This window comes from Phyllobates terribilis, unplaced genomic scaffold (assembly GCF_046119375.1).
Source record: "Phyllobates terribilis strain yellow unplaced genomic scaffold, ASM4611937v1 Scaffold_3__8_contigs__length_932513732, whole genome shotgun sequence".
Lineage (NCBI taxonomy): Eukaryota > Metazoa > Chordata > Amphibia > Anura > Dendrobatidae > Phyllobates > Phyllobates terribilis.
In genome coordinates this window covers 591845704-591917792 of record NW_027362763.1, presented here as the reverse complement: position 1 = coordinate 591917792, position 72089 = coordinate 591845704, and positions in this window count along the sequence as shown.

Genomic DNA, 72089 nt, shown 5'->3' with positions numbered 1-72089 from the left:
AAAGTGAAATTTTCAAAAATTCAGAAAATTGGCTGAAAACGACTAAATATCAAGGACTCACTGGGCGAATCGCTCTGGAACTGAAATCGGAATGCTCACTGACATTTCCCCTCTCTGAAAGTCTGATAAACGCCGGAAAAATGACTAAGTCCAAAAAAAAATTCTTTTCAACTTTTTTCAATTTTACCCCCGTGGGATATATATTCTACCCACACACATTTGGAACTCTCCTGGGGTACCCTCACACATATTATTCCCTCATTTAGCGGATATTTTCACAAAAAAGTGATATTTTAAAAAATTCAGAAAATTGGCTGAAAACGACAAAATATCAAGGACTCATTGGGCGAATCACTCTGGAACTGAAATCGGAATGCTCACTGACATTTCCCCTCTCTGAAAGTCTGATGAATGCCGGGAAAATGACTAAGTCCAAAAAAAAAATATTTTCAACTTTTTTCAATTTTACCCCCGTGGGATATATATTCTACCCACACACATTTGGATCTCTCCTGGGGTACCCTCACATATATTATTCCCTCATTTAGCGGATATTTTCACAAAAAAGTGACATTTTCAAAAATTCAGAAAATTGGCTGAAAACGACTAAATATCAAGAACTCATCGGGCGAATCGCTCTGGAACTGAAATCGGAATGCTCACTGACATTTCCCCTCTCTGAAAGTCTGATAAACGCCGGAAAAATGACTAAGTCCAAAAAAAATTATTTTCAACTTTTTTCAATTTTACCCCAGTGGGATATATATTCTACCCACACGCATTTGGAAATCTCCTGGGGTACCCTCACACACATTATTCCCTCATTTAGCGGATATTTTCACAAAAAAGTGAAATTTTCAAAATCTCAGAAAATTGGCTGAAAACGACTAAATATCAAGGACTCAATGGGCGAATCGCTCTGGAACTGAAATCGGAATGCTCACTGACATTTCCCCTCTCTGAAAGTCTGATAAACGCCGGAAAAATGACTAAGTCCAAAAAATATATTTTTTCAACTTTTTTCAATTTTACCCCCGTGGGATATATATTCTACCCACACACATTTGGAACTCTTCTGGGGTACCATCACACATATTATTCCCTCATTTAGCGGATATTTTCACAAAAAAAGTGACATTTTCAAAAATTCAGAAAATTGGCTGAAAACTACTAAATATCAAGGACTCATCGGGCAAATCGCTCTGGAACTGAAATCGGAATGCTCACTGACATTTCCCCTCTCTGAAAGTCTGATAACCTAAGGAAAAATGACTAAGTCCAAAAAAAAAATTTTTTCAAATTTTTTCAATTTTACCCCCGTGGGATATATATTCTACCCACACGCATTTGGAAATCTCCTGGGGTACCCTCACACACATTATTCCCTCATTTAGTGGATATTTTCACAAAAAAGTGAAATTTTCAAAATCTCAGAAAATTGGCTGAAAATGACTAAATATCAAGGACTCATTGGGCGAATCGCTCTGGAACTGAAATCGGAATGCTCACTGACATTTCCCCTCTCTGAAAGTCTGATAAACGCCGGAAAAATGACTAAGTCCCAAAAAAAAATATTTTCAACTTTTTTCAATTTTACCCCAGTGGGATATATATTCTACCCACACACATTTGGAACTCTCCTGGGGTACCCTCACACATATTATTCCCTCATTTAGTGGATATTTTCACAAAAAAGTGAAATTTTCAAAAATTCAGAAAATTGGCTGAAAACGACTAAATATCAAGGACTCATTGGGCGAATCACTCTGGAACTGAAATCGGAATGCTCACTGACATTTCCCCTCTCTGAAAGTCTGATAAACGCCGGAAAAATGACTAAGTCCAAAAAAAAAATATTTTCAACTTTTTTCAATTTTACCCCAGTGGGATATATATTCTACCCACACACATTTGGAACTCTCCTGGGGTACCCTCACACACATTATTCCCTCATTTAGCGGATATTTTCACAAAAAAGTGAAATTTCAAAATCTCAGAAAATTGGCTGAAAACGACTAAATATCAAGGACTCATCGGGCGAATTGCTCTGGAACTGAAATCGGAATGCTCACTGACATTTCCCCTCTCTGAAAGTCTGATAAACGCCAGAAAAATGACTAAGTCCAAAAAAAAATTCTTTTCAACTTTTTTCAATTTTACCCCCGTGGGATATATATTCTACCCACACACATTTGGATCTCTCCTGGGGTATCCTCACATACATTATTCCCTCATTTAGCGGATATTTTCACAAAAAAGTGAAATTTTCAAAAATTCAGAAAATTGGCTGAAAACGACTAAATATCAAGGACTCACTGGGCGAATCGCTCTGGAACTGAAATCGGAATGCTCACTGACATTTCCCCTCTCTGAAAGTCTGATAAACGCCGGAAAAATGACTAAGTCCAAAAAAAAATTCTTTTCAACTTTTTTCAATTTTACCCCCGTGGGATATATATTCTACCCACACACATTTGGAACTCTCCTGGGGTACCCTCACACATATTATTCCCTCATTTAGCGGATATTTTCACAAAAAAGTGATATTTTAAAAAATTCAGAAAATTGGCTGAAAACGACAAAATATCAAGGACTCATTGGGCGAATCACTCTGGAACTGAAATCGGAATGCTCACTGACATTTCCCCTCTCTGAAAGTCTGATAAACGCCGGAAAAATGACTAAGTCCAAAAAATATATTTTTTCAACTTTTTTCAATTTTACCCCCGTGGGGTATATATTCTACCCACACACATTTGGAACTCTCCTGGGGTACCATCACACATATTATTCCCTCATTTAGCGGATATTTTCACAAAAAAAGTGACATTTTCAAAAATTCAGAAAATTGGCTGAAAACTACTAAATATCAAGGACTCATCGGGCAAATCGCTCTGGAACTGAAATCGGAATGCTCACTGACATTTCCCCTCTCTGAAAGTCTGATAACCTAAGGAAAAATGACTAAGTCCAAAAAAAAAATTTTTTCAAATTTTTTCAATTTTACCCCCGTGGGATATATATTCTACCCACACGCATTTGGAAATCTCCTGGGGTACCCTCACACACATTATTCCCTCATTTAGTGGATATTTTCACAAAAAAGTGAAATTTTCAAAATCTCAGAAAATTGGCTGAAAATGACTAAATATCAAGGACTCATTGGGCAAATCGCTCTGGAACTGAAATCGGAATGCTCACTGACATTTCCCCTCTCTGAAAGTCTGATAAACGCCGGAAAAATGACTAAGTCCCAAAAAAAAATATTTTCAACTTTTTTCAATTTTACCCCAGTGGGATATATATTCTACCCACACGCATTTGGAAATCTCCTGGGGTACCCTCACACACATTATTCCCTCATTTAGCGGATATTTTCACAAAAAAGTGAAATTTTCAAAATCTCAGAAAATTGGCTGAAAATGACTAAATATCAAGGACTCATTGGGCGAATCGCTCTGGAACTGAAATCGGAATGCTAACTGACATTTCCCCTCTCTGAAAGTCTGATAAACGCCGGAAAAATTACTAAGTCCAAAAAAATTATTTTTTCAACTTTATTCAATTTTACCCCCGTGGGATATATATTCTACCCACACACATTTGGAACTCTCCTGGGGTACTCTAACACACATTATTCCCTCATTTAGCGGATATTTTCACAAAAAAGTGAAATTTTCAAAATCTCAGAAAATTGGCTGAAAACGACTAAATATCAAGGACTCATTGGGCGAATCGCTCTGGAACTGAAATCGGAATGCTCACTGACATTTCCACTCTCTGAAAGTGTGATAAACGCCGGAAAAATGACTAAGTCCAAAAAAATTATTTTTTCAACTTTTTTCAATTTTACCCCAGTGGGATATATATTCTACCCACACACATTTGGAACTCTCCTGGGGTACCATGACACATATTATTCCCTCATTTAGCGGATATTTTCACAAAATAGTGACATTTTCCAAAATTCAGAAAATTGGCTGAAAACGACTAAATATCAAGAACTCATCGGGCGAATCGCTCTGGAACTGATATAGGAAAGCTCATTGACATTTCCCCTCTCTGAAAGTCTGATGAACGCCGGAAAAATGACTAAGTCCAAAAAAATTTTTTTTTCAACTTTTTTCAATTTTACCCCCGTGGGATATATATTCTACCCACACACATTTGGAACTCTCCTGGGGTACCCTCACACACATTATTCCCTCATTTAGCGGATATTTTCACAAAATAGTGACATTTTCCAAAATTCAGAAAATTGGCTGAAAACGACTAAATATCAAGAACTCATCGGGCGAATCGCTCTAGAACTGATATTGGAAAGCTAATTGACATTTCCCCTCTCTGAAAGTCTGATAAACGCCGGAAAAATGACTAAGTCCAAAAAAAAATTCTTTTCAGCTTTTTTCAATTTTACCCCGTGGGATATATATTTTACCCACACACATTTGGAACTCTCCTGGGGTACCCTCACACACATTATTCCCTCATTTAGCGGATATTTTCACAAAAAAGTTAAATTTTCAAAATCTCAAAAAATTGGCTGAAAACGACTAAATATCAAGGACTCATTGGGTGAATCGCTCTGGAACTGAAATCGCAATGCTCACTGACATTTCCCCTCTCTGAAAGTCTGATAAACGCCGGAAAAATGACTAAGTCCAAAAAAAATTTTTTTTCAACTTTATTCAATTTTACCCCCGTGGGATATATATTCTACCCACACACATTTGGAACTCTCCTGTGGTACCCTCACACATATTATTCCATCATTTAGCGGATATTTTCACAAAAAAGTGATATTTTAAAAAATTCAGAAAATTGGCTGAAAACGACTAAATATCAAGGACTCATTGGGAAAATCGCTCTGGAACTGAAATTGGAATGCTCACTGACATTTCCCCTCTCTGAAAGTCTGATAAACGCCGGAAAAATGACTAAGTCCAAAAAAAAAATATTTTCAACTTTTTTCAATTTTACCCCAGTGGGATATATATTCTACCCACACACATTTGGAACTCTCCTGGGGTACCATCACACATATTATTCCCTCATTTAGCGGATATTTTCACAAAATAGTGACATTTTCCAAAATTCAGAAAATTGGCTGAAAACGACTAAATATCAAGAACTCATCGGGCGAATCACTCTGGAACTGATATCGGAAAGCTCATTGACATTTCCCCTCTCTGAAAGTCTGATAAACGCCGGAAAAATGACTAAGTCCAAAAAAAAAATATTTTCAACTTTTTTCAATTTTACCCCCGTGGGAAATATATTTTACCCACACACATTTGGAACTCTCCTGGGGTACCCTCACACATATTATTCCCTCATTTAGCAGATATTTTCACAAAAAAGTGAAATTTTCAAAAATTCAGATAATTGGCTGAAAACGACTAAATATCAAGGACTCATTGGGCAAATCGCTCTGGAACTGAAATCGGAAAGCTCACTGACATTTCCCCTCTCTGAAAGTCTGATAAATGCCGGAAAAATGACTAAGTCCAAAAAAATTATTTTTTCAACTTTATTCAATTTTACCCCCGTGGGATATATATTCTACCCACACACATTTGGAACTCTCCTGTGGTACCCTCACACATATTATTCCATCATTTAGCGGATATTTTCACAAAAAAGTGATATTTTAAAAAATTCAGAAAATTGGCTGAAAACGACTAAATATCATGGACTCATTGGGAGAATCGCTCTGGAACTGAAATCTGAATGCTCTCTGACATTTCCCCTCTCTGAAAGTCTGATAAACGCCGGAAAAATGACTAAGTCCAAAAAAAAAATATTTTCAACTTTTTTCAATTTTACCCCAGTGGGATATATATTCTACCCACACACATTTGGAACTCTCCTGGGGTACCATCACACATATTATTCCCTCATTTAGCGGATATTTTCACAAAATAGTGACATTTTCCAAAATTCAGAAAATTGGCTGAAAACGACTAAATATCAAGAACTCATCGGGCGAATCACTCTGGAACTGATATCGGAAAGCTCATTGACATTTCCCCTCTCTGAAAGTCTGATAAACGCCGGAAAAATGACAAAGTCCAAAAAAAAAATATTTTCAACTTTTTTCAATTTTACCCCCGTGGGAAATATATTTTACCCACACACATTTGGAACTCTCCTGGGGTACCCTCACACATATTATTCCATCATTTAGCGGATATTTTCACAAAAAAGTGATATTTTAAAAAATTCAGAAAATTGGCTGAAAACGACTAAATATCATGGACTCATTGGGAGAATCGCTCTGGAACTGAAATCTGAATGCTCTCTGACATTTCCCCTCTCTGAAAGTCTGATAAACGCCGGAAAAATGACTAAGTCCAAAAAAAAAAATATTTTCAACTTTTTTCAATTTTACCCCAGTGGGATATATATTCTACCCACACACATTTGGAACTCTCCTGGGGTACCATGACACATATTATTCCCTCATTTAGCGGATATTTTCACAAAATAGTGACATTTTCCAAAATTCAGAAAATTGGCTGAAAACGACTAAATATCAAGAACTCATCGGGCGAATCGCTCTAGAACTGATATTGGAAAGCTCACTGACATTTCCCCTCTCTGAAAGTCTGATAAACGCCGGAAAAATGACTAAGTCCAAAAAAAAATTATTTTCAGCTTTTTTCAATTTTACCTCCGTGGGATATATATTTTACCCACACACATTTGGAACTCTCCTGGGGTACCCTCACATACATTATTCCCTCATTTAGCGGATATTTTCACAAAATAGTGACATTTTCCAAAATTCAGAAAATTGGCTGAAAACGACTAAATATCAAGAACTCATCGGGCGAATCACTCTGGAACTGATATCGGAAAGCTCATTGACATTTCCCCTCTCTGAAAGTCTGATAAACGCCGGAAAAATGACAAAGTCCAAAAAAAAAATATTTTCAACTTTTTTCAATTTTACCCCCGTGGGAAATATATTTTACCCACACACATTTGGAACTCTCCTGGGGTACCCTTACACATATTATTCCCTCATTTAGCAGATATTTTCACAAAAAAGTGAAATTTTCAAAAATTCAGATAATTGGCTGAAAACGACTAAATATCAAGGACTCATTGGGCAAATCGCTCTGGAACTGAAATCGGAAAGCTCACTGACATTTCCCCTCTCTGAAAGTCTGATAAATGCCGGAAAAATGACTAAGTCCAAAAAAATTATTTTTTCAACTTTATTCAATTTTACCCCCGTGGGATATATATTCTACCCACACACATTTGGAACTCTCCTGTGGTACCCTCACACATATTATTCCATCATTTAGCGGATATTTTCACAAAAAAGTGATATTTTAAAAAATTCAGAAAATTGGCTGAAAACGACTAAATATCATGGACTCATTGGGAGAATCGCTCTGGAACTGAAATCTGAATGCTCTCTGACATTTCCCCTCTCTGAAAGTCTGATAAACGCCGGAAAAATGACTAAGTCCAAAAAAAAAATATTTTCAACTTTTTTCAATTTTACCCCAGTGGGATATATATTCTACCCACACACATTTGGAACTCTCCTGGGGTACCATGACACATATTATTCCCTCATTTAGCGGATATTTTCACAAAATAGTGACATTTTCCAAAATTCAGAAAATTGGCTGAAAACGACTAAATATCAAGAACTCATCGGGCGAATCGCTCTAGAACTGATATTGGAAAGCTCACTGACATTTCCCCTCTCTGAAAGTCTGATAAACGCCGGAAAAATGACTAAGTCCAAAAAAAAATTATTTTCAGCTTTTTTCAATTTTACCTCCGTGGGATATATATTTTACCCACACACATTTGGAACTCTCCTGGGGTACCCTCACATACATTATTCCCTCATTTAGCGGATATTTTCACAAAAAAGTGAAATTTTCAAAATCTCAGAAAATTGGCTGAAAACGACTAAATATCAAGGACTCATTGGGCGAATCGCTCTGGAACTGAAATCTGAATGCTCTCTGACATTTCCCCTCTCTGAAAGTCTGATAAACGCCGGAAAAATGACTAAGTCCAAAAAAAAAATATTTTCAACTTTTTTCAATTTTACCCCAGTGGGATATATATTCTACCCACACACATTTGGAACTCTCCTGGGGTACCATCACACATATTATTCCCTCATTTAGCGGATATTTTCACAAAATAGTGACATTTTCCAAAATTCAGAAAATTGGCTGAAAACGACTAAATATCAAGAACTCATCGGGCGAATCACTCTGGAACTGATATCGGAAAGCTCATTGACATTTCCCCTCTCTGAAAGTCTGATAAACGCCGGAAAAATGACAAAGTCCAAAAAAAAAATATTTTCAACTTTTTTCAATTTTACCCCCGTGGGAAATATATTTTACCCACACACATTTGGAACTCTCCTGGGGTACCCTCACACATATTATTCCCTCATTTAGCAGATATTTTCACAAAAAAGTGAAATTTTCAAAAATTCAGATAATTGGCTGAAAACGACTAAATATCAAGGACTCATTGGGCAAATCGCTCTGGAACTGAAATCGGAAAGCTCACTGACATTTCCCCTCTCTGAAAGTCTGATAAATGCCGGAAAAATGACTAAGTCCAAAAAAATTATTTTTTCAACTTTATTCAATTTTACCCCCGTGGGATATATATTCTACCCACACACATTTGGAACTCTCCTGTGGTACCCTCACACATATTATTCCATCATTTAGCGGATATTTTCACAAAAAAGTGATATTTTAAAAAATTCAGAAAATTGGCTGAAAACGACTAAATATCATGGACTCATTGGGAGAATCGCTCTGGAACTGAAATCTGAATGCTCTCTGACATTTCCCCTCTCTGAAAGTCTGATAAACGCCGGAAAAATGACTAAGTCCAAAAAAAAAATATTTTCAACTTTTTTCAATTTTACCCCAGTGGGATATATATTCTACCCACACACATTTGGAACTCTCCTGGGGTACCATGACACATATTATTCCCTCATTTAGCGGATATTTTCACAAAATAGTGACATTTTCCAAAATTCAGAAAATTGGCTGAAAACGACTAAATATCAAGAACTCATCGGGCGAATCGCTCTAGAACTGATATTGGAAAGCTCACTGACATTTCCCCTCTCTGAAAGTCTGATAAACGCCGGAAAAATGACTAAGTCCAAAAAAAAATTATTTTCAGCTTTTTTCAATTTTACCTCCGTGGGATATATATTTTACCCACACACATTTGGAACTCTCCTGGGGTACCCTCACATACATTATTCCCTCATTTAGCGGATATTTTCACAAAAAAGTGAAATTTTCAAAATCTCAGAAAATTGGCTGAAAACGACTAAATATCAAGGACTCATTGGGCGAATCGCTCTGGAACTGAAATCTGAATGCTCTCTGACATTTCCCCTCTCTGAAAGTCTGATAAACGCCGGAAAAATGACTAAGTCCAAAAAAAAAATATTTTCAACTTTTTTCAATTTTACCCCAGTGGGATATATATTCTACCCACACACATTTGGAACTCTCCTGGGGTACCATCACACATATTATTCCCTCATTTAGCGGATATTTTCACAAAATAGTGACATTTTCCAAAATTCAGAAAATTGGCTGAAAACGACTAAATATCAAGAACTCATCGGGCGAATCACTCTGGAACTGATATCGGAAAGCTCATTGACATTTCCCCTCTCTGAAAGTCTGATAAACGCCGGAAAAATGACAAAGTCCAAAAAAAAAATATTTTCAACTTTTTTCAATTTTACCCCCGTGGGAAATATATTTTACCCACACACATTTGGAACTCTCCTGGGGTACCCTCACACATATTATTCCCTCATTTAGCAGATATTTTCACAAAAAAGTGAAATTTTCAAAAATTCAGATAATTGGCTGAAAACGACTAAATATCAAGGACTCATTGGGCAAATCGCTCTGGAACTGAAATCGGAAAGCTCACTGACATTTCCCCTCTCTGAAAGTCTGATAAATGCCGGAAAAATGACTAAGTCCAAAAAAATTATTTTTTCAACTTTATTCAATTTTACCCCCGTGGGATATATATTCTACCCACACACATTTGGAACTCTCCTGTGGTACCCTCACACATATTATTCCATCATTTAGCGGATATTTTCACAAAAAAGTGATATTTTAAAAAATTCAGAAAATTGGCTGAAAACGACTAAATATCATGGACTCATTGGGAGAATCGCTCTGGAACTGAAATCTGAATGCTCTCTGACATTTCCCCTCTCTGAAAGTCTGATAAACGCCGGAAAAATGACTAAGTCCAAAAAAAAAATATTTTCAACTTTTTTCAATTTTACCCCAGTGGGATATATATTCTACCCACACACATTTGGAACTCTCCTGGGGTACCATGACACATATTATTCCCTCATTTAGCGGATATTTTCACAAAATAGTGACATTTTCCAAAATTCAGAAAATTGGCTGAAAACGACTAAATATCAAGAACTCATCGGGCGAATCGCTCTAGAACTGATATTGGAAAGCTCACTGACATTTCCCCTCTCTGAAAGTCTGATAAACGCCGGAAAAATGACTAAGTCCAAAAAAAAATTATTTTCAGCTTTTTTCAATTTTACCTCCGTGGGATATATATTTTACCCACACACATTTGGAACTCTCCTGGGGTACCCTCACATACATTATTCCCTCATTTAGCGGATATTTTCACAAAAAAGTGAAATTTTCAAAATCTCAGAAAATTGGCTGAAAACGACTAAATATCAAGGACTCATTGGGCGAATCGCTCTGGAACTGAAATCTGAATGCTCTCTGACATTTCCCCTCTCTGAAAGTCTGATAAACGCCGGAAAAATGACTAAGTCCAAAAAAAAAATATTTTCAGCTTTTTTCAATTTTACCTCCGTGGGATATATATTTTACCCACACACATTTGGAACTCTCCTGTGGTACCCTCACACATATTATTCCATCATTTAGCGGATATTTTCACAAAAAAGTGATATTTTAAAAAATTCAGAAAATTGGCTGAAAACGACTAAATATCATGGACTCATTGGGAGAATCGCTCTGGAACTGAAATCTGAATGCTCTCTGACATTTCCCCTCTCTGAAAGTCTGATAAACGCCGGAAAAATGACTAAGTCCAAAAAAAAAATATTTTCAACTTTTTTCAATTTTACCCCAGTGGGATATATATTCTACCCACACACATTTGGAACTCTCCTGGGGTACCATGACACATATTATTCCCTCATTTAGCGGATATTTTCACAAAATAGTGACATTTTCCAAAATTCAGAAAATTGGCTGAAAACGACTAAATATCAAGAACTCATCGGGCGAATCACTCTGGAACTGATATCGGAAAGCTCATTGACATTTCCCCTCTCTGAAAGTCTGATAAACGCCGGAAAAATGACAAAGTCCAAAAAAAAAATATTTTCAACTTTTTTCAATTTTACCCCCGTGGGAAATATATTTTACCCACACACATTTGGAACTCTCCTGGGGTACCCTCACACATATTATTCCCTCATTTAGCAGATATTTTCACAAAAAAGTGAAATTTTCAAAAATTCAGATAATTGGCTGAAAACGACTAAATATCAAGGACTCATTGGGCAAATCGCTCTGGAACTGAAATCGGAAAGCTCACTGACATTTCCCCTCTCTGAAAGTCTGATAAATGCCGGAAAAATGACTAAGTCCAAAAAAAAAATATTTTCAACTTTTTTCAATTTTACCCCAGTGGGATATATATTCTACCCACACACATTTGGAACTCTCCTGGGGTACCATGACACATATTATTCCCTCATTTAGCGGATATTTTCACAAAATAGTGACATTTTCCAAAATTCAGAAAATTGGCTGAAAACGACTAAATATCAAGAACTCATCGGGCGAATCGCTCTAGAACTGATATTGGAAAGCTCACTGACATTTCCCCTCTCTGAAAGTCTGATAAACGCCGGAAAAATGACTAAGTCCAAAAAAAAATTATTTTCAGCTTTTTTCAATTTTACCTCCGTGGGATATATATTTTACCCACACACATTTGGAACTCTCCTGGGGTACCCTCACATACATTATTCCCTCATTTAGCGGATATTTTCACAAAAAAGTGAAATTTTCAAAATCTCAGAAAATTGGCTGAAAACGACTAAATATCAAGGACTCATTGGGCGAATCGCTCTGGAACTGAAATCGGAATGCTCACTGACATTTCCCCTCTCTGAAAGTCTGATAAACGCCGGAAAAATGACTAAGTCCAAAAAAATTTTTTTTTCAACTTTTTTCAATTTTACCCCCGTGGGATATATATTCTACCCACACACATTTGGAACTCTCCTGGGGTACCCTCACACACATTATTCCCTCATTTAGCGGATATTTTCACAAAAAAGTGAAATTTTCAAAATCTCAGAAAATTGGCTGAAAACGACTAAATATCAAGGACTCATTGGGTGAATCGCTCTGGAACTGAAATCGCAATGCTCACTGACATTTCCCCTCTCTGAAAGTCTGATAAACGCCGGAAAAATGACTAAGTCCAAAAAAAATTTTTTTTCAACTTTATTCAATTTTACCCCCGTGGGATATATATTCTACCCACACACATTTGGAACTCTCCTGTGGTACCCTCACACATATTATTCCATCATTTAGCGGATATTTTCACAAAAAAGTGATATTTTAAAAAATTCTGAAAATTGGCTGAAAACGACTAAATATCAAGGACTCATTGGGAAAATCGCTCTGGAACTGAAATTGGAATGCTCACTGACATTTCCCCTCTCTGAAAGTCTGATAAACGCCGGAAAAATGACTAAGTCCAAAAAAAAAATATTTTCAACTTTTTTCAATTTTACCCCAGTGGGATATATATTCTACCCACACACATTTGGAACTCTCCTGGGGTACCATCACACATATTATTCCCTCATTTAGCGGATATTTTCACAAAATAGTGACATTTTCCAAAATTCAGAAAATTGGCTGAAAACGACTAAATATCAAGAACTCATCGGGCGAATCGCTCTGGAACTGATATCGGAAAGCTCATTGACATTTCCCCTCTCTGAAAGTCTGATAAACGCCGGAAAAATGACTAAGTCCAAAAAAAAAATATTTTCAACTTTTTTCAATTTTACCCCCGTGGGAAATATATTTTACCCACACACATTTGGAACTCTCCTGGGGTACCCTCACACATATTATTCCCTCATTTAGCAGATATTTTCACAAAAAAGTGAAATTTTCAAAAATTCAGATAATTGGCTGAAAACGACTAAATATCAAGGACTCATTGGGCAAATCGCTCTGGAACTGAAATCGGAAAGCTCACTGACATTTCCCCTCTCTGAAAGTCTGATAAATGCCGGAAAAATGACTAAGTCCAAAAAAATTATTTTTTCAACTTTATTCAATTTTACCCCCGTGGGATATATATTCTACCCACACACATTTGGAACTCTCCTGTGGTACCCTCACACATATTATTCCATCATTTAGCGGATATTTTCACAAAAAAGTGATATTTTAAAAAATTCAGAAAATTGGCTGAAAACGACTAAATATCATGGACTCATTGGGAGAATCGCTCTGGAACTGAAATCTGAATGCTCTCTGACATTTCCCCTCTCTGAAAGTCTGATAAACGCCGGAAAAATGACTAAGTCCAAAAAAAAAATATTTTCAACTTTTTTCAATTTTACCCCAGTGGGATATATATTCTACCCACACACATTTGGAACTCTCCTGGGGTACCATGACACATATTATTCCCTCATTTAGCGGATATTTTCACAAAATAGTGACATTTTCCAAAATTCAGAAAATTGGCTGAAAACGACTAAATATCAAGAACTCATCGGGCGAATCGCTCTAGAACTGATATTGGAAAGCTCACTGACATTTCCCCTCTCTGAAAGTCTGATAAACGCCGGAAAAATGACTAAGTCCAAAAAAAAATTCTTTTCAGCTTTTTTCAATTTTACCCCCGTGGGATATATATTTTACCCACACACATTTGGAACTCTCCTGGGGTACCCTCACATACATTATTCCCTCATTTAGCGGATATTTTCACAAAAAAGTGAAATTTTCAAAATCTCAGAAAATTGGCTGAAAACGACTAAATATCAAGGACTCATTGGGCGAATCGCTCTGGAACTGAAATCGGAATGCTCACTGACATTTCCCCTCTCTGAAAGTCTGATAAACGCCGGAAAAATGACTAAGTCCAAAAAAATTTTTTTTTCAACTTTTTTCAATTTTACCCCCGTGGGATATATATTCTACCCACACACATTTGGAACTCTCCTGGGGTACCCTCACACACATTATTCCCTCATTTAGCGGATATTTTCACAAAAAAGTGAAATTTTCAAAATCTCAGAAAATTGGCTGAAAACGACTAAATATCAAGGACTCATTGGGTGAATCGCTCTGGAACTGAAATCGCAATGCTCACTGACATTTCCCCTCTCTGAAAGTCTGATAAACGCCGGAAAAATGACTAAGTCCAAAAAAAAATTCTTTTCAGCTTTTTTCAATTTTACCCCGTGGGATATATATTTTACCCACACACATTTGGAACTCTCCTGGGGTACCATCACACATATTATTCCCTCATTTAGCGGATATTTTCACAAAATAGTGACATTTTCCAAAATTCAGAAAATTGGCTGAAAACGACTAAATATCAAGAACTCATCGGGCGAATCACTCTGGAACTGATATCGGAAAGCTCATTGACATTTCCCCTCTCTGAAAGTCTGATAAACGCCGGAAAAATGACTAAGTCCAAAAAAAAAATATTTTCAACTTTTTTCAATTTTACCCCCGTGGGAAATATATTTTACCCACACACATTTGGAACTCTCCTGGGGTACCCTCACACATATTATTCCCTCATTTAGCAGATATTTTCACAAAAAAGTGAAATTTTCAAAAATTCAGATAATTGGCTGAAAACGACTAAATATCAAGGACTCATTGGGCAAATCGCTCTGGAACTGAAATCGGAAAGCTCACTGACATTTCCCCTCTCTGAAAGTCTGATAAATGCCGGAAAAATGACTAAGTCCAAAAAAATTATTTTTTCAACTTTATTCAATTTTACCCCCGTGGGATATATATTCTACCCACACACATTTGGAACTCTCCTGTGGTACCCTCACACATATTATTCCATCATTTAGCGGATATTTTCACAAAAAAGTGATATTTTAAAAAATTCAGAAAATTGGCTGAAAACGACTAAATATCATGGACTCATTGGGAGAATCGCTCTGGAACTGAAATCTGAATGCTCTCTGACATTTCCCCTCTCTGAAAGTCTGATAAACGCCGGAAAAATGACTAAGTCCAAAAAAAAAATATTTTCAACTTTTTTCAATTTTACCCCAGTGGGATATATATTCTACCCACACACATTTGGAACTCTCCTGGGGTACCATGACACATATTATTCCCTCATTTAGCGGATATTTTCACAAAATAGTGACATTTTCCAAAATTCAGAAAATTGGCTGAAAACGACTAAATATCAAGAACTCATCGGGCGAATCGCTCTAGAACTGATATTGGAAAGCTCACTGACATTTCCCCTCTCTGAAAGTCTGATAAACGCCGGAAAAATGACTAAGTCCAAAAAAAAATTATTTTCAGCTTTTTTCAATTTTACCTCCGTGGGATATATATTTTACCCACACACATTTGGAACTCTCCTGGGGTACCCTCACATACATTATTCCCTCATTTAGCGGATATTTTCACAAAAAAGTGAAATTTTCAAAATCTCAGAAAATTGGCTGAAAACGACTAAATATCAAGGACTCATTGGGCGAATCGCTCTGGAACTGAAATCGGAATGCTCACTGACATTTCCCCTCTCTGAAAGTCTGATAAACGCCGGAAAAATGACTAAGTCCAAAAAAATTTTTTTTTCAACTTTTTTCAATTTTACCCCCGTGGGATATATATTCTACCCACACACATTTGGAACTCTCCTGGGGTACCCTCACACACATTATTCCCTCATTTAGCGGATATTTTCACAAAAAAGTGAAATTTTCAAAATCTCAGAAAATTGGCTGAAAACGACTAAATATCAAGGACTCATTGGGTGAATCGCTCTGGAACTGAAATCGCAATGCTCACTGACATTTCCCCTCTCTGAAAGTCTGATAAACGCCGGAAAAATGACTAAGTCCAAAAAAAATTTTTTTTCAACTTTATTCAATTTTACCCCCGTGGGATATATATTCTACCCACACACATTTGGAACTCTCCTGTGGTACCCTCACACATATTATTCCATCATTTAGCGGATATTTTCACAAAAAAGTGATATTTTAAAAAATTCTGAAAATTGGCTGAAAACGACTAAATATCAAGGACTCATTGGGAAAATCGCTCTGGAACTGAAATTGGAATGCTCACTGACATTTCCCCTCTCTGAAAGTCTGATAAACGCCGGAAAAATGACTAAGTCCAAAAAAAAAATATTTTCAACTTTTTTCAATTTTACCCCAGTGGGATATATATTCTACCCACACACATTTGGAACTCTCCTGGGGTACCATCACACATATTATTCCCTCATTTAGCGGATATTTTCACAAAATAGTGACATTTTCCAAAATTCAGAAAATTGGCTGAAAACGACTAAATATCAAGAACTCATCGGGCGAATCGCTCTGGAACTGATATCGGAAAGCTCATTGACATTTCCCCTCTCTGAAAGTCTGATAAACGCCGGAAAAATGACTAAGTCCAAAAAAAAAATATTTTCAACTTTTTTCAATTTTACCCCCGTGGGAAATATATTTTACCCACACACATTTGGAACTCTCCTGGGGTACCCTCACACATATTATTCCCTCATTTAGCAGATATTTTCACAAAAAAGTGAAATTTTCAAAAATTCAGATAATTGGCTGAAAACGACTAAATATCAAGGACTCATTGGGCAAATCGCTCTGGAACTGAAATCGGAAAGCTCACTGACATTTCCCCTCTCTGAAAGTCTGATAAATGCCGGAAAAATGACTAAGTCCAAAAAAATTATTTTTTCAACTTTATTCAATTTTACCCCCGTGGGATATATATTCTACCCACACACATTTGGAACTCTCCTGTGGTACCCTCACACATATTATTCCATCATTTAGCGGATATTTTCACAAAAAAGTGATATTTTAAAAAATTCAGAAAATTGGCTGAAAACGACTAAATATCATGGACTCATTGGGAGAATCGCTCTGGAACTGAAATCTGAATGCTCTCTGACACTTCCCCTCTCTGAAAGTCTGATAAACGCCGGAAAAATGACTAAGTCCAAAAAAAAAATATTTTCAACTTTTTTCAATTTTACCCCAGTGGGATATATATTCTACCCACACACATTTGGAACTCTCCTGGGGTACCATGACAAATATTATTCCCTCATTTAGCGGATATTTTCACAAAATAGTGACATTTTCCAAAATTCAGAAAATTGGCTGAAAACGACTAAATATCAAGAACTCATCGGGCGAATCGCTCTAGAACTGATATTGGAAAGCTCACTGACATTTCCCCTCTCTGAAAGTCTGATAAACGCCGGAAAAATGACTAAGTCCAAAAAAAAATTCTTTTCAGCGTTTTTCAATTTTACCCCCGTGGGATATATATTTTACCCACACACATTTGGAACTCTCCTGGGGTACCCTCACATACATTATTCCCTCATTTAGCGGATATTTTCACAAAAAAGTGAAATTTTCAAAATCTCAGAAAATTGGCTGAAAACGACTAAATATCAAGGACTCATTGGGCGAATCGCTCTGGAACTGAAATCGGAATGCTCACTGACATTTCCCCTCTCTGAAAGTCTGATAAACGCCGGAAAAATGACTAAGTCCAAAAAAATTTTTTTTTCAACTTTTTTCAATTTTACCCCCGTGGGATATATATTCTACCCACACACATTTGGAACTCTCCTGGGGTACCCTCACACACATTATTCCCTCATTTAGCGGATATTTTCACAAAAAAGTGAAATTTTCAAAATCTCAGAAAATTGGCTGAAAACGACTAAATATCAAGGACTCATTGGGTGAATCGCTCTGGAACTGAAATCGCAATGCTCACTGACATTTCCCCTCTCTGAAAGTCTGATAAACGCCGGAAAAATGACTAAGTCAAAAAAAAAATTCTTTTCAGCTTTTTTCAATTTTACCCCGTGGGATATATATTTTACCCACACACATTTGGAACTCTCCTGGGGTACCCTCACACACATTATTCCCTCATTTAGCGGATATTTTCACAAAAAAGTTAAATTTTCAAAATCTCAAAAAATTGGCTGAAAACGACTAAATATCAAGGACTCATTGGGTGAATCGCTCTGGAACTGAAATCGCAATGCTCACTGACATTTCCCCTCTCTGAAAGTCTGATAAACGCCGGAAAAATGACTAAGTCCAAAAAAAAAATATTTTCAACTTTTTTCAATTTTACCCCAGTGGGATATATATTCTACCCACACACATTTGGAACTCTCCTGGGGTACCATCACACATATTATTCCCTCATTTAGCGGATATTTTCACAAAATAGTGACATTTTCCAAAATTCAGAAAATTGGCTGAAAACGACTAAATATCAAGAACTCATCGGGCGAATCACTCTGGAACTGATATCGGAAAGCTCATTGACATTTCCCCTCTCTGAAAGTCTGATAAACGCCGGAAAAATGACTAAGTCCAAAAAAAAAATATTTTCAACTTTTTTCAATTTTACCCCCGTGGGAAATATATTTTACCCACACACATTTGGAACTCTCCTGGGGTACCCTCACACATATTATTCCCTCATTTAGCAGATATTTTCACAAAAAAGTGAAATTTTCAAAAATTCAGATAATTGGCTGAAAACGACTAAATATCAAGGACTCATTGGGCAAATCGCTCTGGAACTGAAATCGGAAAGCTCACTGACATTTCCCCTCTCTGAAAGTCTGATAAATGCCGGAAAAATGACTAAGTCCAAAAAAATTATTTTTTCAACTTTATTCAATTTTACCCCCGTGGGATATATATTCTACCCACACACATTTGGAACTCTCCTGTGGTACCCTCACACATATTATTCCATCATTTAGCGGATATTTTCACAAAAAAGTGATATTTTAAAAAATTCAGAAAATTGGCTGAAAACGACTAAATATCATGGACTCATTGGGAGAATCGCTCTGGAACTGAAATCTGAATGCTCTCTGACATTTCCCCTCTCTGAAAGTCTGATAAACGCCGGAAAAATGACTAAGTCCAAAAAAAAAATATTTTCAACTTTTTTCAATTTTACCCCAGTGGGATATATATTCTACCCACACACATTTGGAACTCTCCTGGGGTACCATGACACATATTATTCCCTCATTTAGCGGATATTTTCACAAAATAGTGACATTTTCCAAAATTCAGAAAATTGGCTGAAAACGACTAAATATCAAGAACTCATCGGGCGAATCGCTCTAGAACTGATATTGGAAAGCTCACTGACATTTCCCCTCTCTGAAAGTCTGATAAACGCCGGAAAAATGACTAAGTCCAAAAAAAAATTATTTTCAGCTTTTTTCAATTTTACCTCCGTGGGATATATATTTTACCCACACACATTTGGAACTCTCCTGGGGTACCCTCACATACATTATTCCCTCATTTAGCGGATATTTTCACAAAAAAGTGAAATTTTCAAAATCTCAGAAAATTGGCTGAAAACGACTAAATATCAAGGACTCATTGGGCGAATCGCTCTGGAACTGAAATCGGAATGCTCACTGACATTTCCCCTCTCTGAAAGTCTGATAAACGCCGGAAAAATGACTAAGTCCAAAAAAATTTTTTTTTCAACTTTTTTCAATTTTACCCCCGTGGGATATATATTCTACCCACACACATTTGGAACTCTCCTGGGGTACCCTCACATACATTATTCCCTCATTTAGCGGATATTTTCACAAAAAAGTGAAATTTTCAAAATCTCAGAAAATTGGCTGAAAACGACTAAATATCAAGGACTCATTGGGTGAATCGCTCTGGAACTGAAATCGCAATGCTCACTGACATTTCCCCTCTCTGAAAGTCTGATAAACGCCGGAAAAATGACTAAGTCCAAAAAAAATTTTTTTTCAACTTTATTCAATTTTACCCCCGTGGGATATATATTCTACCCACACACATTTGGAACTCTCCTGTGGTACCCTCACACATATTATTCCATCATTTAGCGGATATTTTCACAAAAAAGTGATATTTTAAAAAATTCAGAAAATTGGCTGAAAACGACTAAATATCAAGGACTCATTGGGAAAATCGCTCTGGAACTGAAATTGGAATGCTCACTGACATTTCCCCTCTCTGAAAGTCTGATAAACGCCGGAAAAATGACTAAGTCCAAAAAAAAAATATTTTCAACTTTTTTCAATTTTACCCCAGTGGGATATATATTCTACCCACACACATTTGGAACTCTCCTGGGGTACCATCACACATATTATTCCCTCATTTAGCGGATATTTTCACAAAATAGTGACATTTTCCAAAATTCAGAAAATTGGCTGAAAACGACTAAATATCAAGAACTCATCGGGCGAATCGCTCTGGAACTGATATCGGAAAGCTCATTGACATTTCCCCTCTCTGAAAGTCTGATAAACGCCGGAAAAATGACTAAGTCCAAAAAAAAAATATTTTCAACTTTTTTCAATTTTACCCCCGTGGGAAATATATTTTACCCACACACATTTGGAACTCTCCTGGGGTACCCTCACACATATTATTCCCTCATTTAGCAGATATTTTCACAAAAAAGTGAAATTTTCAAAAATTCAGATAATTGGCTGAAAACGACTAAATATCAAGGACTCATTGGGCAAATCGCTCTGGAACTGAAATCGGAAAGCTCACTGACATTTCCCCTCTCTGAAAGTCTGATAAATGCCGGAAAAATGACTAAGTCCAAAAAAATTATTTTTTCAACTTTATTCAATTTTACCCCCGTGGGATATATATTCTACCCACACACATTTGGAACTCTCCTGTGGTACCCTCACACATATTATTCCATCATTTAGCGGATATTTTCACAAAAAAGTGATATTTTAAAAAATTCAGAAAATTGGCTGAAAACGACTAAATATCATGGACTCATTGGGAGAATCGCTCTGGAACTGAAATCTGAATGCTCTCTGACATTTCCCCTCTCTGAAAGTCTGATAAACGCCGGAAAAATGACTAAGTCCAAAAAAAAAATATTTTCAACTTTTTTCAATTTTACCCCAGTGGGATATATATTCTACCCACACACATTTGGAACTCTCCTGGGGTACCATGACACATATTATTCCCTCATTTAGCGGATATTTTCACAAAATAGTGACATTTTCCAAAATTCAGAAAATTGGCTGAAAACGACTAAATATCAAGAACTCATAGGGCGAATCGCTCTAGAACTGATATTGGAAAGCTCACTGACATTTCCCCTCTCTGAAAGTCTGATAAACGCCGGAAAAATGACTAAGTCCAAAAAAAAATTCTTTTCAGCTTTTTTCAATTTTACCCCCGTGGGATATATATTTTACCCACACACATTTGGAACTCTCCTGGGGTACCCTCACATACATTATTCCCTCATTTAGCGGATATTTTCACAAAAAAGTGAAATTTTCAAAATCTCAGAAAATTGGCTGAAAACGACTAAATATCAAGGACTCATTGGGCGAATCGCTCTGGAACTGAAATCGGAATGCTCACTGACATTTCCCCTCTCTGAAAGTCTGATAAACGCCGGAAAAATGACTAAGTCCAAAAAAATTTTTTTTTCAACTTTTTTCAATTTTACCCCCGTGGGATATATATTCTACCCACACACATTTGGAACTCTCCTGGGGTACCCTCACACACATTATTCCCTCATTTAGCGGATATTTTCACAAAAAAGTGAAATTTTCAAAATCTCAGAAAATTGGCTGAAAACGACTAAATATCAAGGACTCATTGGGTGAATCGCTCTGGAACTGAAATCGCAATGCTCACTGACATTTCCCCTCTCTGAAAGTCTGATAAACGCCGGAAAAATGACTAAGTCCAAAAAAAATTTTTTTTCAACTTTATTCAATTTTACCCCCGTGGGATATATATTCTACCCACACACATTTGGAACTCTCCTGTGGTACCCTCACACATATTATTCCATCATTTAGCGGATATTTTCACAAAAAAGTGATATTTTAAAAAATTCAGAAAATTGGCTGAAAACGACTAAATATCAAGGACTCATTGGGAAAATCGCTCTGGAACTGAAATTGGAATGCTCACTGACATTTCCCCTCTCTGAAAATCTGATAAACGCCGGAAAAATGACTAAGTCCAAAAAAAAAATATTTTCAACTTTTTTCAATTTTACCCCAGTGGGATAGATATTCTACCCACACACATTTGGAACTCTCCAGGTGTACCCTCACACATATTATTCCCTCATTTAGTGGATATTTTCACAAAAAAAGGCAAACATTTTCAAAAATTCAGAAAATTGGCTGAAAACGACTAAATATCAAGCACTCATTGGGCGAATCGCTCTGGAACTGAAATCGGAATGCTCACTGACATTTCCCCTCTCTGAAAGTCTGATAAACGACGGAAAAATGACTAAGTCCCAAAAGATTTTTTTTTCAACTTTATTCAATTTTACCCCCGTGGGATATATATTCTACCCACACAGATTTGGAACTCTCCTGGGGTACCCTCACACATATTATTCCCTCATTTAGTGGATATTTTCACTAAAAAAAGCAAAAATTTTCAAAAATTCAGAAAATTGTCTTTAAACGACTAAATATCAAGGACTCATTGGGTGAATCGCTCTGGAACTGAAATCGGTATGCTCACTGACATTTCCCCTCTCTGAAAGTCTGATAAATGCCGGAAAAATGACTAAGTCGAAAAAAAAAATTTTTTCAACTTTTTTCAATTTTACCCCCATGGGATATATATTCTACCTACACTCATTTGGAACTCTCCTGGAGTACCCTCACACATATTATTCCCTCATTTAGCGGATATTTTCACAAAAAAGTGAAATTTTCAAAAATTCTGAAAATTGGCTGAAAACGACTAAATATTAAGGAATCATCGGGCGAATCGCTCTGGAACTGAAATCGGAATGCTCACTGACATTTCCCCTCTCTGAAAGTCTGATAAATGCCGGAAAAATGACTAAGTCCAAAAAAAAATTCTTTTCAACTTTTTTCAATTTTACCCCCGTGGGATATATATTCTACCCACACACATTTGGAACTCTCCTGGGGTACCCACACATATTATTCCCTCATTTAGCAGATATTTTCACAAAAAAGTGAGATTTTCAAAAATTCAGAAAATTGGCTGAAAGCGACTAAATATCAAGGACTCATTGGGCGAATCGCTCTGGAACTGAAATCGGAATGCTCACTGACATTTCACCTCTCTGAAAGTGTGATAAACGCCAGAAAAATGACTAAGTCCAAAAAAAAATTATTTTCAAGTTTTTTCAATTTTACCCACGTGGGATATATATTCTACCCACACACATTTGGAACTCTCCTGGGGTACCCACACATATTATTCCCTCATTTAGCAGATATTTTCACAAAAAAGTGAGATTTTCAAAAATTCAGAAAATTGGCTGAAAATGACTAAATATCAAGGACTCATCCGGCGAATCGCTCTGGAAATGAAATTGAAATGCTCACTGACATTTCCCCTCTCTGAAAGTCAGATAAACGCCGGAAAAATGACTAAGGCCAAAAAAAAATTCTTTTCCACTTTTTTCAATTTTACCCCTGTGGGATATATATTCTACCCACACACATTTGGAACTCTCCAGGGGTACCATCACACATATTATTCCCTCATTTAGCGGATATTTTCACAAAAAAGAGAAATTTTCAAAAATTCAGAAAATTGGCTGAAAACGACTTAGTATCAAGGAATCATCGGGCGAATCACTCTGGAACTGAAATCGGAATGCTCACTGACATTTCCCCTCTTTGAAAGTCTGATAAACGCCGGAAAAATGACTAAGTCCAAAAAAAAAATTATTTTCAACTTTTTTCAATTTTACCCCCTTGGGACATATATTCTACCCACACACATTTGGAAGTCTCCTGGGGTACCCACAAATATTGTTCCCTCATTTAGTGGATATTTTCACAAAAAAGTGAACTTTTCAAAAATTCAGAAAATTTTCTGAAAACGACTAAATATTAAGGACTCATCGGGCGAATCGCTCTTTAACTGAAATCGGAATGCTCACTGACATTTCCCCTCTCTGAATGTCTGATAAACGCCGGAAAAATGACTAACTCCAAAAAAAAATTCTTTTAAACTTTTTTCAATTTTACTCCTTGGGATATATATTCTACCTACACACATTTGGAACTCTCCTGGGGTACCCTCACACATATTATTCCCTCATTTAGCAGATATTTTAACAAAAAAGTGAAATTTTCAAAAATTCAGAAAATTGGCTGAAAACGACTAAATATCAAGGAATCATCGGGCGAATCGCTCTGGAACTGAAATCGGATTGCTCACTGACATTTCCCCTCTCTGAAAGTCTGATAAACGCCGGAAAAATGACTAAGTTCAAAAAAAAATTCTTTTCAACTTCTTTCAATTTTACCCCCGTGGGATATATATTCTACCCACACAGATTTGGAACTCTCCTGGGGTACCCTCACACATATTATTCCCTCATTTAGTGGATAGTTTCACTAAAAAAAGCAAAAATTTTCAAAAATTCAGAAAATTGTCTTTAAACGACTAAATATCAAGGACTCATTGGGAGAATCGCTCTGGAACTGAAATCGGTATGCTCACTGACATTTCCCCTCTCTGAAAGTCTGATAAATGCCGGAAAAATGACTAAGTCCAAAAAAAAATTCTTTTCCACTTTTTTCAATTTTACCCCTGTGGGATATATATTCTACCCACACACATTTGGAACTCTCCAGGGGTACCATCACACATATTATTCCCTCATTTAGCAGATATTTTCACAAAAAAGTGAAATTTTCAAAAATTCAGAAAATTGGCTGAAAACGACTTAGTATCAAGGAGTCATCGGGCGAATTGCTCTGGAACTGAAATCGAAATGCTCACTGACATTTCTTCTCTCTGAAAGTCAGATAAACGCCGGAAAAATGACTAAGTCCAAAACAAAATCCTTTTCAACTTTTTTCAATTTTACCCCCGTGGGATATATATTCTACCCACACACATTTGGAACTCTCCTGGGGTACCCTCACACATATTATTCCCTGATTTAGCGGATATTTTCACAAAAAAGTGAAATTTTCAAAAATTCTGAAAATTGGCTGAAAACGACTAAATATCAAGGACTCATCGGGCGAATCGCTCTGGAACTGAAATTGAAATTCTCACTGACATTTCCCCTCTCTGAAAGTCAGATAAACGCCGGAAAAATGACTAAGTTCAAAACAAAATTCTTTTCCACTTTTTTCAATTTTACCCCCGTGGGATATATATTCTACCCACACACATTTGGAACTATCCTGGGGTACCCTCACACATATTATTCCCTCATTTAGCGGATATTTTCACTGAAAAAGGCAAAAATTTTCAAAAATTCAGAAAATTGTCTTTAAATGACTAAATATCAAGGACTCATTGGGCGAATCGCTCTGGAACTGAAATCCGTATGCTCACTGACATTTCCCCTCTCTGAAAGTCTGATAAACGCCAGAAAAATGACTAAGTCCAAAAAAAAAAATTTCCACTTTTTTCAATTTTACCCCCGTGGGATATTTATTCTACCCACACACATTTGGAACTCTCCTGGGGCACCCTCACACATATTATTCCCTCATTTAGCGGATATTTTCACAAAAAAGTGAAATTTTCAAAAATTCAGAAAATTGTCTGAAAGCGACTAAATATCAAGGACTCATTGGGCGAATCGCTCTGGAACTGAAATCGGAATGCTCACTGACATTTCCCCTCTCTGAAAGTCTGATAAACGCCGGAAAAATGACTAAGTCCAAAAAAAAATTCTTTTCAAGTTTTTTCAATTTTACCCCCGTGGGATATATATTCTACCCACACACATTTGGAACTCTCCTGGGGTACCCTCACACATATTATTCCCTCATTTAGCGGATATTTTCACAAAAAAGTGAAATTTTCAAAAATACAGAAAATTGGCTGAAAACGACTAAATATCAAGGAATCATCAGGCGAATCGCACTGGAACTGAAATCGTAATGCTCACTGACATTTCCCCTCTCTGAAAGTCTGATAAACGCCGGAAAAATGACTAGGGCCCAAAAAAAATTTTTTTCAACCTATTTCAATTTTACCCCAGTGGGATATATATTCGACCCACACACATTTGGAACTCTCCTGGAGTACCCTCACATATATTATTCCCTCATTTAGCGGATATTTTCACAAAAAAGTGAAATTTTCAAAAACTCAGAAAATTGGCTGAAAACGACTAAATATCAAGCACTCATTGGGCGAATCGCTCTGGAACTGAAATCGGAATGCTCACTGACATTTCCCCTCTCTGAAAGTCTGATAAACGACAGAAAAATGAATAAGTCCCAAAAGATTTTTTTTTCAACTTTATTCAATTTTACCCCCGTGGGATATTATATTCTACCCACACAGATTTGGAACTCTCCTGGGGTACCCTCACACATATTATTCCCTCATTTAGTGGATATTTTCACTAAAAAAAGCAAAAATTTTCAAAAATTCAGAAAATTGTCTTTAAATGACTAAATATCAAGGACTCAGTGGGCGAATCGCTCTGGAACTGAAATCGGTATGCTCACTGACATTTCCCCTCTCTGAAAGTCTGATAAATGCCGGAAAAATGACTAAGTCCAAAAAAAAAATTTTCTACTTTTTTCATTTTTACCCCCGTGGGATATATATTCTACCCACACACATTTGCAACTCTCCTGGGGTACCCTCACACATATTATTCCCTCATTTAGCGGATATTTTCACAAAAAAGTGAAATTTTCAAAAATTCAGAAAATTGGCTGAAAACGACTAAATATCAAGGAATCATCAGGCGAATCGCACTGGAACTGAAATCGTAATGCTCACTGACATTTCCCCTCTCTGAAAGTCTGATAAACGCCGGAAAAATGACTAAGTCCAAAAAAAAATTCTTTTCAACTTTTTTCAATTTTACCCCCGTGGGATATATATTCTACCCACACACATTTGGAACTCTCCAGGGGTACCATCACACATATTATTCCCTCATTTAGCGGATATTTTCACAAAAAAGTGAAATTTTCAAAAATTCAGAAAATTGGCTGAAAACGACTTAGTATCAAGGAATCATCGGGCGAATCGCTCTGGAACTGAAATCGGAATGCTCACTGACATTTCCCCTCTCTGAAAGTCTGATAAACGCCGGAAAAATGACTAAGTCCAAAAAAAAAATTATTTTCAACTTTTTTCAATTTTACCCCCGTGGGATATATATTCTACCCACACACATTTGGAAGTCTCCTGGGGTACCCACAAATATTGTTCCCTTATTTAGTGGATATTTTAACAAAAAAGTGAACTTTTCAAAAATTCAGAAAATTGGCTGAAAACGACTAAATATCAAGGACTCATTGGGCGAATCGCTCTGGAACTGAAATCGGAATGCTCACTGACATTTCCCCTCTCTGAAAGTCTGATAAACGCCGGAAAAATGACTAACTCCAAAAAAAAATTCTTTTAAACTTTTTTCAATTTTACTCCGTGGGATATATATTCTACCTACACACATTTGGAACTCTCCTGGGGTACCCTCACACATATTATTCCCTCATTTAGCAGATATTTTAACAAAAAAGTGAAATTTTCAAAAATTCAGAAAATTGGCTGAAAACGACTAAATATCAAGGACTCATTGGGCGAATCGCTCTGGAACTGAAATCGGTATGCTCACTGACATTTCCCCTCTCTGAAAGTCTGATAAATGCCGGAAAAATGACTAAGTCCAAAAAAAAAATTTTCAACTTTTTTCAATTTTACCCCTGTGGGATATATATTCTACCCACACACATTTGGAACTCTCCTGGGGTACCCTCACACATATTATTCCCTCATTTAGTGGATATTTTCACTAAAAAAAGCAAAAATTTTCAAAAATTCAGAAAATTGTCTTTAAACGACTAAATATCAAGGACTCATTGGGCGAATCGCTCTGGAACTGAAATCGGAATGCTCACTGACATTTCCCCTCTCTGAAAGTCTGATAAACGCCGGAAAAATGACTAAGTCCAAAACAAAATTCTTTTCCACTTTTTTCAATTTTACCCCCTTGGGATATATATTCTACCCACACACATTTGGAACTCTCCTGGGGTACCCTCACACATATTATTCCCTCATTTAGCAGATATTTTCCCAAAAAAGTGAAATTAACAAAAATTCAGAAAATTGGCTGAAAACGACTAAATATCAAGGACTCATCGGGCGAATCGCTCTGGAATTGAAATTGAAATGCTCACTGACATTTCCCCTCTCTGAAAGTCAGATAAACGCCGGAAAAATGACTAAGTCCAAAACAAAATTCTTTTCCACTTTTTTCAATTTTACCCCCGTGGGATATATATTCTAGCCACACACATTTGGAACTCTCCTGGGGTACCCTCACACATATTATTCCCTAATTTAGTGGATATTTTCACAAAAAAGTGAAATTTTCAAAAATTCAGAAAATTGGCTGATAACGACTAAATATCAAGGACTCATTGGGCGAATCGCTCTGGAACTGAAATTGCAACGCTCACTGTCATTTCCCCTTTCTGAAAGTCTGATAAACTACGGAAAAATGACTAAGTTAAAAAAAAAACATTTTTTCAGCTTCTTTCAATTTTACCCCCGTGGGATATATATTCTACCCACACAGATTTGGAACTCTCCCTCACACATATTATTCCCTCATTTAGCGGATATTTTCACAAAAAAGTGAAATTTTCAAAAATTCAGAAAATTGGCTGAAAACGACTAAACATCAAGGAATCATCAGGCGAATCGCACTGGAACTGAAATCGTAATGCTCACTGACATTTCCCCTCTCTGAAAGTCAGATAAACGCCGGAAAAATGACTAAGTCCAAAAAAAATTCTTTTCCACTTTTTTCAATTTTACCCCCGTGGGATATATATTCTACCCACACGCATTTGGAACTTTCCTGGGGTACCCTCACACATATTATTCCCTCAGTTAGCGGATATTTTCCCAAAAAAGTGAAATTAACAAAAATTCAGAAAATTGGCTGAAAACTACTAAGTATCAAGGACTCATCGGGCGAATCGCTCTGGAACAGAAATAGGAATGCTCACTGACATTTCCCCTCTCTGAAAGTCAGATAAACGGCGGAAAAATGACTAAGTCCAAAAAAAAATTATTTTCAACTTTTTTCAATTTTACCCCCGTGGGATATATATTTTACCCACACACATTTGGAACTCTCCTGGGGTAACCTCACACATATTATTCCCTCATTTAGCGGATATTTTCACAAAAACGTGAAATTTTCAAAAACACAGAAAATTGGCTTAAAACAACTAAATATCAAGGAATGATCTGGCGAATCGCTCTGGAACTGAAATTGGAATGCTCACTGACATTTCCCCTCTCTGAAAGTCTGATGAACTACGAAAAAATGACTAAGTCCAAAAAAAATTTTTTTCAATTTTACCCCCGTGGGATATATATTTTACCCACACACATTTGGAACTCTCCTGGGGTACCCTCACACATATTATTCCCTCATTTAGCGGATATTTTCACAAAAAACTGAAATTTTCAAAAATTCTGAAAATTGGCTGAAAACGACTAAATATCAAGGACTCATGGGGCGAATCGCTCTGGAACTGAAATCGGAATGCTCACTGACATTTCCCCTCTCTGAAAGTCTGATAAACGCTGGAAAAATGACTAAGTCCAAAACAAAATCCTTTTCAACTTTTTTCAATTTTACCCCCGTGGGATATATATTCTACCCACACACATTTGGAACTCTCCTGGGGTACCCTCACACATATTATTCCCTCATTTAGCGGATATTTTCACAAAAAAGTGAAATTTTCAAAAATTCAGAAAATTGGCTGAAAACGACTAAATATCAAGGAATCATCAGGCGAATCGCACTGGAACTGAAATCGTAATGCTCACTGACATTTCCCCTCTCTGAAAGTCTGATAAACGCCGGAAAAATGACTAAGTCCAAAAAAAAATTCTTTTCAACTTTTTTCAATTTTACCCCCGTTGGATATATATTCTACCCACACACATTTGGAACTCTCCTGGGGTACCCTCACACATATTATTCCCTCTTTAGCGGATATTTTCACAAAAAAGTGAAATTTTCAAAAATTCTGAAAATTGGCTGAAAACGACTTAGTATCATGGACTCATCGGGCGAATCGCTCTGGAACTGAAATCGAAATGCTCACTGACATTTCCTCTCTCTGAAAGTCAGATAAACGCCGGAAAAATGACTAAGTCCAAAAAAAAATTATTTTCCACTTTTTTCAATTTTACCCCCGTGGGATATATATTCTACCCACACACATTTGGAACTCTTCTGGGGTAGCCTCACACATATTATTCCCTCATTTAGCGGATATTTTCACAAAAAACTGAAATTTTCAAAAATTCAGAAAATTGGCTGAAAACGACTAAATATCAAGAACTCATTGGGCGAATCGCTCTGGAACTGAAATCGGAACGCTCACTGACATTTCCCCTCTCTGAAAGTCTGATGAACTACGAAAAAATGACTAAGTCCAAAAAAAATGTTTTTCAATTTTACCCCCGTGGGATATATATTCTACCCACACACATTTGGAACTCTCCTGGGGTACCCTCACACATATTATTCCCTCATTTAGCAGATATTTTCACAAAAAAGTGAAATTTTCAAAAATTCTGAAAATTGGCTGAAAACGACTAAATATCAAGGACTCATTGGGCGAATCGCTCTGGAACTGAAATCGGAATGCTCACTGACATTTCCCCTCTCTGAAAGTCTGATAAACGCCGGAAAAATGACTAAGTCCAAAACAAAATCCTTTTCAACTTTTTTCAATTTTACCCCCGTGGGATATATATTCTACCCACACACATTTGGAACTCTCCTGGGGTACCCTCACACATATTATTCCCTCATTTAGCGGATATTTTCACAAAAAAGTGAAATTTTCAAAAATTCAGAAAATTGGCTGATAACGACTAAATATCAAGGACTCATTGGGCGAATCGCTCTGGAACTGAAATCGGAATTCTCACTGTCATTTCCCCTTTCTGAAAGTCTGATAAACTACGGATAAATGACTAAGTCCAAAAAACACATTTTTTCAGCTTCTTTCAATTTTACCCCCGTGGGATATATATTCTACCCACACACATTTGGAACTCTCCTGGGGTACCCTCACACATATTATTCCCTCATTTAGCGGATATTTTCACAAAAAACTGAAATTTTCAAAAAGTTAGAAAATTGGCTGAAAACGACTAAATATCAAGAACTCATTGGGCGAATCGCTCTGGAACTGAAATGGGAACGCTCACTGACATTTCCCCTCTCTGAAAGTCTGATGAACTACGAAAAAATGACTAAGTCCAAAAAAATTTTTTTTCAATTTTACCCCCGTGGGATATATATTCTACCCACTTACATCTGGAACTCTCTTGGGGTACCCTCACACATATTATTCCCTAATTAAGTGGATATTTTCACAAAAAAGTGAAATTTTCAAAAATTCAGAAAATTGGCTGATAACGACTAAATATCAAGGACTCATTGGGCGAATCGCTCTGGAACTCAAATCGGAACGCTCACTGTCATTTCCCCTTTCTGAAAGTCTGATAAACTACGGAAAAATGACTAAGTCCAAAACAAAATTCTTTTCCACTTTTTTCAATTTTACCCCCGTGGGATATATATTCTACCCCCGTGAGATATATATTCTACCCACACACATTTGGAACTCTCCTGGGGTACCTTCACACATATTATTCCCTCATTTAGCAGATATTTTACCAAAAAAGTGAAATTAACAAAAATTCAGAAAATTGGCTGAAAACGACTAAATATCAAGGACTCATCGGGCGAATCGCTCTGGAACAGAAATCGGAATGCTCACTGACAATTCCCCTCTCTGAAAGTCAGATAAACGCCGGAAAAATGACTAAGTCCAAAAAAAAATTATTTTCCACTTTTTTCAATTTTACTCCCGTGGGATATATATTCTACCCACACACATTTGGAACTCTCCTGGGGTACCCTCACACATATTAACCCTCATTTAGTGGATATTTTCACAGAAAAAGGCAAAAATTTTCAAAAATTCAGAAAATTGGCTTTAAACGACTAAATATCAAGGACTCATTGGGCGAATCGCTCTGGAACTGAAATCGGTATGCTCACTGACATTTCCCCTCTCTGAAAGTCAGATAAACGCCGGAAAAATGACTAAGTCCAAAAAAAAAATTTTTTCAGCTTCTTTCAATTTTACCCCAGTGGGATATATATTCTACCCACACAAATTTGGAACCCTCCTGGGGTACCCTCACACATATTATTCCCTCATTTAGTGGATATTTTCACTAAAAAAGGCAAAAATTTTCAAAAATTCTGAAAATTGTCTTTAAATGACTAAATATCAAGGACTCATTGGGCGAATCGCTCTGGAACTGAAATCCGTATGCTCACTGACATTTCCCCTCTCTGAAAGTCTGATAAACGCCAGAAAAATGACTAAGTACAAAAAAAAAATTTTCCACTTCTTTCAATTTTACCCCCGTGGGATATATATTCTACCCACACACATTTGGAACTCTCCTGGTGTACCCTCACACATATTATTCCCTCATTTAGCGGATATTTTCACAAAAAAGTGAAATTTTCAGAAATTCAGAAAATTGTCTGAAAACGACTAAATATCAAGGACTCATTGGGCGGATCGCTCTGGAACTGAAATCGGAACGCTCACTGACATTTCCTGTCTTTGAAAGTCTGATAAACGCCGGAAAAATAACTAAGTCCAAAACAAAATCCTTTTCAACTTTTTTCAATTTTACCCCCGTGGGATATATATTCTACCCACACACATTTGGAACTCTCCTGGGGTACCCTCACACATATTATTCCCTCATTTAGTGGATATTTTCACAAAAAAGTGAAATTTTCAAAAATTCAGAAAATTGGCTGAAAACGACTAAATATCAAGGACTCATTGGGCGAATCGCTCTGAAACTGAAATCAGAACGCTCACTGACATTTCCCCTCTCTGAAAGTCTGATAAACGCCGGAAAAATGACTAAGTCCAAAACAAAATTATTTTCAACTTTTTTCAATTTTACCCCCGTGGGATATATATTCTACCCACACACATTTGGAACTCTCCTGGAGTACCCTCACACATATTCTTCCCTCATTTAGCGGATATTTTCACAAAAAAGTGAAATTTTCAAAAATTCAGAAAATTGGCTGATAACGACTAAATATCAAGGACTCATTGGGCGAATCGCTCTGGAACTGAAATCTGAACGCTCACTGTCATTTCCCCTTTCTGAAAGTCTGATAAACTACGGAAAAATGACTAAGTCCAAAAAACACATTTTTTCAGCTTCTTTCAATTTTACCCCCGTAGGATATATATTCTACCCACACACATTTGGAACTCTCCTGGGGTACCCTCACACATATTATTCCCTCATTTAGCGGATATTTTCACAAAAAACTGAAATTTTCAAAAATTCAGAAAATTGGCTGAAAACGACTAAATATCAAGAACTCATTGGGCGAATCGCTCTGGAACTGAAATCGGAACGCTCACTGACATTTCCCCTCTCTGAAAGTCTGATGAACTATGAAAAAATGACTAAGTCCAAAAAAAATGTTTGATAAACTACGGAAAAATGACTAAGTCCAAAAAACACATTTTTTCAGCTTCTTTCAATTTTACCCCCGTGTTATATATATTCTACCCACACACATTTGGAACTCTCCTGGGGTACCCTCACACATATTATTCCCTCATTTAGCAGATATTTTCCCAAAAAAGTGAAATTAACAAAAATTCAGAAAATTGGCTGAAAACGACTAAATATCAAGGACTCATCGGGCGAATCGCTCTGGAACTGAAATTGAAATGTTCAATGACATTTCCCCTCTCTGAAAGTCAGATAAACGCCGGAAAAATGACTAAGTCCAAAACAAAATTCTTTTCAACTTTTTTCAATTTTACCCCTGTGGGATATATATTCTACCCACACACATTTGGAACTCTCCTGGGGTACCCTCACACATATTCTTCCCTCATTTAGCGGATATTTTCACAAAAAAGTGAAATTTTCAAAAATTCAGAAAATTGGCTGAAAACGACTAAATATCAAGGACTCATCTGGCGAATCGCTCTGGAACTGAAATCGAAATACTCACTGACATTTCCCCTCTCTGAAAGTCTGATAAACGCCGGAAAAATGACTAAGTCCAAAACAAAATCCTTTTCAACTTTTTTCAATTTTACCCCCGTGGGATATATATTCTACCCACACACATTTGGAACTCTCCAGGGGTACCATCACACATATTATTCCCTCTTTAGCGGATATTTTCACAAAAAAGTGAAATTTTCAAAAATTCAGAAAATTGGCTGAAAACGACTTAGTATCAAGGACTCATCTGGCGAATCGCTCTGGAACTGAAATCGAAATACTCACTGACATTTCCCCTCTCTGAAAGTCTGATAAACGTCGGAAAAATGACTAAGTCCAAAAAAAAATTATTTTCCACTTTTTTCAATTTTACCCCCGTGGGATATATATTCTACCCACTTACATTTGGAACTCTCTTGGGGTGCCCTCACACATATTATTCCCTCATTTAGCGGATATTTTCACAAAAAAGTGAAATTTTCAAATATTCAGAAAATTGGCTGATAACGACTAAATATCAAGGACTCATTGGGCGAATCGCTCTGGAACTGAAATCGGAACGCTCACTGTCATTTCCCCTTTCTGAAAGTCTGATAAACTACGGAAAAATGACTAAGTCCAAAAAACAAATTTTTTCAGCTTCTTTCAATTTTACCCCCGTGGGATATATATTCTACCCACACAGATTTGGAACTCTCCTGGGGTACCCTCACACATATTATTCCCTCATTTAGTGGATATTTTCACTAAAAAAGGCAAAAATTTTCAAAAATTCAGAAAATTGTCTTTAAACGACTAAATATCAAGGACTCATTGGGCGAATAGCTCTGGAACTGAAATCCGTATGATCACTGACATTTCCCCTCTCTGAAAGTCTGATAGACGCCGGAAAAATGACTAAGTCCAAAAAAAAATTCTTTTCAAGTTTTTTCAATTTTACCCCCGTGGGATATATATTCTACCCACACACATTTGGAACTCTCGTGGGGTACCCTCACACATATTATTCCCTCATTTAGCGGATATTTTCACAAAGAAGTGACATTTTCAAAAATTCAGAAAATTGGCTGAAAACGACTAAATATCAAGGACTCATCGGGCGAATCGCTCTGGAACTGAAATCGAAATACTCACTGACTTTTCCCCTCTCTGAAAGTCTGATAAACGCTGGAAAAATGACTAAGTCCAAAAAAAAATTCTTTTCAACTTTTTTCAATTTTACCCCCGTGGGATATATATTCTACCCACTTACATCTGGAACTCTCTTGGGGTACCCTCACACATATTATTCCCTAATTAAGTGGATATTTTCACAAAAAAGTGAAATTTTCAAAAATTCAGAAAATTGGCTGATAACGACTAAATATCAAGGACTCATTGGGCGAATCGCTCTGGAACTCAAATCGGAACGCTCACTGTCATTTCCCCTTTCTGAAAGTCTGATAAACTACGGAAAAATGACTAAGTCCAAAACAAAATTCTTTTCCACTTTTTTCAATTTTACCCCCGTGGGATATATATTCTACCCCCGTGGGATATATATTCTACCCACACACATTTGGAACTCTCCTGGGGTACCTTCACACATATTATTCCCTCATTTAGCAGATATTTTACCAAAAAAGTGAAATTAACAAAAATTCAGAAAATTGGCTGAAAACGACTAAATATCAAGGACTCATCGGGCGAATCGCTCTGGAACAGAAATCGGAATGCTCACTGACAATTCCCCTCTCTGAAAGTCAGATAAACGCCGGAAAAATGACTAAGTCCAAAAAAAAATTATTTTCCACTTTTTTCAATTTTACTCCCGTGGGATATATATTCTACCCACACACAATTGGAACTCTCCTGGGGTACCCTCACACATATTAACCCTCATTTAGTGGATATTTTCACAGAAAAAGGCAAAAATTTTCAAAAATTCAGAAAATTGGCTTTAAACGACTAAATATCAAGGACTCATTGGGCGAATCGCTCTGGAACTGAAATCGGTATGCTCACTGACATTTCCCCTCTCTGAAAGTCAGATAAACGCCGGAAAAATGACTAAGTCCAAAAAAAAAATTTTTTCAGCTTCTTTCAATTTTACCCCAGTGGGATATATATTCTACCCACACAAATTTGGAACCCTCCTGGGGTACCCTCACACATATTATTCCCTCATTTAGTGGATATTTTCACTAAAAAAGGCAAAAATTTTCAAAAATTCTGAAAATTGTCTTTAAATGACTAAATATCAAGGACTCATTGGGCGAATCGCTCTGGAACTGAAATCCGTATGCTCACTGACATTTCCCCTCTCTGAAAGTCTGATAAACGTCAGAAAAATGACTAAGTACAAAAAAAAAATTTTCCACTTCTTTCAATTTTACCCCCGTGGGATATATATTCTACCCACACACATTTGGAACTCTCCTGGTGTACCCTCACACATATTATTCCCTCATTTAGCGGATATTTTCACAAAAAAGTGAAATTTTCAGAAATTCAGAAAATTGTCTGAAAACGACTAAATATCAAGGACTCATTGGGCGGATCGCTCTGGAACTGAAATCGGAACGCTCACTGACATTTCCTGTCTTTGAAAGTCTGATAAACGCCGGAAAAATAACTAAGTCCAAAACAAAATCCTTTTCAACTTTTTTCAATTTTACCCCCGTGGGATATATATTCTACCCACACACATTTGGAACTCTCCTGGGGTACCCTCACACATATTATTCCCTCATTTAGTGGATATTTTCACAAAAAAGTGAAATTTTCAAAAATTCAGAAAATTGGCTGAAAACGACTAAATATCAAGGACTCATTGGGCGAATCGCTCTGAAACTGAAATCAGAACGCTCACTGACATTTCCCCTCTCTGAAAGTCTGATAAACGCCGGAAAAATGACTAAGTCCAAAAAAAAATTCTTTTCAAGTTTTTTCAATTTTACCCCCGTGGGATATATATTCTACCCACACACATTTGGAACTCTCCTGGGGTACCCTCACACATATTATTCCCTCATTTAGCGGATATTTTCACAAAAAAGTGACATTTTCAAAAATTCTGAAAATTGGCTGAAAACGACTAAATATCAAGGAATCATCAGGCGAATCGCACTGGAACTGAAATCGTAACGCTCACTGACATTTCCCCTCTCTGAAAGTCAGATAAACGCCGGAAAAATGACTAAGTCCAAAACAAAATTATTTTCAACTTTTTTCAATTTTACCCCCGTGGGATATATATTCTACCCACACACATTTGGAACTCTCCTGGAGTACCCTCACACATATTCTTCCCTCATTTAGCGGATATTTTCACAAAAAAGTGAAATTTTCAAAAATTCAGAAAATTGGCAGATAACGACTAAATATCAAGGACTCATTGGGCGAATCGCTCTGGAACTGAAATCCGTATGCTCACTGACATTTCCCCTCTCTGAAAGTCAGATAAACGCCGGAAAAATGACTAAGTCCAAAACAAAATTCTTTTCCACTTTTTTCAATTTTACCCCCGTGGGATATATATTCTACCCACACACATTTGGAACTCTCCTGGGGTACCTTCACACATATTATTCCCTCATTTAGCAGATATTTTACCAAAAAAGTGAAATTAACAAAAATTCAGAAAATTGGCTGAAAACGACTAAATATCAAGGACTCATTGGGCGAATCGCTCTGGAACTGAAATCGGTATGCTCACTGACATTTCCCCTGTCTGAAAGTCTGATAAACGCCGGAAAAATGACGAAGTCCAAAAAAAAATTTTTTTCAGCTTCTTTCAATTTTACTCCCGTGGGATATATATTCTACCCACACAAATTGGAACCCTCCTGGGGTACCCTCACACATATTATTCCCTCATTTAGTGGATATTTTCACTAAAAAAGGCAAAAATTTTCAAAAATTCAGAAAATTGTCTTTAAATGACTAAATATCAAGGACTCATTGGGCGAATCGCTCTGGAACTGAAATCCGTATGCTCACTGACATTTCCCCTCTCTGCAAGTCTGATAAACGCCAGAAAAATGACTAAGTCAAAAAAAAAAATTTTCCACTTCTTTCAATTTTACCCCCGTGGGATATATATTCTACCCACACACATTTGGAACTCTCCTGGGGTACCCTCACACATATTATTCCCTCATTTAGCGGATATTTTCACAAGAAAGTGAAATTTTCAGAAATTCAGAAAATTGTCTGAAAACGACTAAATATCAAGGACTCATTGGGCGAATCGCTCTGGAACTGAAATCGGAACGCTCACTGACATTTCCCCTCTCTGAAAGTCAGATAAACGCCGGAAAAATGACTAAGTCCAAAACAAAATTCTTTTCCACTTTTTTCAATTTTACCCCCGTGGGATATATATTCTACCCCCGTGGGATATATATTCTACCCACACACATTTGGAACTCTCCTGGGGTACCTTCACACATATTATTCCCTCATTTAGCAGATATTTTACCAAAAAAGTGAAATTAACAAAAATTCAGAAAATTGGCTTAAAACGACTAAATATCAAGGACTCATCGGGCGAATCGCTCTGGAACAGAAATCGGAATGCTCACTGACAATTCCCCTCTCTGAAAGTCAGATAAACGCCGGAAAAATGACTAAGTCCAAAAAAAAATAATTTTCCACTTTTTTCAATTTTACTCCCGTGGGAAATATATTCTATCCACACACATTTGGAACTCTCCTGGGGTACCCTCACACATATTAACCCTCATTTAGTGGATATTTTCACAAAAAAAGGCAACAATTTTCAAAAATTCAGAAAATTGGCTTTAAACGAATAAATATCAAGGACTCATTGGGCGAATCGCTCTGGAACTGAAATCGGTATGCTCACTGACATTTCCCCTCTCTGAAAGTCAGATAAACGCCGGAAAAATGACTAAGTCCAAAAAAAAAATTTTTTCAGCTTCTTTCAATTTTACCCCCGTGGGATATATATTCTACCCACACAAATTTGGAACCCTCCTGGGGTACCCTCACACATATTATTCCCTCATTTAGCGGATATTTTCACAAAAAAGTGAAATTTTCAGAAATTCAGAAAATTGTCTGAAAACGACTAAATATCAAGGACTCATTGGGCGGATCGCTCTGGAACTGAAATCGGAACGCTCACTGACATTTCCTGTCTTGAAAGTCTGATAAACGCCGGAAAAATAACTAAGTCCAAAACAAAATCCTTTTCAACTTTTTTCAATTTTACCCCCGTGGGATATATATTCTACCCACACATATTTGGAACTCTCCTGGGGTACCCTCACACATATTATTCCCTCATTTAGCGGATATTTTCACAAAAAAGTGAAATTTTCAAAAATTCAGAAAATTGTCTGAAAACGACTAAATATCAAAGAATCATCGGGCGAATCGCTCTGGAACTGAAATTGAAATTCTCACTGACATTTCCCCTCTCTGAAAGTCAGATAAATGCCAAAAAAATGACTAAGTCCAAAACAAAATTCTTTTCCACTTTTTTCAATTTTACCCACGTGGGATATATATTCTACCCACACACATTTGGAACTCTCCTGGGGTACCCTCACACATATTCTTCCCTCATTTAGCGGATATTTTCACAAAAAAGTGAAATTTTCAAAAATTCAGAAAATTGTCTGAAAACGACTAAATATCAAGGACTCATCGGGCGAATCGCTCTGGAACTGAAATTGATATACTCACTGACATTTCTCCTCTTTGAAAGTCAGATAAACGCCGGAAAAATGACTAAGTCCAAAAAAAAATTATTTTCCACTTTTTTGAATTTTACCTCCGTGGGATATATATTCTACCCACACACATTTGGAACTCTCCTGGGGTACCCTCACACATATTATTCCCTCATTTAGCGGATATTTTCCCAAAAAAGTGAAATTAACAAAAATTCTGAAAATTGGCTGAAAACTACTAAATATCAAGGACTCATCGGGCGAATCGCTCTGGAACAGAAATTGGAATGCTCACTGACATTTCCCCTCTCTGAAAGTCTGATAAACGCCGGAAAAATGACTAAGTCCAAAAAAAAATTCTTTTCCATTTTTTTCCATTTTTTCCTCGTGGGATATATATTCTACCCACACACATTTGGAACTCTCCTGGGGTACCTTCACACATATTATTCCCTCATTTAGCAGATATTTTACCAAAAAAGTGAAATGAACAAAAATTCAGAAAATTTGCTGAAAACGACTAAATATCAAGGACTCTTCGGGCGAATCGCTCTGGAACAGAAATCGGAATGCTCACTGACATTTCCCCTCTCTGAAAGTCAGATAAACGCCGGAAAAATGACTAAGTCCAAAAAAAATTCTTTTCCACTTTTTTCAATTTTACTCCCGTGGGATATATATTCTACCCACACACATTTGGAACTCTCCTGGGGTACCCTCACACATATTATTCCCTCATTTAGCGGATATTTTCCCAAAAAAGTGAAATTAACAAAAATTGAGAAAATTGGCTGAAAACGACTAAATATCAAGGACTCATCGGGCGAATCGCGATGGAACAGAAATCGGAATGCTCACTGACATTTCCCCTCTCTGAAAGTCTGGTAAACGCCGGAAAAATGACTAAGTCCAAAAAAAACATTTTTTCAACTTTTTTCAATTCTACCCCCGTGGGATATATATTCTACCCACTTACATTTGGAACTCTCTTGGGGTACCCTCACACATATTATTCCCTCATTTAGTGGATATTTTCACAAAAAAGTGAAATTTTCAAAAATTCAGAAAATTGGCTGAAAACGACTAAATATCAAGGACTCATCGGGCGAATCGCTCTGGAACTGAAATTGAAATGCTCACTGACATTTCCCCTCTCTGAAAGTCTGATAAATGCCAGAAAAATGACTAAGTCCAAAAAAAAATTCTTTTCAACTTTTTTCAATTTTACCCCCGTGGGATATATATTCTACCCACACACATTTGGAACTCTCCAGGTGTACCCTCACACATATTATTCCCTCATTTAGTGGATATTTTCACAAAAAAAGGCAAAAATTTTCAAAAATTCAGAAAATTGTCTTTAAACGACTAAATATCAAGGACTCATTGGGCGAATCGCTCTGGAACTGAAATCGGAATGCTCACTGACATTTCCCCTCTCTGAAAGTCTGGTAAACTACGAAAAAAAGACTAAGTCCCAAAAAAAATTTTTTCAACTTTTTTCAATTTTACCACCGTGGGATATATATTCTACCCACACACATTTGGAACTCTCCTCGGGTACCCTCACACATATTATTCCCTCATTTAGCGGATATTTTCACAAAAAAGTGAAATTTTCAAAAATTCAGAAAATTGGCTGAAAACTACTAAATATCAAGGACTCATTGGGCGAATCGCTCGGGAACTGAAATCGGAATGCTCACTGACATTTCCCCTCTCTGAAACTCTGATAAACGCCGGAAAAATGACTAAGTCCAAAAAAAAATTCTTTTCCACTTTTTTCAATTTTAACCCCGTGGGATATATATTCTACCCACACACATTTGGAACTCTCCTGGGATACCCACACATATTATTCCCTCATTTAGCGGATATTTTCACAAAAAAAGGCAAAAATTTTCAAAAATTCAGAAAATTGGCTTTAAGCGACTAAATATCAAGGACTCATTGGGCGAATCGCTCTGGAACTGAAATTGAAATGCTCACTGACATTTCCCCTCTCTGAAAGACAGATAAACGCCGGAAAAATGACTAAGTCCAAAACAAAATTCTTTTCAACTTTTTTCAATTTTACCCCCGTGGGATTAATATTCTACCCACACACATTTGGAACTCTCCTGGGGTACCCTCACACATATTATTCCCTCATTTAGCAGATATTTTCCCAAAAAAGTGAAATTAACAAAAATTCAGAAAATTGGCTGAAAACGACTAAATATCAAGGACTCATCGGGCGAATCGCTCAGGAACAGAAATCGGAATGCTCATTGACATTTCCCCTCTCTGAAAGTCTGATAAACGCCAGAAAAATGACTAAGTCCAAAAAAAAATTCTTTTCCATTTTTTTTCCATTTTTTCCTCGTGGGATATATATTCTACCCACACACATTTCGAACTCTCCAGGGGTACCCTGACACATATTATTCCCTCATTCAGCGGATATTTTCACAAAAAAGTGAAATTTTCAAAAATTCAGAAAATTGTCTGAAAACGACTGAATATCAAGGACTCATCGGGCGAATTGCTCTGGAACTGAAATCGAAATGCTCACTGACATTTCCCCTCTCTGAAAGTCAGATAAACACCGGAAAAATGACTAAGTCCAAAAAAAAATTCTTTTCAACTTTTTTTAATTTTACCCCCGTGGGATATATATTCTACCCACACACATTTGGAACTCTCCTGGGGAACACTCACACATATTATTCCCTCATTTAGCGGATATTTTCACAAAAAAGTGAAATTTTCAAATATTCAGAAAACTGGCTGAAAACGACTAAATATCAAGGAATTATCAGGCGATTCGCACTGGAACTGAAATCGGAATGCTCACTAGAGATGAGAGTTGTTCGATTCGAACTGTTCGCCAATCTCAAATTCGAGCTGTTTTGGGCGGTGTTCGAGCCGTTCGGCGAACACGAACGATTTGAGAAAAATTCGGCTGTTCGAGGTTATGTTCGATAACTGTTCGTGCACCAAAATCATAACTGGATTTTTTCTCAGTAATGATGAAAATTAATGTTAATACGCAGTTTGAGTGTATAGCGGGGTGGGGGGAGGGGCAGGGGATGGATCTCTGCAGGAATAATGAAGATCTCCATTTTTTTTTCTCTTTCCCGCATTTACAGTGGGGAGGTGCAATCTGTCAGCCTATCAGGCAGCGCACACACGGAGCGAAGTGCTTTTTTTCACACAAGCAAGGGCATGTGTCATTGGCAGTGTATGTCACATGTCCTTGCCCTATAAGACCAAGCCATTTTCCCCGTCGCCACCATTTTCTCACTGCTGCAGCTGCGTGTTAGACGGCACCGCTGTTGCTGTGTGCGCTATACCTTGTTAATTTCAAGCCAATTTTCGCACAAATCTACAGATAGGTTGGGAGTAGGGAATAGTTGTGATTGCAGTCCTTTTAAGGACTAGGTTACAGCATTTCCTACGACTTTTATCAGGCAGGTCTGTGCTCTTAAATAGATAGATTGTGGGAGTAAAGACTAATTGTAATTGCAGTCCTTTTCAGGACTAGGTTACATCAGTTCCTATCAGTTTTTGCCAGGCAGGTCTGTGCCAGTGCTGTGCAAGTTTTTTTCACAGCATTTGGCTGAATCTAGCAAAGCTAATCCTTTTTGGCCTATTGCAGAGTGTGTCAGTGGAGTAGCCTATCTGTGTTGCAAGATATACCACCTGTGTATAGAATACCAATTTTTTTACTGCACCTAGTGAAGTAAAATCTTTTGGGCATAGCATCATTCTATTAGTCCATCTATACTGACCTCCATCAGGTTGCAAATTGAATATAATTTTTTTCTGCATCTAGCTCTGAAAAAATATTTGGGCTTCTAGCAGTGTGTGGGACTTGTTCTATTAGTCCATCTATACTGACCTCCATCAGGTTGCAAACTGAATATAATTTTTTTCTGCATCTAGCTCTGAAAAAATATTTGGCCTTCTAGCAGTGTGTGGGACTTGTTTTATTAGTCCATCTATACTGACCTCCATCACGCTGCAAATTCAAAATAATTTTTTGTCTGCATCTAGCTCTGAAAAAATATTTGGCCTTCTAGCAGTGTGTTTGACTTTCTCTATTAGTCCATCTATACTGACCTCCATCAGGTTGCAAATTAAAAATAATTTTTGGTCTGCATCTAGCTCTGAAAAAATATTTGGCCTTCTAGCAGTGTGTGGGACTTTCTCTATTAGTCCATCTATACTGACCTCCATCAGGTTGCAAATTCAAAATAATTTTTTGTCTGCATCTAGCTCTGAAAAAATATTTGGCCTTCTAGCAGTGTGTGGGACTTTCTCTATTAGTCCATCTATACTGACCTCCATCAGGCTGCAAATTAAAAATAATTTTTACCTGCATCTACCTCTGAAAAAATATTTGGCCTTCTAGCTGTGTGTGGGACTTGTTCTATTAGTCCATCTATACTGACCTCCATCAGGTTGGAAACTGAATATAATATTTTTCTGCATCTAGCTCTGAAAAAATATTTGGCCTTCTAGCAGTGTGTGGGACTTTCTCTATTAGTCCATCTATACTGACCTCCATCAGGTTGCAAATTAAAAATAATTTATATCTGCATCTAGCTCTGAAAAAATATTTGGCCTTCTAGCAGTGTGTGGGACTTTCTCTATTAGTCCATCTATACTGACCTCCATCAGGTTGCAAATTAAAAATATTTTTTTGTCTGCATCTAGCTCTGAAAAAATATTTGGCCTTCTAGCAGTGTGTAGGACTTTCTCTATTAGTCCATCTATACTGACCTCCATCAGGTTGCAAACTGAATATATTTTTTTTCTGCATCTACCTCTGAAAAAATATTGGGCTTCTAGCTGTGTGTGGGAGTTGTTCTATTAATCCATCTATACAGACCTCCATCAGGTTGCAAACTGAATATAATTTTTTTCTGCATCTACCTCTGAAAAAATATTTGGGCTTCTAGCTGTGTGTGGGACTTGTTCTATTAGTCCATCTATACAGACCTCCATCACGCTGCAAATTCAAAATAATTTTTTTCTGCATCTAGCTCTGAAAAAATATTTGGCCTTCTAGCAGTGTGTGGGACTTTCTCTATTAGTCCATCTATACTGACCTCCATCAGGTTGCAAATTCAAAATAATTTTTGGTCTGCATCTAGCTCTGAAAAAATATTTGGCCTTCTAGCAGTGTGTGGGACTTTCTCTATTAGTCCATCTATACTGACCTCCATCAGGCTGCAAATTAAAAATAATTTTTACCTGCATCTACCTCTGAAAAAATATTTGGCCTTCTAGCTGTGTGTGGGACTTGTTCTATTAGTCCATCTATACTGACCTCCATCAGGTTGCAAACTGAATATAATATTTTTCTGCATCTAGCTCTGAAAAAATATTTGGCCTTCTAGCAGTGTGTGGGACTTTCTCTATTAGTCCATCTATACTGACCTCCATCAGGTTGCAAATTAAAAATAATTTATATCTGCATCTAGCTCTGAAAAAATATTTGGCCTTCTAGCAGTGTGTGGGACTTTCTCTATTAGTCCATCTATACTGACCTCCATCAGGTTGCAAATTAAAAATATTTTTTTGTCTGCATCTAGCTCTGAAAAAATATTTGGCCTTCTAGCAGTGTGTAGGACTTTCTCTATTAGTCCATCTATACTGACCTCCATCAGGTTGCAAACTGAATATATTTTTTTTCTGCATCTACCTCTGAAAAAATATTGGGCTTCTAGCTGTGTGTGGGAGTTGTTCTATTAATCCATCTATACAGACCTCCATCAGGTTGCAAACTGAATATAATTTTTTCTGCATCTACCTCTGAAAAAATATTTGGGCTTCTAGCTGTGTGTGGGACTTGTTCTATTAGTCCATCTATACAGACCTCCATCAGGTTGCAAACTGAATATAATTTTTTTCTGCATCTAGCTCTGAAAAAATATTTGGCCTTCTAGCAGTGTGTGGGACTTTCTCTATTAGTCCATCTATACTGACCTCCATCAGGTTGCAAATTAAAAATAATTTATATCTGCATCTAGCTCTGAAAAAATATTTGGCCTTCTAGCAGTGTGTGGGACTTTCTCTATTAGTCCATCTATACTGACCTCCATCAGATTGCAAATTCAAAATAATTTTTTGTCTGCATCTAGCTCTGAAAAAATATTTGGCCTTCTAGCAGTGTGTGGGACTTTCTCTATTAGTCCATCTATACTGACCTCCATCAGGTTGTAAACTGAATATATTTTTTTTCTGCATCTACCTCTGAAAAAATATTGGGCTTCTAGCTGTGTGTGGGACTTGTTCTATTAATCCATCTATACAGACCTCCATCAGGTTGCAAACTGAATATAATTATTTTCTGCATCTACCTCTGAAAAAATATTTGGGCTTCTAGCTGTGTGTGGGACTTTCTCTATTAGTCCATCTATACTGACCTCCATCAGGTTGCAAATTAAAAATAATTTATATCTGCATCTAGCTCTGAAAAAATATTTGGCCTTCTAGCAGTGTGTGGGACTTTCTCTATTAGTCCATCTATACTGACCTCCATCAGGTTGCAAACTGAATATATTTTTTTTCTGCATCTACCTCTGAAAAAATATTGGGCTTCTAGCTGTGTGTGGGACTTGTTCTATTAATCCATCTATACAGACCTCCATCAGGTTGCAAACTGAATAGAATTTTTTTCTGCATCTACCTCTGAAAAAATATTTGGGCTTCTAGCTGTGTGTGGGACTTGTTCTATTAGTCCATCTATACTGTCCTCCATCAGGTTGCAAACTGAATATAATTTTTTTCTGCATCTAGCTCTGAAAAAATATTGGCCTTCTAGCAGTGTGTGGGACTTTCTCTATTAGTCCATCTATACTGACCTCCATCAGGTTGCAAATTAAAAATAATTTATATCTGCATCTAGCTCTGAAAAAATATTTGGCCTTCTAGCAGTGTGTGGGACTTTCTCTATTAGTCCATCTATACTGACCTCCATCAGGTTGCAAATTAAAAATAATTTTTTGTCTGCATCTAGCTCTGAAAAAATATTTGGCCTTCTAGCAGTGTGTGGGACTTTCTCTATTAGTCCATCTATACTGACCTCCATCAGGCTGCAAATTAAAAATAATTTTTACCTGCCTCTACCTCTGAAAAAATATTTGGCCTTCTAGCTGTGTGTGGGACTTGTTCTATTAGTCCATCTATACTGACCTCCATCAGGTTGCAAACTGAATATAATATTTTTCTGCATCTAGCTCTGAAAAAATATTTGGCCTTCTAGCAGTGTGTGGGACTTTCTCTATTAGTCCATCTATACTGACCTCCATCAGGTTGCAAATTAAAAATAATTTATATCTGCATCTAGCTCTGAAAAAATATTTGGCCTTCTAGCAGTGTGTGGGACTTTCTCTATTAGTCCATCTATACTGACCTCCATCAGGTTGCAAATTAAAAATATTTTTTTGTCTGCATCTAGCTCTGAAAAAATATTTGGCCTTCTAGCAGTGTGTAGGACTTTCTCTATTAGTCCATCTATACTGACCTCCATCAGGTTGCAAACTGAATATATTTTTTTTCTGCATCTACCTCTGAAAAAATATTGGGCTTCTAGCTGTGTGTGGGAGTTGTTCTATTAATCCATCTATACAGACCTCCATCAGGTTGCAAACTGAATATAATTTTTTTCTGCATCTACCTCTGAAAAAATATTTGGGCTTCTAGCTGTGTGTGGGACTTGTTCTATTAGTCCATCTATACAGACCTATATCAGGTTGCAAACTGAATATAATTTTTTTCTGCATCTAGCTCTGAAAAAATATTTGGCCTTCTAGCAGTGTGTGGGACTTTCTCTATTAGTCCATCTATACTGACCTCCATCAGGTTGCAAATTAAAAATAATTTATATCTGCATCTAGCTCTGAAAAAATATTTGGTCTTCTAGCAGTGTGTGGGACTTTCTCTATTAGTCCATCTATACTGACCTCCATCAGGTTGCAAATTCAAAATAATTTTTTGTCTGCATCTAGCTCTGAAAAAATATTTGGCCTTCTAGCAGTGTGTGGGACTTTCTCTATTATTCCATCTAAACTGACCTCCATCAGGTTGTAAACTGAATATATTTTTTTTCTGCATCTACCTCTGAAAAAATATTGGGCTTCTAGCTGTGTGTGGGACTTGTTCTATTAATCCATCTATACAGACCTCCATCAGGTTGCAAACTGAATATAATTATTTTCTGCATCTACCTCTGAAAAAATATTTGGGCTTCTAGCTGTGTGTGGGACTTTCTCTATTAGTCCATCTATACTGACCTCCATCAGGTTGCAAATTAAAAATAATTTATATCTGCATCTAGCTCTGAAAAAATATTTGGCCTTCTAGCAGTGTGTGGGACTTTCTCTATTAGTCCATCTATACTGACCTCCATCAGGTTGCAAACTGAATATATTTTTTTTCTGCATCTACCTCTGAAAAAATATTGGGCTTCTAGCTGTGTGTGGGACTAGTTCTATTAATCCATCTATACAGACCTCCATCAGGTTGCAAACTGAATAGAATTTTTTTCTGCATCTACCTCTGAAAAAATATTTGGGCTTCTAGCTGTGTGTGGGACTTGTTCTATTAGTCCATCTATACTGACCTCCATCAGGTTGGAAACTGAATATAATTTTTTTCTGCATCTAGCTCTGAAAAAATATTTGGCCTTCTAGCAGTGTGTGGGACTTTCTCTATTAGTCCATCTATACTGACCTCCATCAGGTTGCAAATTAAAAATAATTTATATCTGCATCTAGCTCTGAAAAAATATTTGGCCTTCTAGCAGTGTGTGGGACTTTCTCTATTAGTCCATCTATACTGATCTCCATCAGGCTGCAAATTAAAAATAATTTTTATCTGCATCTACCTCTGAAAAAATATTTGGCCTTCTAGCTGTGTGTGGGACTTGTTCTATTAGTCCATCTATACTGACCTCCATCAGGTTGCAAACTGAATATAATTTTTTTCTGCATCTAGCTCTGAAAAAATATTTGGCCTTCTAGCAGTGTGTGGGACTTTCTCTATTAGTCCATCTATACTGACCTCCATCAGGTTGCAAATTAAAAATAATTTTTTGTCTGCATCTAGCTATGAAAAAATATTTGGCCTTCTAGCAGTGTGTGGGACTTTCTCTATTAGTCCATCTATACTGACCTCCATCAGGTTGCAAACTGAATATATTTTTTTTCTGCATCTACCTATGAAAAAATATTTGGGCTTCTAGCTGTGTGTAGGACTTGTTCTATTAGTCCATCTATACTGACCTCCATCAGGTTGGAAACTGAATACAATTTTTTTCTGCATCTACCTCTGAAAAAATATTTGAGCTTCTAGCTGTGTGTGGGACTTGTTCTATTAGTCCATCTATACTGACCTCCATCAGGTTGCAAATTGAATATAATTTTTTTCTGCATCTAACCCAGCCAATAGTTTTGGCCTAATACCACAGTTTGGCCACTCAGCTCTGCTCGGTTCCCATCCATTGTTTTTTTGTGCAAACAACTCCAGAGTTGTGAATTAGTTAACCACCAAAATGAGTGGAAAAAGGCCTGCTGTTGGTGGAAAGGGGAATAGGCGTGTTGGGAAGGGGAAAAAAGGTTGTGTCCGTGGGGTAGGTGTTAAAGCAACAGTAACATCTGCAGAAGAAAGACCATCTTCCAGCCAAACTAAAATGTCTACTTCTTTTAGCGGACAATGTGATAAGATCCCTTTCTTACAGCCACGCCAATCGCTACAAATTCCAGATGAGGCACAAAAACAGCAGGTGCTTCAACGGATATCAAGTGCTCCTTTAAGTGGGCTCTCCTCCACATCAACTTCAACATCACAAATACTCCAGTCCTCAAAGGTGTCATTTAATCGCACTTGCTTCCTCACAGCTCCTAAATCTCCAGCTGCCCGTCTGAGTATGAGGTAGAACAGATGGTTGAGTCTGCAGAGCTGTTTACTCATACTATAGCCTGGGAATCAGAGGTCGACTCCAGCGCTTCTGTGAATCCAGACGAGGAAATGATCTGCACTGATGCCCAGAATCTTTATGAGTCGGATCCAGGACCAGACGCAGAGGGTTCTGACCATAATGTAGACCCTCATTCCCAAACTGTAACTCCTGTTGGTGGAGACAATGAGGAAGACGATGATGAGACTCAAATACCTGATTGGAGCGACAACTTTCGTTTTTTGTCAGGGCAGGAACAGGTTGGCTCTGAGGATGACGGGTGTGATAACGCACAGGGTGATGATGATGAGGTTGGAGATCCCACTTACTGTCAACCCACAGTCAGCCAAGAGATGAGTTCAGCAGAGGAGGTGGAGGAAGATGCTAGTGACGACGAGGTCAGGTTGTGCCTTCCTGGACAGAGACGTAGTACTGGAAGCACGTCAACAACTGCATCCTCAAACACAACTCTGCCTCTCACCACAAGTCGTGGTGGCTCTTCAGGTTGCATGGGTGCTAAGCCTTGCATAGCCTGGGCATTTTTTCAGATCGATAAAGATGACCCAACTCGTGTTATCTGTAACATTTGTCAGCAAAAGCTAAGTAGAGGCCAAAAAATACATAGTTTGAGTACTTCATGCATGAACCGGCACATGGACAAGAAGCATAAGTTGCAGTGGGAAGCTCAGTGTTCTACAATGCGGCCTAGCCGGCCGGGCCAACCACCGTCTGCCATATCTTGTGCATCCGCGGCCTCTTCATCCTCTGTGACTGGGGGGACAGCAGTCACACCTGTTTTGGGGCGCAGACCTGCCACCTCTTTACCCGCAACAGCCAGCGTGATTGGCAGGTCATCATTTTCTTTGGAGGTGGTAACACCAGCTGGTGTTGAGCGCTGTCTGACATCGATAGCACCACCTTTGGATCAAGGCAACCTAACATGTCCGCCTGCATCTTCCTCACAGACTGGCAGTTTGCCGGGGACACCCTTATCAACCCCGTCTAAGCACAATAGCCAGCCCTCGGTCCCTCAGATGTGGACAAGTAAAAGACCATTTCCTCCTAGCCATGAGAAAGCTAAGAGGTTGAATTTCACCATCTGCAAGCTCTTGGCTACAGAAATGCTGCCTTTCCGCCTGGTGGACACAGAGGATTTTCGAGACCTTATGTCCGTCGCAGTGCCCCAGTACCAGATGCCCAGTCGGCACTACTTCTCAAAGAAAGGTGTGCCTGCGCTCCACCAGCATGTCCCACACAACATCACCGCTTCTTTGAGAAACTCTGTGTGTGACAGGGTGCAATTCACCACAGACACTTGGACGAGTAGGCATGGACAGGGGCGTTACATGTCGCTGACTGGGCACTGGGTAACTATGGTGACAGCAGGACAAGGGGCTGCTGTCCAAGTCTTGCCGTCCCCACGAGTTGTGCGTCAATCCTCTTTATGTCAAAGTTCCTCCACTGCTTCTGCCTCGTCAACCTCCTCTCGGTCTTCCACCTGCACCCAAAGCCTGTCTGGTCATGCCACAAGCTTTCTAACTGCGCAGAAGGGATCCTGCACACCTTCTTATTATGCTGGCAGTAGGGCTCAATGTCATCAGGCGGTTTTTACTTTGAAATGTCTGGGAAATGTGAGTCACACAGCTGAGGAGTTGTGGTCAGCTCTGGAGAACCAATTTCATGAATGGTTGTCTCCACTGGACCTGAAACCAGGGAAGGCCGTGTGCGACAATGCTGCAAACCTAGGTGCGGCCCTTCGCCGGGGCAATGTCACACACGTGCCTTGGATGGCTCACGTGTTGAACCTGATTGTCCAGCAATTTTTAGCCCTCTATCCCAGACTAGATGGCCTTCTGCAGAGGGCACGGTCGCTGTGTGCTCACTTCCGCCGTTCGCATCCCGCAGCTCAGCGACTTACATCTCTACAGAAGTCGTTGGGCCTGCCACTTCACCGGCTAAAATGCGATGTGCCTACCCGGTGGAATTCAACTCTGCACATGTTGCAGCGACTGTGGCAGCACTGACAAGCCCTGGTGCAATACGTTCTGACGTATAGCCTGGGCCAACGAGATCCAGAGGTGGGGCAAATCACGCTGGAGGAGTGGTCTCAGATCAGGGACCTATGCACCCTTCTGCACAGTTTTGAAATGGCGACGAAGATGTTTAGTGCTGACGATGCCATTATCAGCATGACTATTCCGGTGATTTACATGCTGGAGCACATGTTAAACAGAATTCGGAGTCAGGTGGTGGCACAAGAGGAGGTGGAGGAAGTAGAGGAGGAGGAGTTGTATGCGGAAGGGCTAACATCTGCAAGGTCCAGACGGTCTGCAGCACCAAGGCGGCAGGCATGTGAGGGTGGGGGAGATGGTTTTACCAGGGCGCATGGTAGCAGCCAAACTAGTGAGGAAGGTGCAGGAGCCCAGGAAGAAGTGGAGGACGAACTGATGGAAGACTCATCAGATGAGGGAGACCTTGATCACATTTCTGTTGTGCGAGGTTGGGGGGAGAGGACAGAGGAAGGAAGCATGATTGTTACCTCGCCACCAACACAACAGGGACTTGGTGCTCCTGGATGCGCAACACACATGAGTGCCTTCTTGCTGCACTACCTGCAACATGACCCTCGAATTGTGAGAATTAGAAATAATCCTGACTACTGGGTTGCCACACTGTTAGATCCCCGGAACAAAAGTAAATTTGCAGAAATTATTCCTGCCATAGAAAGGGATGCACGCATGCAGGAGTATCAGCAGAGACTGTTGCAGAATCTTACATGTGCTTTTCCACAAAACACCAGTGGTGCACGTAGTGAATCTCACAGTTCCAACTTGCCAACCGTGGGACCGTCAAGTGTTCAGCACTCAAACCGTAACAGAACCACAGTATCTGCTGGTAACATCAATTTTGCGGAATCATTTCACCACTTTTTTAGCCCATCCTTTGCAAGGCCACAGGAGACAAGAAGTCTGACACATAGTCAACGCCTAGAGACGATGGTACAGGAGTATCTCCAAGTCAACATTGAAGCCATGACTGTGTCACTGGACCCTTGCTCTTTTTGGGCTTCCAATCTGGATAAATGGCCGGAGCTAGCCACTTACGCCTTGGAGATCTTGTCATGCCCCGCAGCCAGCGTTCTGTCTGAACGTGTGTTCAGCGCTGCTGGTGGTGTGCTGACAGATAAGCGCACGCGGCTTTCCACTGATAATGTAGACAGACTCACGTTCATAAAGATGAACAAATCATGGATCCGAAACGACTTTTCTACCCCTGTGTCATCCTGGGGAGAGTAAAAGCTTGATGATTGGTTAAAATCACCCTACCAACCGTTTTAAGCTTTCAAATTACTAATCATGTTTATCTGTATCTTGGCTGGAAAATAATGTGGGCTTTGTAGCAGTGTGCAGCACTGATTCTATTAGGCCATCTATAATAAGCTCCACCAGATTTAAAATTACTAATCATGTTTATCTGTATCTTGACTGGAAAATAATTTGGGCTTTGTAGCAGTGTGCAGCACTGATCCTATTAGGCTATCTATACTAAGCTCCACCAGATTTAAAATTAATAATAATTTTTAGCTGCATCTAGCCCGGAAAATAATTTTGGGGCTCCGAGATGCGCAAGACACATAAGTGCCTTCTTGCTGCACTACCTGCAACATGACCCTCATATTGTCAGAATTCGAAGTAATCATGACTACTGGGTTGCCACACTCTTAGATCCCCCAAACTTTTCGATCAACCTTTTCATTTTAATAAAGACCAAAAAAATGGTCATTTTTGAAATTATAAGCATTAGCAGGTTATTAGAAACTGAAATCAAACAGTTTTCAACTCAAAACTTTATTCTAGGTGATGTTACATTTTCACATAGGACCCCTTGTTCGAAAGGAGCTTCTGAACTCTCTCGTCCATTGAATTTGTCAGGTTTTGGATGGTTTCTGCTTCAATTGTTTTGCATGAGGACAGAATACCCTCCCAGAGCTGTTGCTTAGATGTGAACTGTCTCTCGCCATCATAGACACTCCTTTTGATGATGCTCCAGAGGTTCTGAATGGGGTAGAGGTCAGGGGAGCATGGGGGTCACACCATAAGTTTGTCCCCTTTTATGCCCATATCAGCCAGAGATGCAGATGTTTTATGTGCAGCATGAGATGGTGCATTATCATGCAAAAAAATGATCTTGCTGTGAAATACACAGTTCTTCTTCTTGAACCATGGCAGGAAGTGCTGTTTGAGAAAATCCACATACATTATGGAGTTCATCTTTAGCGCCTTCAGGGATCCCCATGATTCCAGCCCAAAACATTACTCCACCTCCTCCTTGTTGGCGCTGTAGCCGTGTTTGCGTGGGGTGTCCATCAACCAGCCATCCTCCACTCCATCCATCTGGACCATCGAGCGCTGCACGGCACTCATCCGTGAACAAAACAGTTTTGAAATCAGTCTTCATGTAATGTTTGGCCCACTGGAGCCGTTTCTGCTTGTGTGAAGTGGATAGAGGAGGTCGACAGGATGGCGTATGCAAAGCTGCAAACCTCTGAAGGACCCTGCATCTTGTTGTTCGGGGGACGTTGGAGGCACCAGCAGCTTCAAAAACTTGTCTGCTGCTATGACAAGGCTTTTTTGCCGCTGCTCTTTTAACCTGACGTAATTGCCTGTAGGAAAGAGTCCTCAATTTGCCCTTATCAGCACGCACACGTGTGTACTGTGAATCAGCTACATACTTCTTGATTGCCAAGACACTTCATCCTGATCATCGCACAATGTTGATTGTAGTCATGCCTTGACCTAAACACTCCACAATTTGTTGCTTCTCAGCAGCCGACACATCCTTTTTCTTTCCCATTTTGGCAGAAAATGTAGGCTGCTTAATAATGTGAGACAGCCTTCTTAAGTAGTCTTGCCTTTCATTGGACACACCGGCCAAACTAATTAGCACAGGTGTCTGCAATTGCTTACAGTGATATAAAGAGCCCTGACACACATCACCATCAATGAGTTTAACTGACAAACAAACAAATTCTTCCCTTATCACTCCTAAACACTTTTTGCATAATAATTTGGAACACAGTGTACATGTGCTTTTCCACAAAACACCAGTGGTTCACGTAGTGAATCTTACAGTTCTAACTTGCCAACCGTGGTCTGTATGGAGTTGTTCAATAAAGGGCCCAAAATTATGATAACATAGATGGGAGAGGTCTCTATGAATAGGAATTCCTAAGTATTTGATACCCTGTGAGGGCCAGGCAAAGGGAAAGTTGGACTGGATGGAATCCTATATGGATTTGGGGAGGGAGACATCGAGGGCCTCAGACTGCATTGATTTTAAAATTTGACCATGTAACAAAGTAATCTATTTCAGCCATAACAGCATGGATGGATATATGTGATTGAGTGATATATACTAGGACATCATCAGCAAATAGAGAGCACTTGTACTCGGTGCCTCCCACCTCAATCCACCTAATATTGGGGTTATGGCGAATTGATGAGAGCAGGTGCTCCGTCACTAGGATGTATAAGAGAGGGGACAGAGGACATCCCTGCCTTGTCCCATTGGTGATTGTGAAAGGTGATGAAAATGTTCTGATGCACCCCCTGGGCCTTGGGACACCCAGAGCCGGACCCTTTTTGGTGGATGCTGGTGGTTGTAGTCTTCGTGGCGGCGACTCGGTTCCGTGGCTCAGGGTGGTAAAACCAGTGGCGGAACTATTTATGTGGTTTTGATGTTTAAATGTCTGACTATGCCACCCGTGGATTGCGGTCAGAGTGAACCGCCGCTGCAGGGCAGACCGCTGAGGCTGGTGTTGTGGGTGCAGCAGAGCATAGCATAACTCCCCACGGGAGGAGTATAGCCTCAGGGCAGTGTATGCGGAGGATGGGGGTGATGGTGCAGGGCAGCAGCAGTAACGACACGGAGTCAGTGATGCAGTCCAGGGCCTTTACTCACAGTTCTTATTATCCAGACCACGTCTGCAGGTAACGGCTGCCCACGTCGTACTGTGTTCACCAGGTGAGGGGCTCAGACAACTCCCAGATAACTTTGGAGCGCTTCACAGGACCCCCTTTGTGTGTCCTTTGTCTGGCCTTTCTTACCAACCCTTCTGTCCGGCTGCCTCGGGCCTCCTCTTGGTAAACTTGGCGCCTGTTTCCCTGACCCTATGTCGTGCCTTCCTAGCGGGTGTAGCGAGGGGCTGTGCCACATAAAATGTCACAGCCTCCGGTTTCTAGCTGAGGGTCGTTTCCTGCCTCCACTAGTTTCGGGGACTGGTCTCCCCCTTTGGGCTGACCCCTCCACGCAGGTGGATTCGGGCGTGCGGTGGCGACTCGCCCGTCCGCACCCCTGGGATCCCTTCATTCCTCGTTCCTGGAGCCTTCTCCGCTCCTCTTCCTTCCTTCTCCCTCTTCCAGGCCTGGGCCTCTGTTACTAGGCCCGCCTCCGGAGCATAGCTCATGCAGAGCCCCTGCTCCCTGCCACTTCTGCTCAGACTTCTCTGCACTGAACTAAGATGGTGCCCACCTTTTATACTCCCTTCTCAATGCACCCAGGAACTGCTCAGTGTTCCATCCCCCCACTCCAGCCAGGGACAGGGACTGTCGTGCCCATCTCAGAGGCATATTGGTCACCCTGCCCCACGGCAATGTGGTGTAATGCATGCAGGTGTCGGGTCCTGATCCACACTCCATCCTTACCTGAGAGTGAGATATCACACCTCTGGGTGAGGTGCAATACCTCTGTAGCAACCGAGCCCTCAGGGTGCTACAGTTCCATTTATCTTCAGCCTAGGTGACGTATTGTGATACAGGGCCGTGATTTTGGCTATAAAAGGGTCCCCTAGACCCCTACCCCAAGCTTTTTAAGAGAATCATATATGGCGTGCCAGGAGACTCTATGGAATGCTTTCTCAGCATCCAACGAGAGTATCTAATTACAAATTTTTAACTGCATCTAGCCCAGGAAATACTTTGTGCCTAGTAGCAGTGTCTGCTAGTCAGCGGATTATCCCGGCTGTTAAGCAAGCTACACCACCTGTAGTTTGGACACTTAATTTTTCCAAAGGAAATGCTTCGGGACCACGGGATACTCAGTGAAGAGCATCAGGAGGCACCCCAAGGCATAGGGGCTGGGACTGGCAGTAGGATGCCTTGCGGTGGACAGCCAAGCTCGATCCTTATAAAAGCTTTTTAACTGCAGCAGCTTTAGTGGACGCTACTGGAGCTGGAATTACGCGGCTGCTGGCATGAGACTTGCCCTGAAATAGATCCTTGTAAATGGATTTAAAGTGTATTCATTCAAATTAGAGAGACAATTTAAATTAAAAAGCTTAGAGCTGCCTCCACCACAGGGGGGCTCGCTCGACCCACCAGTATTGGGAGAGGGGGGCTGGCCATCAGGGTTCACCGCAGCTCTGGCACAAACCCGGCGACACGGAGGTGGCACGGGCAGGAGCGGACTGAACGTGTCGGCTTCTCACTTTTTGGATTTTAGAAGGGCATGACATGCCTATATCTGTGTCTCCCCCTCCTTTTACTCCTCCACCTCTTTTCTTTTCGCATGACTATATGTACTTGTCACTTTTCCATGTGTTAGTTGTGTCTTCTGAGCAGTTTGTCAGCTTTTGGACACCTTTGAAGGTGTTTTCTATGTGTTTCTATGTGTTTTTATTTGCCTGCCATTGGTTTTAACGGTGTTCGAAGGTGTTCGACGAACAGTTCGACGAACAGTTCGGCGAACACACGGGAGTTCGACGAACCGAACCGAACTCGAACACTACGGGGGTGGCTCAACACTAATGCTCACTGACATTTCCCCTCTCTGAAAGTCTAATAAACGCGGGAAAAATGACTAAATCCAAAAAAAATTCTTTTCAACTTTTTTCAATTTTACCCCAGTGGGATATATATTCTACCCACACACATTTGGAACTCTCCAGGGGTACCCTCACACATATTATTCCCTCATTTAGCGGATATTTTCACAAAAAAGTGAAATTTTCAAAAATTCAGAAAATTGGCTGAAAACGACTAAATATCAAGGAATCATCAGGCGAATCGCACTGGAACTGAAATCGGAATGCTCACTGACATTTCCCCTCTCTGAAAGTCTGATAAACGCCGGAAAAATGACTAAGTCCAAAAAAAAAATTCTTTTCAACTTTTTTCAATTTTACCCCCGTGGGATATATATTCTACCCACACACATTTGGAACTCTCCAGGGGTACCCTCACACATATTATTCCCTCATTTAGCGGATATTTTCACAAAAAAGTGAAATTTTCAAAAATTCAGAAAATTGGCTGAAAACGACTAAATATCAAGGACTCATTGGGCGAATCGCTCTGGAACTGAAATCGAAATGCTCACTGACATTTCAACTCTCTGAAAGTCAGATAAACGCTGGAAAAATGACTAAGTCCAAAAAAAAATTCTTTTCCACTTTTTTCAATTTTACCCCCGTGGGATATATATTCTACCCACACACATTTGGAACTCTCCTGGGGTACCCTCACACATATTATTCCCTCATTTAGCGGATATTTTCACAAAAAAATGAAATTAACAAAAATTCAGAAAATTGGCTGAAAACGACTAAATATCAAGGACTCATCGGGCGAATCGCTCTGGAACTGAAATCGGAATGCTCACTGACATTTCCCCTCTCTGAAAGTCAGATAAACGCCGGAAAAATGACTAAGTCCAAAAAAAAATTCTTTTCCACTTTTTTCAATTTTACCCCCGAGGGATATATATTTTACCCACACACATTTGGAACTCTCCTGGGGTACCCTCACACATATTCCCTCATTTAGCGGATATTTTCACAAAAAAGTGAAATTTTCAAAAATTCAGAAAATTGGCTGAAAACGACTAAATATCAAGGAATCATCAGGCGAATCGCACTGGAACTGAAATCGGAATGCTCACTGACATTTCCCCTCTCTGAAAGTCTGATAAACGCCGGAAAAATGAGTAAGTCCAAAAAAAAATTCTTTTCTATTTTTTTCCATTTTTTCCTCGTGGGCTATATATTCTACCCACACACATTTGGAACTCTCCTGGGGTTCCCTCACACATATTATTCCCTCATTTAGCGAATATTTTCACAAAAAATAGAAATTTTCAAAAATTCAGAAAATTGGCTGAAAACGACTAAATATCAATTAATCATCAGGCGAATCGCACTGGAACTGAAATCAGAATGCTCACTGGCATTTCCCCTATTTGAAAATCTGATAAACGCCGGAAAAATGACTAAATCCAAAAAAAATTTTTTTTCAACTTTTTTCAATTATTCCCCCGTGGTATATATATTCTACCCACACACATTTGGAACTCTCCTGGGGTACCCTCACACATATTCCCTCATTTAGCGGATATTTTCACAAAAAAGTGAAATTTTCAAAAATTCAGAAAATTGGCTGAAAACGACTAAATATCAAGTACTCATCGGGCGAATCGCTCTGGAACTGAAATCGGAATGCTCACTGACATTTCCCCTTTCTGAAAGTCAGATAAACGCCGGAAAAATGACTATGTCCCAAAAAAAATTCTTTTCTACTTTTTTCAATTTTACCCCCGAGGGATATATATTCTACCCACACACATTTGGAACTCTCCTGGGGTACCCTCACACATATTATTCCCTCATTTAGCGGATATTTTCACAAAAAAATGAAATTAACAAAAATTCAGAAAATTGGCTGAAAACGAGTAAATATCAATGACTCATCGGGCGAATCGCTCTGGAACTGAAATCGGAATGCTCACTGACATTTCCCCTCTCTGAAAGTCAGAGAAATGCCGGAAAAATGACTAAGTCCAAAAAAAAATTCTTTTCAACTTTTTTCAATTTTACCCCCGTGGGATATATATTCTACCCACATACATTTGGAACTCTCCTGGGGTACCCTCACACATATTATTCCCTCATTTAGCAGATATTTTCACAAAAAAGTGAACTTTTCAAATATTCAGAAAATTGGCTGAAAACGACTAAATATCAAGGAATCATCAGGTGAATCGCACTGGAACTGAAATCGGAATGCTCACTCACATTTCCCCTATGTGTAAGTCTGATAAACGCCGAAAAAATGAATAAGTCAAAAAAAAAATTCTTTTCAACTTTTTTCAATTTTATCCCCGTGGGATATATATTCTACCCACAGACATTTGGAACTCTCCTGGGGTACGCTCACACATATTATTCCCTCATTTAGCGGATATTTTCACAAAAAAGTGAAATTTTCAAATATTCAGAAAATTGGCTGAAAGCGAATAAATATCAAGGAATCATCAGGCGAATCGCACTGGAACTGAAATCAGAATGCTCACTGACATTTCCCCTCTCTGAAAGTCTGATAAACGCCGGAAAAATGAGTAAGTCCAAAAAAAAATTCTTTTCTATTTTTTTCCATTTTTTCCTCGTGGGCTATATATTCTACCCACACACATTTGGAACTCTCCTGGAGTACCCTCACACATATTATTCCCTCATTTAGCGAATATTTTCACAAAAAATAGAAATTTTCAAAAATTCAGAAAATTGGCTGAAAACGACTAAATATCAATTAATCATCAGGCGAATCGCACTGGAACTGAAATCAGAATGCTCACTGACATTTCCCCTATCTGAAAGTCTGATAAACGCCGGAAAAATTAATAAGTCCAAAAAAAATTTTTTTTTATTTTTTTCGATTTTACCCCCGTGGGATATATATTCTACCCACACACATTTGGAACTCTCCTGGGGTACCCTCACACATATTTTTCCCTCATTTAGTGGATATTTTCACAAAAAAGTGAAATTTTCAAAAATGCAGAAAATTGGCTGAAAACGACGAAATATCAAGGACTCATCGGGAGAATCGCTCTGGAACTGAAATCGGAATGCTAACTGGCATTTCCCCTATCTGAAAGTCTGATAAACGCCGGAAAAATGACAAAGTCCAAAAAAAATATTTTTTTCAACTTTTTTCAATTTTACCCCCGTGGGATATATATTCTACCCACACACATTTGGAACTCTCCTGGGGTACCCTCACACATATTATTCCCTCATTTAGTGGATATTTTCACAAAAAAGTGAAATTTTAAAAAATTCAGAAAATTGGCTGAAAACGACTAAATATCAAGGACTCATCGGGCGAATCGCTCTGGAACTGAAATCGGAATGCTCACTGACATTTCCGCTCTCTGAAAGTCTGATAAACGCTGGAAAAATGACAGTCCCAAAAAAAAATGTTTTCAGCTTTTTTCAATTTTACCTCCGTGGGATATATATTCTACCCACACACATTTCAAACTCTCCTGGGGTACCCTCACACATATTATTCCCTCATTTAGCGGATATTTTCACAAAAAAGTGAAATTTTCAAAAATTCAGAAAATTGGCTGAAAACGACTAAATATCAACGAATCATCAGGTGAATCGCACTGGAACTGAAATCGGAATGCTCACTCACATTTCCCCTATGTGAAAGTCTGATAAACGCCGAAAAAATGAATAAGTCAAAAAAAAAATTCTTTTCAACTTTTTTCAATTTTATCCCCGTGGGATATATATTCTACCCACAGACATTTGGAACTCTCCTGGGGTACGCTCACACATATTATTCCCTCATTTAGCGGATATTTTCACAAAAAAGTGAAATTTTCAAATATTCAGAAAATTGGCTGAAAACGAATAAATATCAAGGAATCATCAGGCGAATCGCACTGGAACTGAAATCGGAATGCTCACTGACATTTCCCCTCTCTGAAAGTCTGATAAACGCCGGAAAAATGAGTAAGTCCAAAAAAAAATTCTTTTCTATTTTTTTCCATTTTTTCCTCGTGGGCTATATATTCTACCCACACACATTTGGAACTCTCCTGGGGTACCCTCACACATATTATTCCGTCATTTAGTGGATATTTTCACAAAAAAGTGAAATTTTAAAAAATTCAGAAAATTGGCTGAAAACGACGAAATATCAATGACTCATCACGCAAATTACTCTGGAACTGAATTCGGAATGCTCACTGACATTTCCTTTATCTGAAAGTCTGATAAACGCTGGAAAAATGACTAAGTCCCAAAAAAAAATGTTTTCAGCTTTTTTCAATTTTACCTCCGTGGGATATATATTCTACCCACACACATTTGGAACTCTGATGGGGGACCCTCACACATATTATTCCCTCATTTAGTGGATATTTTCACAAAAAAGTGAAATTTTCAAAAATTCAGAAAATTGGCTGAAAACAACGAAATATCAAGGACTCATCGGGCGAATCGCTCTGGAACTGAAAACGAAACGCTCACTGACATTTTCCCTTTCTGAAAGTCTTTTAAACGCCGGAAAAATAACAGTCCCAAAAAAATTTTTTTTAAACTTTTTTCAATTTTATCCCCGTGGGATATATATTCTATCCACACACATTTGTAACTCTCCTGGGGTGCCCTCACACATATTATTCCCTCATTTAGTGGATATTTTCACAAAAAAATGAAATTTTCAAAAATTCTGAAAATTGGCTGAAAAAGACTAAATATCTAGGACTCATCGGGCGAATCGCTCTGGAACTGAAAACGCAATGCTCACTGACATTTCCCCTCTCTGAAAGTCTGATAAATGCCGGAAAAATGACCAAGTCGAAAAAAAATTTTTTTGCAACTTTTTTCAATTTTAACCCCGTGGGATATATATTCTACCCACACACATTTGGAACTCTCCTGGGGAACCCTCACACATATTATTCCCTCATTTAGTGGATATTTTCACAAAAAAGTTAAATTTTCAAAAATTCTGAAAATTGGCTGAAAACGACTAAATATCAAGGACTCATCGGGAGAATCGCTCTGGAACTGAAATCGGAATGCTCACTGACATTTCCCCTCTCTGAAAGTCTGATAAACGCCGGAAAAATGAGTAAGTCCAAAAAAAAATTCTTTTCTATTTTTTTCCATTTTTTCCTCGTGGGCTATATATTCTACCCACACACATTTGGAACTCTCCTGGGGTACCCTCACACATATTATTCCGTCATTTAGTGGATATTTTCACAAAAAAGTGAAATTTTAAAAAATTCTGAAAATTGGCTGAAAACGACGAAATATCAATGACTCATCACGCAAATTACTCTGGAACTGAATTCGGAATGCTCACTGACATTTCCTTTATCTGAAAGTCTGATGAACGCTGGAAAAATGACTAAGTCCCAAAAAAAAATGTTTTCAGCTTTTTTCAATTTTACCTCCGTGGGATATATATTCTACCCACACACATTTGGAACTCTCCTGGGGTACCCTCACACATATTATTCCCTCATTTAGTGGATATTTTCACAAAAAAGTGAAATTTTCAAAAATTCAGAAAATTGGCTGAAAACAACGAAATATCAAGGACTCATCGGGCGAATCGCTCTGGAACTGAAAACGAAACGCTCACTGACATTTTCCCTTTCTGAAAGTCTTTTAAACGCCGGAAAAATAACAGTCCCAAAAAAATTTTTTTTAAACTTTTTTCAATTTTATCCCCGTGGGATATATATTCTATCCACACACATTTGTAACTCTCCTGGGGTGCCCTCACACATATTATTCCCTCATTTAGTGGATATTTTCACAAAAAAATGAAATTTTCAAAAATTCTGAAAATTGGCTGAAAAAGACTAAATATCTAGGACTCATCGGGCGAATCGCTCTGGAACTGAAAACGCAATGCTCACTGACATTTCCCCTCTCTGAAAGTCTGATAAATGCCGGAAAAATGACCAAGTCCAAAAAAAAATTTTTTGCAACTTTTTTCAATTTTACCCCCGTGGGATATATATTCTACCCACACACATTTGGAACTCTCCTGGGGTACCCTCACACACATTATTCCCTCATTTAGTGGATATTTTCACAAAAAAGTGAAATTTTCAAAAATACAGAAAATTGGCTGAAAACAATGAAATATCAAGGACTCAAGACGCAAAACGCTCTGGAAAAGAAATCGGAACACTCACTGACATTTCCCCTACCTGAAAGTCTGATAAACGCTGGAAAAATGACTAAGTCCAAAAAAAATTTTTTTTCAACTTTTTCAATTTTACCCCCGTGGGATGTATAGTCTACCCACACACATTTGGAACTCTCCTGGGGTACCCTCACACATATTATTCCCTCATTTAGTGGATATTTTCTCAAAAAAGTGAAATTTTCAAAAATTCACAAAATTGGCTGAAAACAACGAAATATCAAGGACTCATCGTTCGAATAGCTCTGGAACTGAAATCGGAATGCTCACTGACATTTCCCCTATCTGAAAGTCTGATAAACCCCGGAAAAATGACTAAGTCCAATAAAAAAAATTTTTTCAACTTTTTTCAATTTTACCCCCGTGGGTCATATATTCTACCCACACACATTTGGAACTCTCCTGGGGTACCCTCACACATATTATTCCCTCATTTAGTGGATATTTTCACAAAAAAGTGAAATTTTCAAAAATTCAGAAAATTGGCTGAAAACGACGAAATATCAAGGACTCATCAGGCAAATCACTCTGGAAATGATATCGGAACACTCACTGACATCTCCACTATCTGAAAGTCTGATAAACGCCGTAAAAATGACTAAGTCCAAAAAAAAATTTTTTTAAACTTTTTTCAATTTTACCCCCGTGGGATACATATTCTACCCACACACATTTGGAACACTCCTGGGGTACCGTCACACACATTATTCCCTCATTTAGTGGATATTTTCACAAAAAAGTGAAATTTTCAAAAATACAGAAAATTGGCTGAAAACAATGAAATATCAAGGACTCAACACGCGAAACGCTCTGGAAAAGAAATCGCAACACTCACTCACATTTCCTCTACCTGAAAGTCTGATAAACGCCAGAAAAATGACTAAGTCCAAAAAAAAAAATTTTTTCAACTTTTTTCAATTTTACCCCCGTGGGATATATATTCTACCCACACACATTTGGAACTCTCCTGGGGTACCCTCACACATATTATTACCTCATTTAGTGGATATTTTCACAAAAAAGTGAAATTTTCAAAAATTCTGAAAATTGTCTGAAAATGACTAAATATCAAGGACTCATCAGGCAAATCACTCTGGAAATGAAATCGGAACACTCACTGACATCTCCCCTATCTGAAAGTCTAATAAACGGCAGAAAAATTACTAAGTCCAAAAAAAATTTTTTTTTTACTTTTTTGAATTTTACCCCCGTTGGATATATATTCTACCCACACACATTTGGAACTCTCCTGGGGTACCCTCATACATATTATTCCCTCATTTAGTGGATATTTTCACAAAAAAGTGAAATTTTCAAAAATACAGAAAATTGGCTGAGAACGATGAAACATAAAGGACTCAACAAGCGAATTACTCTGGAACTGAAATCGGAATTCTCACTGACATTTCCCCTATCTGAAAGTCTGATAAATGGGGGGAAATTGACTAATTCCAAAAAAAAAAATTTTTCAACCTTTTTCAATTTTACCCCCGTGGGATATAAATTCTACCCACACACATTTGGAACTCCCCTGGAGTACCCTCACACATATTATTCCCTCATTTAGTGGATATTTTCACAAAAAAGTGAAATTCTCAAAAATTCAGAAAATTGGCTGAAAACGACTAAATATCAAGGACTCATCGGGCTAATCGCTCTGGAACTGAAATCGGAATGCGCACTGATATTTCCCCTCTCTGAAAGTCCGATAAACGCCAGAAAAATGACTAAGTCCAAAAAAAATTTTTTTTCAACTTTTTTCAATTCTACCCCCGTGGGATATATATTCTACCCACACACATTTGGAACTCTCCTGGGGTACCCTCACACATATTATTCACTCATTTAGTGGATATTTTCACAAAAAAGTGAAATTTTCAAAAATTCTGAAGATTGGCTAAAAACGACTAAATATCAAGGACTCATGAGGCGAATCGCTCTGGAACTGAAATCGGAATGCTCACTGACATTTCCCTTATCTGAAAGTCTGACAAACACCGGAAAAATGACTAAGTTGAAAAAAAAATTTTTTTCAACTTTTTTCAATTTTACCCCCGTGGGATATATATTCTACCCACACACATTTGGAACTCTCCTGGGGTACCCTCACACATATTATTCACTCATTTAGTGGATATTTTCACAAAAAAGTGAAATTTTCAAAAATTCTGAAGATTGGCTAAAAACGACTAAATATCAAGGACTCATGAGGCGAATCGCTCTGGAACTGAAATCGGAATGCTCACTGACATTTCCCTTATCTGAAAGTCTGACAAACACCGGAAAAATGACTAAGTTGAAAAAAAAATTTTTTTCAACTTTTTTCAATTTTACCCCCGTGGGATATATATTCTACCCACACACATTTGGAACTCCCCTGGTGTACCCTCACACATATTATTCCCTCATTTAGTGGATATTTTCACAAAAAAGTGAAATTCTCAAAAATTCAGAAAATTGGCTGAAAACAACGAAATATCAAGGACTCATCGGTCGAATCGCTCTGGAACTGAAAACGCAACGCTCACTGACATTTTCCCTTTCTGAAAGTCTGTTAAACGCCGGAAAAATAACAGTCCAAAAAAAATTTTTTTTTTTTAAACTTTTTTCAATTTTATCCCCGTGGGATATATATTCTGTCCACACACATTTGGAACTCTCCTGGGGTGCCCTCACACATATTATTCCCTCACAGAGTGGATATTTTCATAAAAAAATGAAATTTTCAAAAATTCAGAAAATTGGCTGAAAAAGACTAAATATCTAGGACTCATCGGGCAAATCGCTCTGGAACTGAAATCGGAACGCTCACTGACGTTTTCCCTATCTGAAAGTCTGATAAATGCCGGAAAAATGACTAAGTTCAAAAAAAAATTTTTTTTACATTTTTTCTATTTAACCCCCGTGGGATATATATTCTACCCACATACATTTGGAACTCTCTTGGGGTACCCTCACACATATTATTCCCTCATTTAGTGGATCTTTTCACAAAAAAGTGAAATTTTCAAAAATTCAGAAAATTGGCTGAAAACGACGAAATATCAAGGAATCATCAGGCGAATTGAGAGGAACTGAATTCGGAATGCTCACTGACATTTCACCTATCTGAAAGTCTGACAAACCCCGGAAAAATGACAGTCCCAAAAAAATTTTTTTTCAACTTTTTTCAATTTTACCCCCGTGGGATATATATTATACCCACACACATTTGGAACACTCCTGGGGTGCCCTCACACATATTATTCCCTCATTTAGTGGATATTTTCACAAAAAAGTGAAATTTTCAAAAATTCAGAAAATTAGCTGAAAACGACTAAATATCAAGGACTGATCAGGCGAATTGCTCTGGAACTGAAATCGGAACGCTTACTGACATTTCCCCTCTCTGAAAGTCTGAGAAACGCCGGAAAAATGACTAAGTCCAAAAAAAAAATAATTTTTCAACTTTTTTAAATTTTACCCCCGTGGGATATATATTCTACCCACACACATTTGGAACTCTCCTGGTGTACCCTCACACATATTATTCCCTCATTTAGTGGATATTTTCACAAAAAAGTACAATTTTCAAAAATTGAGAGCATTGGCTGAAAACGACGAAATATCAAGGACACATTGGGCGAATCGCTCTGGAACTGAAATCGGAATGCTCATTGACGTTTCCCCTATATGAAAGTCTTATAAACGCCGGAAAAATGACAAAGTCCCAAAAAAAATTTTTTAAACTTTTTTCAATTTTACCCCCGTGGGATATATATTCTACCCACACACATTTGGAACTCTCCTGGGGTACCCTCACACATATTATTCCCTCATTTAGTGGATATTTTCACAAAAAAGTGAAATTTTCAAAAATTCAGAAAATTGTCTGAAAACGACTAAATATCAAGGACTGATCAGGCGAATTGCTCTGGAACTGAAATCGGAATGCTCACTGACATTTCCAGTATCTGAAAGTCTGACAAACCCCTGAAAAATGACTAAGTAAAAAAAAAATGTTTTCAACTTTTTTAAATTTTACCCACGTGGGATATATTTTCTACACACACACATTTGGAACTCTCCTGGGGTACCCTCACACATATTATTCCCTCATTTAGTGGATATTTTCACAAAAAAAGTGAAATTTTCAAAAATTTTGAAAATTGGCTGAAATCAACGAAATATCACGGACTCAATGGGCGAATTGCTCTGGAACTGAAATCGGAATGCGCTCTGACATTTCCCCTATCTGAAAGACTGACAAACCCCTATAAAATGACTTAGTCCAAAAAAATTTTTTTTTCAACTTTTTTTAATTTTACCCCCGTGGGATATATATTCTACCCACACACATTTGGAACTCTCTTGGGGTACCCTTACACATATTATTCCCTCATTTAGCAGATATTTTCACAAAAAAGTGAAATTTTCAAAAATTCAGAAAATTGACTGAAAACGACTAAATATCAAGGGCTCATCGGGCGAATCGCTCTGGAACTGAAATCGGAACGCTCACTGACATATTCCCAATCTGAAAGTTTGATAAACGCCAGAAAAATAACAGTCCAAAAAAAAGATTTTTTTTCAACTTTTTTTTAATTTTACCCCCGTGGGATATATATTCTACCCACACACATTTGGAACTCTCCTGAGGTACCCTCTCACATATTATTCCCTCATTTAGTGGATATTTTCACAAAAAAGTGAAATTTTCAAAAATTAAGAAAATTGGCTGAAAACGACGAAATATCAAGGACTCATTGGGCGAATCGCTCTGGAACTGAAATCGGAATGCTCACTGACATTTCCCCTCTTTGAAAGTCTGATTAACGCCGGAAAAATGACTTAGTCCAAAAAAAAATTTTTTTTCAATTTTACCCCCGTGGGATATATATTCTACCCACACACATTTGAAACTCTCCTGGGGTACCCTCACACATATTATTCCCTCATTTAGTGGATATTTTTAGTGTTGAGCGAGCACTAAAATGCTCGGGTGCTCTTAGCTCGGGCCGAGCTCGCCGTGATACTCGGGTGCTCGACCCGAGCAACGAGCCCAATGTTAGTCTATGGGAGACTCGAGCATTTTTGCAGTGGCACCCCCGGCAGTCTTTTAAAAGCCTAAAAAGTGCCCAAAACGATAGTGACAGTGCTCAAATGACATGGGGACAGCATGAGGATCGCCTCAGAAAGCATTTCTGACCCCCAGGTCACTGCTGTCAACAACGTGGTCAGAGGTATTAAGCCACTTTTACAGGTTCAAAATAAAACGTTCAAAAACGAAAGTGAAACTTTTTTCCTGTGAAATATGTTAAGGAACATCCTTTCCAGGGTAAAGACTTGTGTATAAGTTAAAATAAATGACCAAAAACAAAAATACTCCTCCACACCTTCGGCTATGTTCACAAGTAGCATTTTTTATGTGTTTTTGCACTTTTGTATTGCTTTCAACTATGACAAATGCATTCACCGTGAAATGTCATTTTAATATTTTACAACCTTATCTGGCCATGTGCTGTGTGACACATGCATAAAGTGCTGAAAAGATAAGGGAACAGCATGGGGAAGACCCCTGGAAGCATCTCTGACTCCCAGGTCACTGTCTAAAAGTGTGCCCATCATAAGTGATCCTTATCGCATCAGAAGATGCAGACTTGCAACTATCCCCATGCAAGTTCTAGTCACAGGGCAGTGTTCAATTGTATCTCCCCCATTCCTTGCAATACAAGCTCAAGTATGCAGCCTGCCACCCACCCACCCCAAGGCTGCAATACCATACTGCTTGCTTGCTTGAACTTGAAGTTGGGCCTTTTAGGCATGTGGAGGCGGAATCTGGCCACCACGTCATGGCTGTGTTGGCGGCCTGGAATCCATACTCAGTCCCCAGCCACCCGGCGGCCGGGTGTCCATACTCGGTCCCCAGCCGCCCTGTGGCCGGGTGTCCACACACGGTCCCCAGCCGCCTGGGGGCAGCCGGGTGTCCATAAACGGTCCCCTGCCGCCCCTATTTCTCCTTGGAACATCCCCCCACACACTTTTCTTAGCCCGGCCTGCTTTAGGCAGCATTGGACGGGCCCACCAGAGAACCAGACTACTCTGGTGGGCCCTGACTTCTCCATCGGTGGAGTTGAGAGTGCCAAGGTGAGGAGCATGATGATGATGACAGAAGTTAGCATCTGCTATGTTTTCTTTTAATGCAAGTGTAAGCGTGCAGCCTGCCACCCACCCACCCCCAGACTGCAATTCCATACTGCTAGCTTGCACTTGAAATGGGGCCTTTTAGTTTGGAGGAGGGCAAAGCTGGCCACTACCTCATGGCTGCTTCGGCAGCGAGGTATCCATACACAGTCCCCAGCCGCCCATATTTGTCCTGGTGTGCCTTATATATAAGATTAAGCGCGTATACCAAAACATTACCTGTGCCCTCCCCAGTGCATTTAGTGGGAAGGAGAGCCTATTCCGCTGTAGTGTGTGCATGCCAAACCCCTGTTCATGGTACATGCGAAGATGCCTCCCACCTTGCACCTGTCGTTGCAGACTTGCAACTATCCTTATTCAAGTCCTTGTCCCAGGGCAGTGTTCAATTGTACCTCTCTCATTCCTTGCAATGCAAGCGCAAGTATGCAGCCTGCCACCCACCCACCCCCAGGCTGCAATACCATACTGCTTGCTTGCTTGCACTTTAAATTGGGCCTTTTAGGCATGTGGAGGCGGAATCTGGCCACCACGCCATGGCTGTGTCAGCGGCCTGGTATCCATACTCAGTCCCCAGCCGCCTGGTGGCCGGGTGTCCCCGCTTGCTCCCCAGCCTCCAGGGGGTGGCCGGGTGTCCATACTCGGTCCCCAGCCACCCCTATTTGTCCCGGTAACCTTTCCCACACTTTTCTTAGCCTGGCCTGCTTTAGGGCAGCATTGGCCGAGCCCACCGGACTATCAGACTCCTCCAGTGGGCCCTGGCTTCTCCATCAGGGGAGTTGAGAGTGCCAAGGTGAGGAGCATGATGAGGATGATAGAAGTTAGCATCTGCTTTCTTTTGTTGTAATGCAAGCGCATGTATGTAGTAGCGGCTAGGCCTGAGGTGGTCAGCGTTTTGGCGCATATCCTACCTCCTCCGAGGATAGCTGGATGTTTTCCTGCTACTATCCAAGTTCTATGACTCCCGTTAAAACAAAGCTTCAGGTGATAAATGATCTATGAGGTAGTGGCAAAGGAGAAAGAGCAGGAGGAACAAGGACCATTCACATCAATATCAGGCAAGTCAACCAGATATGTCTTGTAGGATATGTTTCTGTAACAAAAGGAGCGGTTTGGCTACACAGTTATAGGGCATACAGTGAGTGCAATGCCTACCAAAAATTTTGAGGCACTCCAATGCCCCTTGGAAATGACATGGAGGTCAGAGGGCGTTAACTAAACCTTTTTTTCCATTTATAGCAACTGGGTCTCCTGTGCACTGTTGGCCTAAGCATTGAATGGAATGCTTTCCAAAAATTATGAGCAACTGCAATGCCCCTTACAAGAGCCATGTGTGGCACCCCAGGGGTCTGGTCACCACAGTAATAGAGATATTACGTCGGAGAGCAAGTGGGAGGTTTCCTGATCAGGATCCCTTAAACATACAACATCCTCCTGCCCCAATCCAGGGAGAGGAGAATTCTGCCCTTCTAAACTGGATCTGGGGCGGGTTGAGTGAGTCAGAGAACAGTCAGAGTCAGAGCGAGAGCAAGGGAAAGTAACAGCAAGGAGCTCTGTAGGAGCTAAGAGCTAAGGACCAGGGGCTGGAAGCTGAGCAGAGCTCGCCCTGGCAGAAGACAATAGGAACCGGACACAGGAGTCCGAAGCTGTGAGGACTTATATATCCAGCAGCAGAAACCAGTCGGCAGGGGATTTCAGGTCCTCTGGCCAAAGAAGCCCGGAGGCTCAGTCACAAGCAA